The sequence below is a fragment of the Camelina sativa genome, chromosome 20 (assembly GCF_030686135.1).
Source record: "Camelina sativa cultivar CO46 ecotype springtype chromosome 20, ASM3068613v1".
Lineage (NCBI taxonomy): Eukaryota > Viridiplantae > Streptophyta > Magnoliopsida > Brassicales > Brassicaceae > Camelina > Camelina sativa.
This window is the reverse complement of record NC_141899.1, coordinates 25,184,654-25,255,721: the sequence shown is the minus strand read 5'-3', so window position 1 is coordinate 25,255,721 and position 71,068 is coordinate 25,184,654. Positions and strand designations below refer to the sequence as shown.

Below are 71,068 nucleotides of genomic sequence, written 5' to 3'. Positions count from 1 at the left end.
ACAATATCTCAGCCATTACGGAATCATAACTCAACCCTAAAGTTCGATAAGTCAACCACAATATTAAATAACTCAGACATCACTTTACTGTAACACTTTGAACAATAATTTTAAATTTAAATTTGAGTTATAATAATTTTAATATTCAATTGTCGGACAAATACTTTTACAAAAAATAAAAATGCGTGAAAAAATCTCATTTTATGAATTCATAGTAAATTATGAATTCATAATATAAAAAAGCTCACTTTATGAATTTATTATGCGTGTGGATTTGAGCAGGCACATAATTAGTGATTTTACGCATTTCCCTAACAACACTTTTTCTGATATCGAGATTTTTTTCAGTTAGATAATTTATCAGGAATCTGACAGAACGAAAGACCCAGGATAGAAAGAAGAATACGTTTTCATATTATTGTGAAGATCCTAAACGATAACTCAGCCGTCATAAACTATAACTCAGCCATTACTACAATTATAAGACCAAACCAAACCGAACCAAAAACTAATTTTACCCCTTTTGGTATTTTTGTATTAGTATTTTTGGTTAATTACGGTTATATTCGCCTTGCTACGGTAATTTGGATAACATTTGGGTTATTTATGGTTATATATTACCGACACATAACCGGAAATAACCGAAAAGTAATTTCAAAAAATTTTTAAATTTGAAAAATGGCAATGATATTAGTATATCCAAATTACCACCTTAAACCAAACACAATAATAACCAAAACCAAACTGTTATATTAAAACCCATAATGTTGGAAATATGAAACATACACCTCTAACTCTAACCCTAACCCTAACCCTAACCCTAACCCCTAAATGTCATGTTTTGAATGTTTTACACATTTTGATCAGAATGTGTAAAAATCAATATTTGTCTATAATTATTACTTTTTATTGCTTATTATGATTGTAATATTCATTTTTTCATTCTATATTTTAATTTTGAGTTATAATCATTTTAATTTACAAATATTTCATAACTCAGCCGTGTGAAGTATGTAAATCAGTTGTAACTTAACCGTAAACCAGCCATAATTTTGAAAATAGACAAATCAAAGTTTTACAAATCCAAGTAAAATTCCTACCAAAAGAAATCCAAATGTTTTACATATCATAGTACATAATGCATATACTAACAAAAGAAACGAAACGAAGGACATAATGCATTATTTAAACTGAACTCATAAAATCAGGTGCCTCATCGTAGATTTCTGCTGCCATTTTAACCCGTATACCTGGACATTTTGATCACAGATTCCATCGAAAGACACACCAAGCGCTAGACATGCTATAAACTTTAAAGCGTACAAGCCACAGTCACCAACCTGCACGTTTTGAGGGACCTTGGAGGCACTCTTCCTCCTGAAACCAAACTGACTGGTAGTAGGTGTACGAATTTTATGAGGAACGTTTTCGTTCATCATTGCTGGAATCATCCGCTTAAACGCCCTATAAGCATTCAGCATTTTTCTATCACTGTCTTCGGTTACTTGTCCCACGATGCTATCATAGCAATCAATATGCCTTCTGATGAGATCCACGTGCAGCGCCACCCAGTGATTGCCTCCAGTTTGTGGAGTAATATACAGGTGATCCACATCTTCTATCCACTTCAAATTAGTCGGTTCATCTAGTGGAATCAAACCTTTCACGAAATCTTCATAACTATTGCCAGTCATTTTAAAAAACTTGGGTTTCATATCGAACATCTTATAATCACGAATCATCGTTCTGGTGAACCACAGGTCTATAAACGCAATGCGTTTGTTGTGGAATGGGAAGGGATCTCGTTTGTACCTAATACTGAGGAGTCTCATAAACGCGCCCATGTGCTGTAAAACAGAAAACTGATTAGTAAACAACAACTCAGCCATAATGTAATATAAGTCAGTCGTAAACAATAACAAATCATACCACTGCCACCTACTGTCATTATGTATTATAACACAGCCGTAAACAGAATAACTCAGCCACTATGTATTATACCTCAGCCATAAACATAATAACTCAGCCATTATGTATTATATCTCAGCCGTAAACATAATAACTCAGCCATTATGTATTATATCTCAGCCGTAAACATAATAACTCAGACATCAAGTTAAACTTACTTTATGAGACAATCACCCAAATGTATCAGACAGCCAGTTCTTTCTTTCGGTGATGAGAGACCTATAGAATTCAATATTTGGTGTTGACTTGCCTAATGGTGTACCCCTAAGAAAAAAATAAGAACAGGTTAATATAATTTTAACAAGATGTGATTAACAAGGGTCTAAAGGGTCATACTCGGCTGTCTTTAGGTACTCTAAAAGTTTCTGCAACTTGACCTGATCAACCGGTGCCATAGGATCATATATTCCAGCTCGAGGTACACAGTTCTTCCTCATGCACGTCAGTCCGTTGTCCCCAATATAAGGAAAAATCCTCGCTTGTGTAGCTTGTAGTTTATTCAATGAACTTCCATTTGGGGACAGCTTAACATCTCCAGCTTTAAAGCTTTAATTCTATCAAGCCTAATCTTTTCCTCCTCATCATCATCAGATTCAGGTTCAAGGATATTGTTTTCAGCCATAATCTTGGCTGTCATATAACATATACTGCTGTCAGGAGCGTCGGCACCAGCGTTTACACCAGCTTTGGATTCTCCCTCATTCAAATCAGGTTCTACATATTGCAATTGAATGATGTGATTAGGCTTAGGAGTCTTTCTAACTCTTCTCTTTGGCGGATTATTTCCACCCTTCTTTTCCGCCAACTCTTTGACCTTCTTTACAGCCGCCACCTCATCTTTTGCCTTCTTTTCCGCCAACTCTTTGACCTTCTTTGCAGCCGCCGCCTCATCTTTGGCCTTCTTTGCAGCCGCTGCCTCATCTTTGGCCTTCTTTGCCGCCAACTCTTTGATCTTCTTCACAGCGGCCGCCTCATCTTTGGCTTCTTTGCATCTAATTCTTTGTCCTTCTTTTCATCTTTTGGCATTTTTCCTCGTTATAGGCCGTTGAATTGGTTTCGTAGCAGCTGGAGACTTCTCCATGAAATTAAGAGGACCATCTTTATCAAACTCTTTACCACTGCCAACTACCTGTATAACATAGCGAAGACAATTAAAGATAATGATAACTCAACCTAAACATTCTGGAAACTAAGCCATAACATTAACATAATTCAAACATTACCGGAGGACTGTTGACAGAGTAGTTTTGGTGCATTTTCCTGGAACTACTGGTACTGGTGGACTTTTTGGTGGACTTTTTGGTGACAACAGTTCATCCCGAAGGTCTTCTGGTAACAGGTTCTTTATTTTGAAAATTTTATAAGTGGTTTGTGACAACAGTTCATCCCGAAGGTCTTCAACAGTGTATTGGCCAGTTTGCCCAACACCCAAGGAAAGCACGTGCTCTTTCATCTGCTTGAGATCACTCTCAACAGATACAAACTTGGTTTCAAACCTTTCATTCATCCTCTCTTCTATTTTATCTCCAATGTTTTTTTCCAAGGTGTCAAACCTTGAGGTTAAATTAGACACCAACTCAATGAGAGTTCCAACCGGTCCACCACCCTGATTGTTGGAAACTACCACCTTCTGTTCAGCTCCTTCACCAGATCCACCACCCTGACTGTTGGAAACTACCACCTTCTTGACTTTATGCTTCTTTGCGGGAGGAGAGTCAGAATCAACTTTCTGCTTCTTTGCGGGAGGAGAGTCAGAGTCAACAGCTGCTTTAACATCCCAAAAACCTTTAACAAACTTATCCCCATGTATGTCTTGGATAAGGCGATCAACTGCTGGGTCGTCTTTTTGATCTGGCCACGTATGAAATAGCTCGCGTACATCATCCTTCATAACCAGTTTAGTCACACGCAGCTGTAACATAAGAGAATATGAGACCCATAAGTAAATAATAACTCAGCCATCACGAAACATAAATCAGCCAGTACTAAAACATAACACATCCATCACTAAACCATACCTCAGTCATAACTAAATCATAACTCATCCATTACTAAACAATCACTCAACCAGATATAAACCTTACCTCACCAAACGCTTTGATATCTTCAGCAATTATGGAAACCATCGTAGAACGTGTACGGTTTCCACCCCATTGAAGCATCGGTATGCCACCATCTTCAGCTGATGCATTCCCAAACCGTTCTGCAAATTTTTTGATGGACTCATATGCCCAAGCCTGTAACACGGGTGTAAACCCACTAAGAGTGTACGACTTTCCCGTAGGGTTCAACATCTTTATGGAATCAACAAGAGCTTCAAATGCTGACCGACCCCACGGATACGTCTTCATTGCTTCATCATCAAAAACTCTTTTGGCACTTTCATATGGAATTCTAGAGTTATGATGAAAACCATAAAGTCCAACGTGTTGAAGAAGCAACAGCCCCAACCATTTACGATGATCAGGGTTAACCCATCCCCGGCACACTTTTAATGTTTCCCTGAGTTCAAGTAGCGTTGGACCTGTCCCACCAGGCACTTTCAAAAGTCTGAAGAACTCTTTGTGTTTCTCTTCAAGTTCAAACCGTTCAGTAGGCATTAGGTCTATGTTTAACCCCGTCAGATAATGAAATTCATTCAACCCAAACCTGATAGGTTGACCGCCGACCACAAACCAAAGCTCCTTCTTATGTACCCTTAACTGGTTACATAGTAGGAAATGAACAACCTTACCAGACCAGACGAATTGGCTATCAACTAGCTTAGAGATTATTCCAATAGGTACATCCTTCGTTTTTTCCCACGCATCCAGTCCTATTGATTCCCTAATCTGAGGTAATTCTAACATCGTGAAATTGGTGTTAATTTGTTTAGTATGTACAATAGACTTCATTTCTGCCCAAAGTCTTGGTGGGTAATCCCTTGCTTGTTCTTCAGAAATATCCTTAGCCATCTGATAGTAAAGCATAAAATAAATCAGCCATAACATATGACAAACACAATGCATATAATAACTCCGCCACAAATACATAACTCAGCCGTAAAGCATAAGATAACTCAGTCCAAACTCAACCATCAACGACGGCGATAATCACCCGTAACTCAAAAATAAAGAGGAAGACACATACCGGAACTCGAAGACGAGACGGCTTAGACGGAAACAAACAAGACTGCGACGACCAAATGAGGATATCGAGCGAGGACGGCGAGAGATGACGGCAAGAGAGTAGAAAAAGATAGATGATCGCCGGCGGAATTAGGTTTCGTCGAGAGAGAGAAAGATTTCGCCGATGATAGGGACAGAGAGTTTTTTTTTTCGCGGTTTAAAAACCGTTCACTTTTCCTCTCATTGAAAACTGTCGATTATGGAAAGATAACTCAGCAGTCATAAACGGTATCTCAGCCAACCCTCAAATTAGAATGACTAAATAACCGACTAAACCGAACCGAACCGAAAAAATAATTTTTCCCAATTTGGTATTTTTGTATTGGTATGTTTGCCTAGTTTTCGGTTATATTCGGCTTATTTCGGTTATATTAGGCTAATCTACTTAATTACAATATATTTTGGGTTATTTATGGTTATATATTCATCTAACCGGCCCATAACCGAAAATAACCAAAAATTAATTTTAAAATTTTTAAAAAAATATTCAAATGGTACTCATATTAGTATATCCATATTACCACCTTAATCCAAACACATTAGATCCAAAACCAAACTGTTATATTAAAAACAAATAATGTTACCTCATTTAAACCCTAAACCCTAAACCCTAAACCCTAACCTAACCCTAACCCCTAAACGTCATGTTTTGGTATGTTTGACACATTTTGATCAGAATGTGTAAAAATCACTCTTTGTCTATAATTATTATTTTTATTGGTTATAATAATAGTAATATTCATTTTTCCATTCTAAATTTTAATTTTGAGTTATAATAACCTTATTTTACAAATATCTCATAACTCAGCCGTTTAAGTCAATAACTCAGCCACTACCTAGTCAAATTACTGGCCCCTTTTTTAATAATAAATAAAAATAAATTCAAAAGTTTGATTTCAAATTTTTGAATTCCTTTTTAATAATAAATCGTTTAAAATATATTTATTACGCGTATGGATGATAACAAGAAACATAATTATTGTTTGCGTCTCCCCAACAAGCCTTTTTGCATTCCCGAGCGGGTATATAATAAATTAATATGGCCGTCGGATACCTCAGCCATAACACCATTATAATGGTCGTTGCATAAGTCAGCCGTAACATAGTTGTTAATTTAACTGACTATCCTAAGTCAGCCGTAACATATTACTGTCAAACGAGTCGTTCGATATATTGTTTTAGTATAAATTATTGGATTTGTTGTGATTTATTGCTTCAGTAATCGAGATCGAGTCAAGATGATGGAAAATAGAGATATCTACGGCGGCAACTCCAGGGCTGATGAGAAAACTGCTTCTAAAGCACTAGCTGAGGTAGATCTCTGGACTATCTGAAATATCAAAGCATTATCTTAATATTGTGTTTGTGGAACTGTAGGAGCTGAATCGTAATGAAATAAATATGAAAATGAGGTACGGCGAAATCCGGAGGCGTGACAAGGGCGTTCCAATCGGGTGTAATTGCGGTGCGGTGCTTCTCGTCGCCACTTCTAATGATCTTACCACGAGAGGAGAACGTTATTTCAGTTGTCCGTATGACATCACAGATGTAAAGATTTTTGTACTCTTATTTTTGAGTTTTGTGTTCTGCTTCTGACTTTTTTTTTAGTTTAATATGACTAGTGTACTATTTGTAAGGGTCCCGGTCAAGGCTGCGGTTTCAGAAAGTGGTGGACTGATGCAGTGCGCGAAGAGTTTAGGGTTATTCAGGAGGAGAAGAATGAGATGAAGCAGGACTTGGATGCATCCAAGAAGCGCATCGAAATTCAAGAAGAAATGATCTTGTATTTGGAAAAGAAATATGATGCACTGGAGAAGAAGTTTGAGCGCTTGAACAAGTATCTGTGAGATTAGTCAAACTCCGTTGTTTTATTTTTTTTTTGGAATTGATATGAACTTTCTATGTTGTGGTGTTTTATCAATCTATTTTAATAACTCAGTCATGATTAATTATAACTCAGCCATCATAAACGATATCTCAGCCAACCCTCAAATTAGAATGACTAAATAACCAACTAAACCGAACCGAACCGATAAAATAAATTTTCCAATTTGATATTTTTGAATTGGTATATTTGGTTAATTTCGGATATATTCGGCTTAATTTCGGTTATATTAGGCTAATCTACTTAATTACAATATATTTTGGGTTATTTATTGTTAGATATTAATATAACCGACCCATAAACGGAAATAACCAAAACAATTTTTGATATTTTTAAAAAATATTCAAATGGTAATAATATTAGTATATCCATATTACCACCTTAAACCATACACATTAAAACACATTAGAACCAAAACCAAAAATCAAATAATGTTACTCATCTGAACCCTACATCTCAAACCCTAAACCCTAACCCTAACCCTAACCCCTAAACGTCATGTGTTGTATGTTATACACATTCTTGGTGAGAATGTGTAAAAATCAATCTTTCTCTATAATTATTACTTTTTATTAGTTATAATAATTGTAATATTCATAATTTAACTGTACATTTAAATGTTGAGTTATAATAATGTAAATTTACAAATATTTCATAAGTCAGCCGTCTAAGTCAATAATTCAGCCATCACTTAGTCACTTTGTCGGAATTTTTAGATTTTTTATTCGAATTTTGAGTTTAATATTTTAATTATTTTGTATAATATATTGTGAAAAAGCTAACTTTATAAATTTATTACGCATGTGGATCTGAGCAGGCACAGAATTATTGTTTGGGCTTCCCCAACAACACTTTTTGTAATATCGAGGCACGGCACAAAAGACTAAACGAAGCCGTACCAAGTACATAACTCAGCCATAACGAAGTCGTACCAAGTACATAACTCAGCCGTACGCGTAATAACCCAGCCATAACTCACTCAGCCGTTCGAAATATATAACTCAGCCATAACATATATGTTTATTTAATATTTAATTATAACTCAGCCGTGTGAAGTATATAACTCAGCCGTAACATTGAAAAGATACTAAACAAAGGACTTTCTTATCCAAGTACAATTCCTACCAAAAGAAATCCAATTTTTTTCAATATCCAAGTATAATTCCTACCAAAAGAAATCCAAATGTTTTTTTACATAGCCAAGTGCAAGTCCTACCAAAAGAAATACAAATGTTTTTTACGAGAACTGATTCATAAAATCATGTGACTCATCATAGATTTCTGCTGCCATTTGAACACGTATACCCTGGATGTTTTGATAACAGATTCCATCGAAAGACACACCAAGCGCTAGACATTCTATAAACTTTAAATTGTACACGCCACAGTCACCAACCTGTACGTTTTGCGGGACCTTGGAGACTGTCCTCCTCCTGAAGGTAAACTGTTTGAAAGTAGGTGTATGAATTTTGTGAGGAACGTTAACGTTCATCATTGCTGGAATCATCCGCGTAAACGCCCTACAAGCATTCAACATTCTAAGCTCACTGTCTTCGGTTACTTGTCCCACGATGCTATCATAGCAATCAATATGCCTTCTGATGAGATCCACGTGCAGCGCCACCCAGTGATCGCCTCCAGTTTGTGGAGCAATATACAGGTGATCCACATCTTCTATCCACTTCAAATTAGTCGGTTCATCTTGTGGAATCAAACCTTTAACTAAACTTTCATAACTATTGCCCGGCATTGTAAAAAACTTGGGTTTAATCTGGAACATCTTATAATGATCACAAATCATATCACTGGTGAACCACGGGTCTATAAACGCAATGCGTTTGTTGTGGAATGGGAATGGATCTCGTTTGTACCTACACCTAAGGACTCTCATAAACGCGCCCATGTGTTGTACAACAGAAAACTGAGTAGTAAACAACAACGCAGCCATAATGTAATATAAGTCAGACAACGACAACAATAACTAAGACATTAAGATAAACTTACTTCATCAGTAAGCCACCCATATTTACCATATTCTTCTGGCCTCACTGGCCAGTCCTTTCGTTCGGTGATTAGCACCCTATAGAATTCAATTTCGATTTTGCCTTTGCCTAACGGAATATTCCTAACAAACAAATAAACACAAGTTAATATAATGTTAACAAGCTGTTATTAACTTGTTAAGCAAAAGGGTCTAAAGGGTCATACTCAACGCTCTTTAGGAACTCCAAAAGTTTCTGCAACTTGACCGGATCAACAGGTGCCAGAGGATTATATATTCCAGGTCCAGGTGAACAGTTCTTCCTCATGCACGTCAGTCCATTGTCTCCAATATAAGGGAAATTCCAGCTTGGAAGATCTTGTTGTGTATTCAATGCACTCCCATCTGCTGACAGCTTAACACTCTCCAGCCTTAAAGCTTTAATTCTATCAAGCCTAATCTTTTCCTCCCCATCATCCTCAGATTCAGGTCAAGTTAGTTGGCTTCATAAACATCAGCACCTTCTGCACCAGCTTCTGCACCAGCTTCTACACCAGCTTCTGCACCAGCTTCTGCACTAGCTTCTCCCTTATTCAAACCTCCAGGTAGTACAAATTTCAACGGCTTAACAACAGCAGCAGTAGGATTTTTAGGCGGCCTACCACCTCTACCTCTACCTCTACCTCTACCTCTACCTCCAGCCGCAGCTACTTCTTTGGCCTTCTTTTCCGCAGCTACTTCTTTGGCCTTCTTAGCCGCCTCTAACTCTTTGGCCCTTCTCTGCCGCCTCTAACTCTTTGGCCCTTCTCTGCCGCCTCTAACTCTTTGACATTTCTCCTCGTGGAAGGCCGTGTTTTCGTATCAGCTGGAGACTTCTTAGCAGCTGGAGAAGTCAAAGAGTTCTTTTCCTGTATATCATAGCGAAGACAATTCAAATTATGATAACTCAGCCTAAACATTCTGAAAAATCAGCCATAAAACAAAGATAAATCAGACATTATGATAACTCAGCCTAAACATTCTGAAAATAAGCCATAAAACGAAGATAAATCAGACATTACCTTCTCTGCCGCCTCTAACTCTTTGGTCTTCTCTGACGCCTATAACTCTTTGGCATTTCTCCTCGTGGAAGGCCGTGTTTTCGTATCAGCTGGTTTCTTAGCTGGAGAAGTCAAAGAGTTCTTTTCCTGTATATCATAGCAAAGACAATTAAAATTCTAATAACTCAGCCTAAACATTCTGAAAAATCAGCCATAAAACAAAGATAAATCTGGCATTACTTTTGATGTCTGAAGTTCCTGTCAATGTCCCAAATGTAAAATCTGGTCAGTTGTGTTTTGACCAGTTTGCTCTAAATCCATTGAAAGCACGTGCTCTTTCATCTCTTTGAGGTCCGTCTCAAAAGATCCAAGCCTGGTTTCAATCCTTTCATCCATCTTCTTCTCCAGATTCGCCGATACATTTTCAATGTTTCTATCAAAAGTGTCAAACCTTGTGTTTAACTTAGAGATCAATTCGTAGATAGTTCTAACCGACCCATCTTCCCCAGCATCTTCCCCAGCATCTTCCTCCTCACTTACCTTTTTTCCTTTCTTCTTCCTCTCCTGTGCAACTCCTTCACTAGTTTCACCACCCTGACTGTTGGAAACTTTCTTCTGGACTTTCCGCTTCTTTGCGGGAGGAGATTCAGACTCAACAACTGCTTCAGCTTTCTTTTTTTTTTTTCTTTTTCTTCTTATCACTCCCCTTTACATCCCAAAAACCTTTAACAAACGTATTCATATGTATGTCTTCGATCAGGCGATCAATTGCTGGGTCGTCTTCTTGTTCTGGCCATGAATGAAATAGCTCGCAGTCGTTTTCCTTCATAACCATTTTAATCACACGCAGTTGTAACATAAGAGATTATGAAACCCATCAGTAAGTTTTAACTCAGCCAACACTAAAGCATAAATCAGCCATTACTAAACCATAACTCAGTCGTCACTAAACCATAACTCATCCATAACTAAATCATAACAAATCCATTACTAAACAATCACTCAACCAGATATAAACCTTACCTCACCAAGCGCTTTGATCTCTTCAGCAATTACGGTTTCCAGCGATGAACGTGTACGGTTTCCACCCCATTGAAGCATCGGTATGCCACCATCTTCAGCTGATGCATTCCCAAACCGTTCTCCAAAGCATTTGATGGACTCATACGCCCAAGCCTGTAACATGGGTGTAAACCCACTAAGGGTGTACGACTTTCCCGTAGGGTTCAACATCTTTATAGAATCAACAAGAGCTTCAAATGCTGACCGACCCCACGGATACGTCTTCATTGCTTCATCATCAAAAACTCTTTTGGCACTTTCATATGGAATTCTAGAGTTATGATGCAAACCATAAAGTCCAATGTGTTGAAGAAGCAACAGCCCCAACCATTTACGATGATCAAGTCCAATACACTTTTAATGCTTTCCTGAGTTCAAGTAGCGTTGGACCTGCCCCACCAGGCACTTTCAAAAGTCTGGAGAACTCTTTGTGTTCCTCTTCAAGTTCAAACCGTTCAGTAGGCATTGGGGCTATGTTTAATCCCGTCACATAATGAAATTCATTCAACCCAAACCTGATAGGTTGACCGCCGACCACAAACCAAAGCTCCTTCTTATGTACCCTTAACTGGTTACATAGTAGGAAATGAACAACCTTACCAGACCAGACGAATTGGCTATCAACTAGCTTAGAGATTATTCCAATAGGTACATCTTTCGTTTTTTCCCACTCATTCAGTCCTATTGATTCCCTAATCTGAGGGAATTCTCTCATCCTGAAATTGGTGTTAATATCTCTACACTCTATATTAGAGTTTCCTTCAGCGTATAGTCATGGGGGGTAATCCCTTGCTTGTTCTTTAGAAGAAATAATCACCATCGACATCTGTTATAGTTCATAAGTAAATCATAAAATAAATCAGCCATAACATAAAACAAACTCATACACAAAGCATAACATAACTCAGCCACAAACACATAACTCAGATCTAAAGCACAAAATATCTCAGTCACAACTCAGCCGTAACTCAGCCGCAAAATAAAACAAACAGTAAATCAGCCATCGAATCGAGTAAATCTAATAAATCAGCCATAAACCCTAAAATAACTGAGCCGCAACATAAAACAAAAAGTAAATCAGCCATCCAATCGAATAGATCTAACAAATCAGCTGTCATTAACAACGGCGACAATCAGCCGTAAATCATCGAAAAAACCCACATTCAGCCGGAAAATTCGAAACTAAACAGTCGACACATACCAGATAGACGAAGACGAAGAAGACGAAGAGAGAGAGAGAGCGACGACGAAGAAAGAGAGTGCGACGACGAAGATAGAGAGAACGAGTAAAGACGGCGAGAGATGACGGCGAGAGATTGACGGCAAGAGAGTGGACAATATCAGAGTATCGCCAGCGACGAGAGACGACGAAGAGACGACGAGAGTTTCGATATTGTTTTTTCGCGGTTTGTGAACAGTTAAAACTATTCACTTTCCCTCTCTTTGATATAAACAAGAGAAAACAAAACTGTGGATCTAAAAAAGACTGCGATCTAAAAAAAACTGCTTAATGATGTGTTAAATCATATCGGATGTGTATTTTAATTTGCTGATGTGTATTTTTTTTTAATTTTTTACTCAAATTCGAGAAACAAAACCCAAAGGGTAAATTGTAATTACACCCAGGGCACTAAACATTCTAGTAATTTTCAAAAGATTTATAGATATGAGTAATAAACCAACTTTTGGATAACATTTGAGTAATTCTTTCTTTATAAAATAAGTCCTGAAGTTCATACATATTTACAATCATGCCATTGGCATTAATTATTAATTTGTTTTTCATTTAATTAGTTAAAATTAAGTTTTTATTTTTGAAAACAAGATTTCCCATCCTAAATAAATTTCCAAAAAAATTGGAACCACTCCCTTTAACATTAAGTGTTAAGTTTATAATTAATTTAACTAGATTTTAACATGCGGTATACCGCATGTATATAATTTTTATTATTATTTATATTTTATATTGTATTTCTTTTGTTAAATATTTGATGTTTTGCAAATAGAGGAATAACTAAATTTTCCGAGCGTTTGTATAGCTAAATGTTTATATTCATTTTTTAATCCGTAATATACTTCATGACTATTTGTTTGTTATATTTAGTTTGTTTTGTTTAGTGTTTGAGATTTTATTTTGATTTTTAATTATTATAACAAAAAAATAAGGATCTAAATATATAATAAGTCATTTATACGCTATGATTAAGTCAGATTTTTCCTAATGATTTAATTATTTTACACAATCTTAGTTAAATCAACTTAATTTTATATATCAAATATTCTAATATTAATAGTGTTGACAAATAATTAAATGAGGATTTAACCCGTGTTAGCACAAATTTAATGATAGTTTATTAATTCTAGCATATCGTCTTTATAACCCATCTACTATATAATCATATTGTATAGTATTTTGAACTTTTTTAATTTTACATATTCGTAATATTTTAAAATTTTATTAAGTTTATATATATTAATTATAATATTTAAATAAATGTGATCGAAGTTCTTCTTACGTTAAAAATTAAACTCACATGTTTTGGAAAACAAAATAGGAATCAAATTGTTGTTTTCTTGGTTTGCAAAAGATTCATAGATAGAATATTTTCAATACACAATAGAAGGTGTAGTTAAATATATCATATTTTGTGTTTCCATATTGATTTTGCTATAATTTTTTAGTTGAAATGGAATGTAAAATATTTAGGAAAGAAAATCTGAAGTAATGTTATTTTGGAAACTTTTGAAGGGTTAATGTTGTAAATAAAAATTTAAATAAGCAAAACTAAAAGGGCATAACACAAAATGTACTTCAAAAATGTTAATATAGATTAATATTAAATTTCCAATTTTACAAAACAATATTTTCTCCATACACAATTCAGATTGTTTAAACTAAGTGTTTCACAGATTTATTTGCATTTTTATTACGTATTTAAAACTAATTTTTACTTTCACAGGTTTCGTATGATGAGTTTTTACGGATTAAAAATCTTTGAACATGTTTCCTCACCCGTCTAGCATGGCGGGTTTGGACTATAGAAACTATAGATTTGTAATCATAGTTTTGAAAATTAACTTATAAATTATTTAGTATATGAACTACAAAATATTAGACATACTACAACACATTCTTAATATTCCAAAAAAAATACACATAAAAATATACACTAACATAATATATAGGCATAACCTCTGTTTAATTCTAGAGAACAAAACAAATCTAGAATTTTATATTCTATCTAATAACAAATGTAATGTAATTGGGTTATAAACTTTATAAAACGTAAGAAGAAGAAAAAAAATTCTAAACAAAATTCTAAATTAATTAGACAAAAGTTAATTAATTGAGAATTTGAAAACTAAATAAAATAATAATTATTATTTAAAATACAAAAATTTATAATTTAGTCCCGCGGTAATCCTAGTGCGATTGCAGTTTTAAACAGTATTAAACGTCTTGGTGACTGATTTAACGATTAAAAATATATTGTTTGCAGAAGGTTTATGCTTTTTGTATAACTATTTATTATGCTTTTTATTCATTTTTAATTAATTAATGCTTATAATTTATGAAAATATTAAATGATAATATTTAAAATATTAATTCTACATAGAGTTATGAACAATGTGTATGAAAAATGATTCATTTTTTTTTTTTTAATTTATATACGTAAAAACTTTCAAAATCAAGTTTTTAGGAATAGAAGAAATATATAATAGAGATATAATATTTTATTTTTTTCAAAATGTTAGCTTTGGTTTTAAAAAAAAAATCCTAATAAAAACACTCTTTTATTCCTTCTTTGTTATATCACAAACGCATTTGATAAGAACAATATTCTGATATTCATAATATATTTCCTTTTTTCAAAGAGCCTTCTTATAAACTACTTCACACCACTTAGAATAATCTTGGGCTCAAATCGAAGGATTTCTTGATCCACAAGTAACTTCGACACCTCCTCCTCCGGTAAAGTAACCGATACCACCCTCCCAAACCCTTTCTCTGGGGACGGCATCACCATAATCACCCCTTCACCACCAACGTTTCCGATCCGGTAACTCACATGCACAGGCCTAACACCGTCCTCAAACACAGCCTCGTACATCATCGGGTCTCCTTCAACAATCATATGCTCCATATTCACAATCGTCAAATCTCCACCGTACATCAGCTCTTGTTCCCCAACCCGGTTTAGATCGGACCTGATTTTCTCCACGGTTAGGTTCGTCACGTGGTCGTTTATCAAACGTGCAACATGTCCAATCCCCTGATCAGCCACGTTAGTCATCTCTAGAGATGAAAAGTTTAAAGCGTTTCCGAAGAAGCCATAAGGAAGTGGATTAGGCAAAAGCCTCCTGAAGTCCACACACATACACACTCGATCATGGCTCTTGCGCTTTACTAGAGCGACACGTGTCCAGAAAAGAGCGGCAAACACATCGAACGGTGAGGCTTTGGGGAATATTCCGTCTTCTTCGATATATTTCTTGAAGGAGGAGCTAGAGAAACGAAACGTTGCGGTGGCTGTTTTTGTTGAAATAGGCTTAGAAATGGTCGCACTGTTGGGTTTAACGGCGTCAGTATCATCAGTTAAGATGGAGGGTAGTGGTGAGAAGGATGGAGGATGGACGATACATCGACGGCGTTGGGCTTCTGTCCATGATTTTAAGAGAACAGTAAGTGTTGTTGCGTCTGCTTGCCTGTGTGGGCAGCTTAGGCCTATTGCTACTCCTCCCCCTTGAAATTCGTTAATCTGCCAAAATCGTTACAAAAAAAGTATCAAGGCTGTGAACCAAATTATCCTACCCGGACCAAAAACTGAACAGTATTTACCGATATGCTATCAAGGCCGGGAAATCAATACGATTCGGGTTTTGGTCTTATATACCTAAGTCGAGATTCCAAAGTTATTGTGCTGAATAAGCCGTAACTTTATATACATATCTTTGATTGTACATAAATCTCTGTTGCAAAACCAGAACATACTTACAACATCTAAGTCATTTTATCAACACAAAAAATGACTTTTAAGATTAAAACTTACCAAATTGATGCAATTTACCAACACAAACTTTGGCCCGCAAGATCAAGAACTTACTTTGAATTTAGTCAATTTACCAAAATATACCTAAAATACTTAAAACTGAAATTTGACGTAAAAACAAAACAAATTTATAGTTTTATAATCATTCCGACACGAATTACTTATTTTATCACCCTAAATCGTACTGAAACCAGACAGAACCAAGAATACGTTTAGTTAAATGTTAAAACTGACAGAACTTTTTCAACCCAAATTTTAGAAGTTCCAAACCGAAACAAACTGATGAACTAAGAGTAAGACAAACAAACTTATACTATATGAATGATGTGTAAATGAACCTGTAGACGAAACGGTGCCCAAGTACTCGGATCTTCTGGCATATCTTCCCAAGCCGTTAAATCACTTTCATCATGTCCATCGGCTGATCTTAGCCATTCATCAATACCCACACAGACTTTGGCTTTCAAGGTTCGAAGTCCGGCGTCGTTACACTTCACCTCCAAGATCCCGTCTGGGGTTTTAGCGACCCGACCAACAACGGGCGGGTACATAGAGAGGAGCTCAGACAACGAGATCCGGACGGAGTCGAGGTCAAAGGACCCGAACGGACTACGAGGGTAGTAAACGATGACGTGGAGAGTATGTGGACTCATGGCGTTGTCTAAAGCGGTAAACGGGTGTACCCGAGCAGATCTTGATGGCTTGCTGGATACCGCAGTTAGCATTGACTTGACTTCGACCCGGTTCTCTCGGGCGATACCCATTTTTATTTAGAAAAAGTTAGACAAAACTAAAAGAGACTCTGAATATTGGTCTGAGTGTTTCTATGAGAAATTTAGAAACACGTCTTATATATAAAGAAAACCAAAGATGAACATTTCAGTTTACTAGAATATAAAGATCTTTACGTGATACAGGGAAGAGAATAATGTGTAAAGTTTGTTGAGGTTGCATTGATCATTTATGGAGGGGATGATAAGTGCTGGTGCCTGCTAGTAGTTGTACTTGTACCTTGTTATCCAATAGAAACTCACCTCACCATTAATGTATATACAAAAAGTCAAAAACTATGAAAAATGAAAGTCACCGATGGATTTAATGGGTTCTCATAACGCAGTGGGCCTCACAAATATAGGTGGAACATAGGAGCGGTTCTATTCATGACGACTGACGAGGATGTGTTAGGTGCCCCATGATATTATGACATTGAAAAGTTATTACTTGAAATCCAATGCTTGTCGTGGGCAATCCTATAGCCCCTTTCCTCAAAAATTACTTCGTGATGCTCGGATTTACATCGTCTTGATTTCCTTCGGATCATCTCCTTCAAAACCCATTTCTGAGCACTATATCTCATCTTGTTCGGTTTCTCCCAGCTCCCTACGAGTTCTCTAATCTCCCTAGCACCTCGGTCCTTATAAGCTCCGCCATCCCTGTTGTACCCACGATTCGCCATCTCGGATAAACAGGCAAAAGGCCTGGGCCGGGCACATTACACGGGTTAAGGATGCAGCTCGGGACGGCCCATCAGGCCCGTAGAAAAAAAGAGAGCGGAGAGGTGACATATCAGTTAGCTCGCAGCTCGAGCTCGGTCAAAGATTCCCGCATTCAAGTGTATTAATTAGGACGCAGAAATCATGTAAAATTAATTACCCAATTAATGCGTAATTAATTTGTCTGTATAAATATGTAAGGGGGGAGTCATTTGAAAGGATGGAACAATTTTTTCTTGAAGCAATACAATACAAATTCTAGTACTCAAACACTCACAATTCAGTTCGGAACTTTAAACGGTGTCAAGCTCCTCCACACTTGAATCACTTCGGAAGGAGAGAATTTATTTCAGTTCTCACATTTGGCGCTAGAAGGAGGGGAGTTGTCACCTAACTCTTGCTAGTTCCGACTTCGCAACCGAACCCATTTCATCCAACCACCGCTATGGCTACCGATTCTTCCAATCAGGTAACTCTGGAGGCTATCCAGAAACTGTTGCATGACTTGTCTGAGAAGTCCAATCGCCAGCAAGCAGCCTCGGCCGCTCTTACCGAGCGTTTTGATAGCTTGGAGGGTCAGGTCTCCACCCGTCTGGAGGCAATCACTGCGTCGCTAACCGACCTCTCAGCCTCTCACCATGCATATGCCGATCGGGTCGATCTCCTATCTTCGATCAAAACCCTCGCCGACGCGCTCTGGACTTTAGCAGCGTCATTCCGCCTCTCACCACGCAGCCTGCAGCAGCAAACTCCACCCCGGGGAATACCTTCCCACCCCAGCTGAGTGCTCAAGCAGCACCTCCGCCGGTCGGCGATAGTCATACTCCAGGGCAGCTCGACGTGGCCGGATCCTCCGATGCCCAAGTTCGTTTTCCTCCCCCGTGGGCGGAAACACTTCGACTCCTGGTTACGTCACCAATCCCGAGATCTTCCGCATGCAGAGCAAAATCCGGGACATGCGGTCCGTGATGCACAGTGCAACCACCTCGGCTCCAGATATTTTCCGTGTGATCGAGGAGTCTAAGCGAACTCCTTTCTCCGACCAAGTAGCCCGAGTTCGCATCAAAGATACTGGCAAAGTTAAGTTCTCGAGCTACGAGGGAAAAGGAGACCCGACCAATCATCTCAAGACCTTCTTGTTAACAGCTAGCCGCGTGGACCTCGAGTCTCATGAAGTAGACGCAGGGTACTGCAAGTTGTTCGCAGAAACATTTTGCGGACTGGTCCTACTTTGGTTTGCATCTTTAGCAGCCGGATCCATAAACAACTTCACCGAGCTGTCGACCTCATTTGTTAAGCAGTATTCTAGCTTAATAGAAACCGTAGTGACAGATGCTCAGCTTTGGAACTTGAGCCAGAATGTCGGGGAATCTCTCCGGTCTTATATAACGAAGTTTAAGGAAATCCAGGTTCAGATTCCATGACTCTTGGACTCAACTGCTTTGGCTGCGTTAAAAAATGGCCTCTAGCATGAGTCTCGCTTCCGTGAAGAATTATCCGTAAATCGGTTCCCAACCATTCAGGACGCCTTACACCGGGCTTCGAACTGGATAATCGCTGAGGAAGATAAGGCTGCAGCCGCACTAAAGCATAAAGTTCCATCTGCGGGCAAACCCCGGTTCGAAACACCCGCTAAAAAGACTTCGCCTGCGACTCCGAAGTCCGGACTTGGCACATTCGCAGTCAATCAATCTCCCAAGAAGAATTCTCCAAAGAGTTCGCCATCTAAACCGCCATTTTCACCATGTTCCAAGAGTGGAGTACTCCCAAGTGACAAATGGGTCCGAGATGAGGACACGTACTGCAAGCTCCAAAAAACCAATAGCCACTCCACTCGTGACTGCAAGAAGCTGATGCACCTTCTCGCAGAAAAGTACATGGCCGGAGAGATGCCAAACGTAACAATCAAGGATTTGGAGCAGAAAACAACCCCCGAGGTGGACGAAGACGCTCCACCTTCGAAAAAACCAAAACAAACTGAAGGGAGCGTAGCCCCCAAGAAAAGAATAGACGTCATAATAGAGAAATCGCGCCTCTTTCGAAACTCCATCACTGCGATCAAAAACCATCAGCGGAAGCTCGCGAGCCCTCAGCCGAAGCGAGCTAAAGTCACAGTAAGCGATCTACCTGAAGTTACTTTCTCCGAAAAGGAAACTGAGGAGCTGGACACTCCGCACGACGACGCACTCATCATATCACTTGACGTGGCGAACCATGAAGTGTGCCGAATCTTAATCGATACTGGGAGTTCGTGAAACAACCCGACCTTTTTTATTTAACAATTAAATACAATGTAAACAATTATGCAGCCTATACTACTAAATTAAACCAACCCAAACCACAACTCCTCATTAAACCAATAACAAGCAGTACACACAGCGGAAACATACCAACCATACAAAACCATTACAACATCAATACAATAACAATCCTAAGCATACTATCCATTAACCTAGCATATCTCTATCCAAGGTTCCAACAACATATCCAACAATCCAATAACACACAAACGAGACCCTAGATCATCCTCCTCCTCATCGCCATGATTCCACAACACAAACCTGCACACCACAAACAACAATTGAGATGCGTAAGTATTATCACAAATACTTAGTGAGGCAATCCTCCCATCTACTAGGTTATACACACAAGCAACTGAGAAACCAATGCTTAACAAATGACAACCAAACACAAACAAACCAGTAAAAATCACGAAACAAGCAACTTGGTGTCGACCGACACCAGAGAGTGTCGATCGACACTGGCCAAACATGGTGTCGACCGACACCTAACTGGTGTCGATCGACACTCCCTTTGCAGACGCGAACTGCACGAATCCGAACGACGAACCTCCGTTTCAATCCGCCTACAATCTGTCCCAAACTCTCCCAAAAGCCTCAGGAACCTATAATAACCATAACACAACCACCACAAGCAAGAACAACACCACAAAACACAACAAATCAAGCAAACAAAGGATTCTCAGGCTTAGATAAGCCATTGTCATGCACTCACCTTATCAACTGATTATAACAACCAATACAACCAGTTGAGACCCTCCTAACGTCTGAAACAGCCCAGAAACAGCCTACAACAAGCCACACAACCAAAAACGACTTATAGCAAAACTGGACAGAAACATCAGAAAAGAACAGTCTCAAAGACGAAACCATAAAATGACAACCACCCGTTAAATAACAAATCGCTCCGGTGAAAAGCTATCCCTAGACGTCACGAAGCTTCCCAGAAAATGTCAGCACGATCAGGAACCAGACGAGACCACGATCTCAATTACAATCCCCGATGGTTCCAATTCACGTCTGAGAAAACGTGACTCACGAAACTGCCAATAACTCATCGAGTTTAAATCTAAAACTACTTCTGTAAAAAGGGGAATGACGATGAAAGACTTGGGAATAAACCTACCAAATTTCATTACCTTTGAGAACGATTTGATATGCCGAAACTGTTTCCTCCCAAACCCTAACGATTCTGCTCTTTCTCCTTTAATCTCCTTCACACCACAATAGGCTCTCTCCTCTCTCTCTCTATCTCTGCAAACGGCGACAAGACACCCTAAAACCCTTAATTTGTCGCTTCTCCACTTATATACTCAGTTTAGATAACTAAACCAAACCAACCAAACCAAAATCGCGAATTAAAACAAACCCGACGAACCCAGAAATAGTGGTGTCGATCGATGCCACAAGGGTGTCGATCGACACTCCTACCAAAACCGCATAATCCGGTTCGCGGATGTTACAGTTCGGTGTATTTGATTTTCCTCGAGACGCTTGCTCGGATGGGTAACGGGAGAGAGAACATCGTAGGACCACCCTCACCTTTGGTCTTGTTCACCAGCAAGACATCGATGTCGTTGGGCACAATTACACTACCGGTGTCCACTCAAGGAGTTGTAAAAATGGTGGAGTTCACGGTCTTCGACCGACCTACGGCCTATAACGTAATTCTGGGAACCCCTTGGCTTTACCAGATGAAGGCAGTGGCCTCCACGTACCATCAGTGCATCAATATCCGACCCCACAAGGAGATCGAGAGATTCTAGGAAGCCAAAGGTTGGCGAGGATCTGCTATCTCGCGAGTCACAAGCTCCTGGTTCAATAGCAACCACAGCTCGAGGTCCCGAAGAATCCAGTTTGGAAGCAATTAAAAGGCGACCTCACTGAGTCCATTTTTATCAATGATAAGTTTTCAAATCAGGAAATCAAGATCGGAATGGGATTGGATAGCGAGCTCTGCGCCAGTCTGATAACCTTTCTGAAGGAAAATATGACCACCTTTGCGTGGTCCGTGGACAAAATGCCCGGTATCAGTCGGTAGGTAATCTCCCACGAGATGAATGTGGACCCAACGTTCAGACCTATAAAGGAGAAGCGAAGGAAGCTGGGTCCTGAGCGAGCTGAAATTGTTAACAAAGAAGTGGAACGTTTGCTAAAGGCAGGGCAGATACGCGAAGTGAAGTATCCTGAATGGCTCACAAACACAGTGGTAGTCAAGAAGAAGAATGGAAAATCACGAGTTTGCATCGATTTTACCGACCTGAATAAGGCGTGCCCCAAGGACAGTTTTCGACTTCCGCATATCGACAGGCTAGTTGAGTCCACTTCGGGCCACGAGCTGATGTCTTTCATGGACGCTTTCTCCGGTTACAATCAAATCCTGATGAACCCAGATCACCAGGAAAAGACCGCATTCATTACGGACCGCAAGATTTACTGTTACAAAGTGATGCCTTTCGGGTTGAAGAACGCCTGAGCAACTTACCAGAGACTTGTAAACCGAATGTTCGAGCACCAGCTCGGAAAAACTATGGAAGTTTACATTGACGACATGTTGGTGAAGTCTATGGAAGACAGCTTGCTTCGTTATCCTGAACCAGTTCGGGATGAAGCTTAACCCCACAAAATGCACCTTTGCAGTCCCATCCGGTGAGTGTCTGGGATACATCGTCACAGAAAGAGGAATTGAGGCAAACCCGAGGCAGATCAACACTTTCTTGTCTATGAGTTCTCCTAGGACTTTACGCGAAGTACAACGTCTTAACGGACGGATCGCAGCCCTCAACCGCTTCATTGATCGATCTACGGACAAGTGCCTCCCGTTCTACCGGTTGTTGAGGAAAGGGGGGAAGAACTTCCTTTGGGATGCGAATTGCGAAGAGGCTTTCTCTCAGCTGAAAGCTTATCTATCCGAACCGCCGGTCTTGGCTAAGCCCGAGCTCGGAGAGCCACTTTTCCTTTACGTAGCTGTCTCGGACAGTGCAGTAAGCGGAGTCTTGCTTCGGGAAGAAAGGGGGGAGCAGCGACCAATTTTCTATGTTAGTAAGTCGTTTACTGGGGCAGGGTCCAGATATCCTATGATGGAAAAATTGGCCTTGGCGGTCGTTACTTCGGCAAGAAAACTGCGACCTTACTTTCAGTCCCATACAATCATAATCCTAACGACGCAACCACTTCGGACGGTGTTGCATAGTCCGAGCCAGTCTGGGAGATTAGCTAAATGGTCTGTCGATTTGAGTGAATATGATATCGAGTTCCGGACTCGAACCTGTGCTAAAGCGCAGGTGCTGGCAGATTTCCTGATCGAACTCCCACTAGCCTCTTCGGCCCGTGAAAATGTTGAGGCCCCATGGACATTGTATGTGGATGGAGCATCTTCCAGATCGGGAGCAGGAATAGGGGTCCGTCTCACTTCTCCTACTGGGGAAGTAATCGAGCAGTCGTTCCGTTTGGCTTTTAGTGCGTCAAACAACGAAGCCGAATATGAGTCATTCCTCGCTGGTTTGCGCCTCGCAGTAGGGATTGGTGTCCGAAAACTCCGAGCTTTCTGCGATTCGCAGCTGGTCACCAACCAGTTCTTGGGGGAGTATGAGACAAAGGACGGTCGTATGGAGGCTTATTTGTCTGCAGCTCGGGAATTAGTAACTAAGTTTGAGGATTTTGAAATCACTAAGATCCCACGAAGTGAAAACTCTGCGGCAGACGCTTTAGCAGCTTTTGCGTCCACTTCGGATCCCACAATGACAAGAATTATCCCCGTCGAAGTCATCGAGTTTCCAAGCATCCGACTGGAGAGCTCGAACGTGGTCACTTGGGCAATGAAAAAACAGTTGGCCGCTGAGGAGGCAGCTCTCAAGCAGGCTCCAGAACTCTTTGCCACAGGAGTAACCAATTTCCGTCATGCCTACTCCAATGGATATACATCCGTCTCTGGTCGAGCAAGACGCAAGTCAAACTCTGGAATCACCAAGCTCGCCGGTTCACGACCAAGCTGTTATCTCGCATTCCACCTCGAGCAGTGCGAACACTAATAATTGGGGGGGAGGAGATTGGTGGAGTCCGATCTGGGCTTACTTGGAAAAAGGGGAACTCCCAGCTGATAAGTGGGCAGCCAGGAAACTCAAAATTGTCAGTGCACGGTATTGCATTCACAGCAGAGTACTCCTACGCCGAAGTGTATCTGGTCCCTATCTCACATGTGTTGCTGGTAAAGAGCCCGCGATGCTAATGCGAGCCGTTCACGACGGCCCCAATGGAAATCACTCCAGAGGACGGACGTTGGCTTTCAAGATCAAAAGGCAAGGATATTTTTGGCCTACTATGGTCACGGACTGCAAAAACTATTCTCGGACCTGTGAGAAATGTCAAAAGCATACCCCGTCAATCCATCAACCTACCGAGCTCCTGTCATCGGTGTCCGCACCTTACCCATTCATGAGGTGGTCCATGGATATCATTGGCCTTTTACATCGGGGACCAGGAGGAGTTTAGTACGTGCTCGCTCTTACTGACTATTTCTCCAAGTGGGTAGAAGCAGTGGCCTTTGCGAAAGTAACGAGTGAAGAAGTGGAGCAGTTCGTGCTTAAAAGCATAATCTATCGCTACGGTGTCCCTCATGAAATAATCACCGACAATGGTCCACAGTTCATCTCTTCGCAGTTCGAAGGATTTTGCGCGAAATGGAAGATTCGACTCAATAAGTCAACTCCCTGTTACTCGCAAGGTAACGGACAAGCCAAGGCAATGAATAAGGTCATACTGGCCAACTTGAAGAAACGGCTCGATTCTCGCAAAGGGCGCTGGCCGGTTGAACTGCAGGGCGTTCTTTGGGCTATCCGAACAACACCTCGTCGGACCACTAATGAAACACCTTTTTCCCTGGTTTACGGAGTTGATGCCGTAGTCCCAGCTGACATAGAGGTTCCTGGAGTCCGTACTTCGCTAAATCCACTCCGAGCTGAGGAGAATGAGGAATTTCTACATGATACCCTCGATACAATCAATGAGCGTCGGGACTAGGCCTTAGTTTGGATCCAGAATTACCAGAACGCAGTAGCCTGGTACTATAACTCCAAAATCCGAGGCAGGCCCTTGGCAGTTGGTGATCTAGTCCTCCGAAAGGTCTACGAGAACACCGAGGAACTCAACGCAGGGAAGCTGGGAATCAACTGGGAAGGACCATACTGAATTACTCCGAAACGGAGTTTATCAGCTCGAGGATTCTGAGGGAAAACTAGTTCCAAGGTTCTGGAACTCTTTACACCTTAAACTCTTTTACAGTTAAGTATATTTGTATCGAACTACGTTTAGCTTGATCCTGATAAGGGTACGTAGGCAGCCCATTTCGGGTCTAGTTATCCATATTAATAAAATTTAAAGTTTTCTTAAACTTATTTATTAATAATGGTTCAAAAAAAAAAAAAAAAAAAAAAAAAAAAGACGCCGAAGTCTGACTTCGTACATATCATTTTTAAGCCGAGGTCCATCCTCGCAAATCCTAAACCGAAGTTTTCACTTCGTACCCAGTTTTACTTGTCAAATTAAAGTTGTTCTCTAAATCGAAGTATTCACTTCGTACTCAGCTTCATTTATCAAACTAAAAGTTGAGGTTCAATTTTACCCTTAAACCGAAGTATTCGCTTCGTACCCAGCTTTGCTTATCAAGATTAAAGCTGAGGTTTAATTTTGCGAACTCTAACTTAAGCCGAGGTACTCGCTTTGCATTCAGCTTTATTTATCAAATTAAAGTTGAGGTTTAATTTTGCAAGTTCTAATTAAAACCGAAATCCTCACTTCGTACGAATTCTTGCAAGTTAAAAACAAAGTTGTGTACTTTGCATTCTATCTCATTCTAAGTTAAACTAAGAGTTGTGGGAATTGAGTTCGCAGAAGGTAAAAATTCTTTGTTTCAAAATACGCGAATACGGAGTGGTCACCGCGACCAAAAAGCTTCGGAATAAGTTCAAACAAAAAACAAACGGGGGGCAACTTTTGCCAAAACAACCCCAGGGTAAAAACTATTGAGTACGGGGAGCAGGGTCCGACGCCGCTTCGAAAAGGGCCAGTCCCATCTCTGCAAGCTCTCCTACCGACCTGGTGTTCGCCAGAAAGTCGTCCATCCCCTGATTCGACATTTGCCCGAGATTAGTGCCGGACTCGTCGATTGTAACGCTCAAAGGGTGTTCGCTGCACAAAAGATCGGGCGTATCCGCCAAAAGGTCTGAAAATCCAGAGAGGTCGAAGTCACGGGGAGTTACCTTCGAAACCTTTTTGTCGGCCTCTTCCTCGTCGGCTTTCAGAAGTCCGAGCTCAGCTTCCATGTCTCGGATTTCTCCCCTCGAGATCTCCTCGATCAGCATCCGGTTAGCCCTGATCTCAGCGGCTCGGATCTTGGCTGGGGCCAGCTTCTCCCTCTCTTCGAAAGTGACCTTCACCTCCTCGACCAATGGACGGAGAGTTCGCCTCATTGCCTGCCTCTCTTCTCTCCGCACCCTCTCAATCTCGCAGCTGTTGCTAGCCTCGAGTAGCTGGTTGCGAAGCTCGATCTCGTGCAACCTATTCTTTGCCGCCTTCGCGTCCTCCGCCGCCTCGAAGTAAAGGTCCCCTGCCTTCTTCAGTTTGTCTCGGAGGTCCTCGTTAGCAACCCCGAGGTCCAGTACCTCTATCTCGGCTTTTTTCATCCGAGCTTAGATTTGCTCGGCTTTCGCCACGGTGCTAGCGTTCTCAGCCTCCAGCTTGGCATACTCCTTTACCTGAGCTTCCAGGTCAGCAATCCTCTCTTGGAGAAGGCTCACTTCGGAAGACGAGGGGGAGGCGAACAGCTGGTCCTCGTAGGATGCTACTGAGGAGTTAAACTCGATCATCAGCTGGAAAAGTTTAACTTGTTAAAAACGGGAAGGATGGTAACAAAATAGAGCGAATTCCGGAGTGATATTTACTACTAACCTCGCCAATCTTATCTGCGAAGCGGAAGAAGTTCGCACGGTTAGTCTCGGACATATCGGTGAACGCCGGGATCCGGACTCCTGGTCGTGTGTAGCTCCTCATCAGATCAGCTGGGGAGGCAGGGGGAGCTGAGATATTTAAGCAGTGTTATTTTACTCGGTAACATTCTAAAATTTTTTCAAAGCAAAAAAAAAAAAAACACTTCGGGTTATCGTTACCTCGGGAGGAAGGACGCTATTCCTTCGAAGGCAACCTCCCAGAGGAGCCCCCGATCTCTTTCAAAGGGGGAACCTCCTTAGATCTCCTCTCTGAGGAGGGACCCCCATCTTTCGAGCCGGACCTACTTCGGTCGTCCCCCGATGAACCAGTCCGAGCTCGACTCTTCTCGCGAGAAGACGAGGAAGTCTCTAGCTCCTTCCGTTTCTTAGATGAGTCGGCGCGCTGAGAGCTGACTTCTCCGGAAGACTTCCTTGTAGATTGAGGGGGAGCTGCGATCTCCCGTGGCTCGTCACTAGAATCAGCTAGGACAATCACGGGGGATTTGGTCGGACCAGTCGAAGGTCCGGAGGTGTTTGCGAGAGGCTCGGAAGGGCCATCAAGGAACTCGGGAGTCTCGTTGATCTCAGGGACGGACGAACTAGACTTCTTGGTAGGAAGGCAAGCTTTGCCCTCAGCAAGGGCTGCAGCCATGTTTAGCTTCGCCTCCTTCTCAGCAGCCCGGCACGCTCTTTCTTCTCGATAGTTCATCTCCAAAGTGCTTATAGGGTTGGAGCAGACGAGAGAGCATCCTCTGAGCCTAACCGAGGACTCCCTAATCCTTTCATAGGAGAAAGAATCCCAAGCGATCTGTCCCTGGCTACCGAACCTCGAGAAAAACTAGGCAAACGTAGGACAGAGCAATCCGCGCTCGAAGTGATCTGAGAAGAGAATGATAAAGAGTGAGAAGCAAGAAAAGATATATATTACGGTTATACCTAACAAAGAGCACTATTCTACCAATTTTCGAAGTCCACTTTGATACGTGCGAATTCGAGAGGTGGCCAAAAGTGAGTTCGTTAACCGGGAAGAAAAAGTAAGACTTCCGCCACTTCTCGTCCTTCTCGGGTAGGTCATCAAAGACCTTCAGTCCGGAAAGCGGACTTACATAGAGCGTGCCCTTGGTGCGACCTGTCTTCACCGTGTACACTTGAAGAAAGTCGGCCAGGGATAGTTTGTAGTTAAACTCCTCTCCCAGAGTTTGAAGGCACATAAACATTCGGACGAAGTTCGGGCACATCTGGGGGAGAGCAAAGCCCAGTTCGAACATCATCTTTACGATGAGTTCGGGGAGGGCAAACGACAGACCACACGCAGAGAAGAATATCTCGAACGCACAACAGTACTCTGGAGGAGGGTTCTCCGAGGATTTGTGAGCCTCCAGGAACTTGATGTCGATCTCCGGCGGAATCCCAGTGGATCCTCTAATTTCAGCTATATTCTCCGCAGAGAGAATTGACGGCTGATGGGGACCATAAACGCCCGAAATCAAAGGTTTCGCAGTTTTACCCGACAAGGATTTCGGAGGAGACATGCTTTTCGAGTAATATCAGTAAAAAGTAGAGGAAAAATGAAGAACTTTCCGGCGAAAGCAAAGAAACTAACAGAAGAGAGAGAAATCGCAGAGCAAAACGAAAAGAAAACTGAAAATTAAGAGTAGAAGGGAGAAGTCGGGTGAGTTTACCTTTATACACGGAACCGGCTAGTAATGATTACCTGGGGAAGCGAAAGGTCTTGAACCGCTATTCCTCTCTTTTATAGCTTACACGCTACCCGGTGGGCCCCAAAGCTTGTTCGGGAAGGCAAATCTCATCATTACCACGATCAAATCGTGGAGATATGGGGAATATTCAGTTTCCCGAAATTGCTCGGTTGGAGATCAGAAGTCCCCCGAACTGATCAGCTCGGGAGACTTGGGGGCAACTATTGTATCCACGATTCGCCATCTCGGATAAACAGGCAAAAGGCCTGGGCCGGGCACATTATACTGGCTAAGGATGCAGCTCGGGACGGCCCATCAGGCCCGTAGAAAAGAAGAGAGCGGAGAGGTGACATATCAGTTAGCTCGCAGCTCGAGCTCGGTCAAAGATTCCCGCATTCAAGTGTATTAATTAGGACGCATAAATCATGTAAAATTAATTACCAAATTAATGCGTAATTAATTTGTCTGTATAAATATGTAAGGGGGGAGTCATTTGAAAGGATGGAACAATTTTTTCTTGAAGTAATACAATACAAATTCTAGTACTCAAACACTCTCAATTCAGTTCGGAACTTTAAACGGTGTCAAGCTCCTCCACACTTGAACCACTTCGGAAGGAGAGAATTTATTTCAGTTCTCACAATCCCCTTTTCGAGTTGTCTTCTTGACACCTCAGGTGACACTTTTTACTCTCCTTTTGGTAAAAAGCTTTGATAAAGGATCGGAGCATGCTAGCGGAGGATCCAGGTCCAAACTTTGCCTCCAAATCTTCGCGAGCTGTCTAGCTCGGAAAACTTAAGCATTAAATGCAGACGCACGCTTTTAATTCATATTCCTTAACTTCTTTAAGTCCTGTCATCACATCTCTTTAACTTCAAGGTTCTAAAATGTGTCAGCATTTATTCATGATTAGATTGATTTATTTTAAAACTGCTAGATTATATCTTTGATAGAATAAAAGTTTATGTTATATGGTTGTTTTGATCGCACCTTATCTTTGGGTGGAAAAGAGTTCTTCTTTCAGTGGAAAGGATGTCTTCCTTAAAGCAGTAGCAATGGCTCGATTATATGCCATGGGTTAATTTAAACTGCTAAAAACCACTTGTTCAAAAGTAATAAATATCGTGTCTAATTTTTGGATAAACTCTTTTGAACACTAAAAGAAGATTTATTGGTTAAGTTGGAATAAATTACGTCTAACATATGATAAAGGAGGATTAAGTTTGAAAGACTTAAAGGAGTTAAATCAGGATTTATTAACAAGGAAGCATGAAGAATTCTTTGCTCCCCGCCTGTAACGTCCCAGAACCGTCCTATGACCAGACAAGCCAACGGACAGCCACGAGACGCTACAATGGAACTGCACTTGGTCCAATCGAGAGATAGAAGCAGATAGCCATGGGACGCTATGATGGGAACTACACCGAAGTGGTTCAATCGAGGGATAGAAGCTGCCGCTTCCCATCCAGTCTTCCTTTGACACAATTCCACCCGCGACCGAGACTGCTTAGGCTTTACAACCCTCGCGTTCTGGTGGGTTGTGTTAGCCCGGACAAGGCCAAGTATCAAATTCACTTGTCATGTTTCCCAAAAATCATTTATATTACTTATAGTAAATTATTACCATCAAATAAGTTACCAAAGCAATACTTACTCGGATCCTTTCCAAAGAATACATATTAGGAAATATATAGTTGTATAAAAACACATAAAACTTCCTATCCAGGAACCTAGTGTTTGCTCCAAGCTCTAGACTCAACCTAGGCTTCCTGCAAAACAAATATTATCATGAGTAATCTACTATTACTCAGTGAGCTGGAAACCCTTTCCTAGCATGCATTTATTTTCCCAACCCAACTACCTGATATGATCCTCCCAAAGAATCGGCACCTTCGAGTTGGTAGATAGATACACCTTGATTCTAAAGACAAGGAAGCCTCAAGAATAAGGATGGTGGAACGAATGGTTGCACAAGAGTTGCGGAAAGACTCTTGATATATCGGTTTGATCTTTCAGCCTCACACCAAAAAGATTGGATATCTCAGCCTCGCACCAAGGAGATCAGGGTTTTGACTATTGGAATCACACCAAGTAGTCAGTTTTGATTGTTGGAATCACACCAAGCAATCAGTTTTGTTCACAAAGAACAGAAGAGAATCACTCTCAAAAAGAAAAGGTTTTGATAAAAAGTTGGATATATTATTTCAATGATCTTACATGAGTTTATATAGGATAAGAAAACTTGGTAACAAATCCAAGTACTAATTATTCTTGAAACTAGAAGACAATAAAGATAGATAGTTGAATGAAGATTCAACTCTTGGTGTTTCCCTTCCCAAGGTGACTCTAGATGCATGTATCTCTAATTTTCGTCACTCTCTGACCACAAAATAAAGAGATTATTTTGGGCTTTCTTGGACTTGAATTAGACTCAAAGTAGGCTGGACTTGATAGACATCATCCCCAATAGACTTTTCCATGCTCTCTTTGGCCATAAGCTCTTGAATAAGCCCATTAAGTGCATCCCTTAGCTTCTTAGCTTTTGCTCTAGTCATTGGTCCTTCAGGTACAAGCAATGGTTCCTCAGCTACAAGCTCCTCAGGTTCAAGCTCAGCTACATATTCCTCAAGTTCAAGCTCAGCTAGAAGCTCATCCTCCTTAGCTCCATCCATGATCACATCATCCCCCTCCTCTTGAAAAGGATTTGACCTCAAATCTGGATCATCTGCCACAAAAGGAACTAAATCAGAAACATTGAAGCTTGAACTCACATTGTACTTACCTTGAAGATCAAGTTGGTAAGCATTGTCATTAATCTTTCTTGTGATCTCAAAATGTCCATCAATTCTAGGCATGAGTTTTGACTTCCTTTCAGCTGGAAACCGTTCTTTCCTCAAGTGAACCCACACTTGGTCTCCGGGTTTGAATACCATCTTGCGCCTTCCTTTGTTAGCTTGTTTCGCATACTGCTTTGTCTTCTCCTCAATGTTGATTCTAGCTTTCTCATGGATCTGTTTGACAAGGTCAGCTTTCTTTTTCCCATCCAAGCTAGCTCTTTCACTCAAAGGTAGAGGGGTTAGATCCAATGGAGATAAAGGATTAAAACCATAAACAATTTGGAATGGAGAAAACTTAGTTGAAGAATGAACTGATTGATTGTATGCAAACTCAGCATGTGGTAAACACTCTTCCCAAGTTTTAATGTTCTTTTTGATCAAAGCTCGCAAGAGAGTAGACAAAGTTCTATTAACTACTTCAGTTTGACCATCAGTTTGTGGATGACAAGTAGTGGAGAATAGCAACTTAGTACCTAGTTTAGACCAAAGTGTTTTCCAGAAGTAACTCAAAAACTTTGTATCCCTATAAGAAACAATTGACTTAGGCACTCCATGCAAACGAACAATTTCTTTGAAGAACAATTCAGCAACATGCAAAGCATTATCAGTTTTGTGACAAGGTATGAAATGCGCCATTTTAGAAAATCGATCAATGACCACAAAAACTGAATCTTTACCAGTCTTAGTTCTAGGCAAACCAATCACAAAATCCATAGAAATATCATGCCAAGGCTGAGTAGGAATAGGCAAGGGAGTGTACAAACCGTTGGGTTGTACCTTTGACTTAGATTGTTTGCAAGTGACACACCTTCCACATATCCTTTCGACGTCTCTCTTCATGTTTGGCCAATGAAAATGATCTTGCATCACCTTAAGAGTTTTTGCTATTCCAAAGTGACCCATCAATCCTCCTCCATGCGCTTCCCTAACAAGTAATTCTCGAAGAGAACAATTAGGCACACAAAAACGATTGTCATAGAAAAAGAACCCTTCATGCCTATAGTATTTGCCTGCAGCAAACTTTTCACAAGCTTTGTACACATCTTTGAAGTCAGGATCCTTCTCATACATCCCTTTAACTTGTTCGAATCCCATCAGTTTAACATCAAGAGTAGAGATTAGGACATACCTTCGGGACAAGGCATCAGCAACAACGTTTTCCTTACCTTGTTTATACTTGATGAGATAGGGAAACGTTTCAATGAACTCCACCCACCTGGCATGCCGTTTGTTGAGCTTTTGTTGACCCTTCAAATGTTTAACGGACTCATGATCAGTGTGAATCACAAACTCCTTGGGCCATAGGTAGTGTTGCCATGTTTGTAGCGCTCGAACCAATGCGTACAGCTCCTTGTCATATGTGGGATAGTTCAAGGTCGCTCCTCCAAGCTTCTCACTGAAATATGAAATGGGTTTCTTGTCTTGCATCAGAACAGCTCCAATACCTACACCAGAAGCATCACACTCAATTTCAAATGTTTTAAGGAAATTAGGCAAAGTTAAGAGTGGGGCGTTTGTAAGCTTCTCTTTCAAGGACTGGAATGCTTCTTCTTGTGCTTTCTCCCATTTGAATCCAACATCCTTCTTGATGACTTCTGTAAGTGGTGCAGCTATAGTGCTAAAGTCCTTCACAAAGCGCCTATAGAATCCAGCTAGTCCATGAAAGCTCCTCACTTCTCCAACAGTCTTTGGACTTGGCCATTCTCTTATAGCTTTAACTTTCTCCTCATCAACCTTAATGCCATCTGCACTCACAACAAAACCTAGAAAGACAAGGTTATCCGTACAAAAAGTGCATTTCTTAAGATTGGCAAACAACTTTTCCTCTCTAAGAATTGTAAGAACCTCTTCTAAATGCAGAACATGTTCTTCCAGATTCTTGCTATATGAAACAAGGTTTATGTTGTGGTGGATGATGATGAATGTAAGCAATGGTGATATGAATGGAATGATGGATGGGTGTTTCAATTCCCCTTATGCTACTGCAGTACAAGAGGTATCAATCCTAAATGAGTGTTTGTGAACAGCTAAGATGTGCATATGAATCTAAGTTAAGACAAATGTAAAGATTGCTTGTCACTAACAATCCTAAGATGGAAAATGCAAAATGCAGAAAATAAACTACAAGAACCAAGAACTAAATGCAAATAAAACTGAATGATTGAAACAGTAATGAAGCAAGAACAGAAATAGAAACTACTACTAATGAACTAATGCAAGACAATCAGTGAACTAAAAGCCAAATGTATGCAACTGGAATGAAACAGGAATGAAACAAGACAATCACAAATCATAAACACAAGTTCTAGGGATGAGCTCGAGCAAGCACTCGACCGAGTGTAGGTCGAGTGGGAGGTCGAGTTGGCTAAATCCGGAAAACAGAGCAACACAATAAAAACAGAGCAATGCTAAAACCAATCAAACAACAAGCAAGCAACAGGATTAAGACTAAGATTTCAATAAACAAGGAAGGTTCTTGAGGATGGATTCATGGGATGAACTAATCATTGTGGTTATCTAACTTGGTCAACAAATCTCAAGCAAACTTTGAGCTAACCTCTAGACATATGAATCTAAGACAAGTTTCTCCCACTCTCATGGTCAAGAAACAATCAAACCTATGCAATTCTAGACTTGTTCTCACACAGTAAAGAATCTACACAAGCAGGCATTAAGCAATACATCTCAAACCAAACAAGACCTCTAATCTCTTAGCAAGCCTAATGGTAAGGTCTAGATCTAGCCTTATCTATGCTTCTTAAACATTAGTGTGATGCTAAGGAGCTTGAAATCAGATCCTAACCTCTCAGTTCAGGATCAGCATTAAGAACATCTAGCCTAGAAGAGATCTACAACAATCAAGCTTGACCAAATCACATAAACCACAAGATCAATCCTTCCTAACCCATCCTCAAGATCCTAAGCAAACTACTCACAACAAGACATGATGAAACAAATCAAAAACCCAGAAAATATTGAAACTTGCATTATTAGAAAGATGAAACAAAGATCTTCAATATTAATCAAAGGATCAAACTCAAATTCTCAATATCTTGAAAGTTATAGAACCAACAAAATATAAGAATCTAGTCTTCTTTCTTAAGAAAGTACAAGATCTAAAAATGAAAATGCAAAAGGAATAAAGCTAAAAAAGGTAAAAACTAGGTTTTCAGAATATCTAAAAGCTGGACTCTTTTGGTGGCTGCAGGTATAAGGCCTTATATAGGTGGGAAGGTGGAAGCCCTAAAAATAGAAAAAGTCAAAGTAGTCAACGGCTCGGTCGAGTGGCTGGTCGAGCTGGCTTCTCTCGTGCAATCTCCACTCGGTCGAGTCCTCCTCAGCACACGGTCGAGTGTCTGGTCGAGTGTGCGGTCGAGTTGGGCTCTGGACCTTGTTGTTTCAGCCTTAACTCCCTTGTTTCCTTTTCATGATTGCTTCTCATCTCTTCTCCATTGCTTCCATGCTCCTTAAGCTCCAAAATCACCTGTTTATGCATGAAAAGATGCAAATGCAATGCAACTAAACTCTAATGCATGATTAGTGCTAAAGCTACACAATAATGGCCTAAATGGATAGCAAAAGATGCAAAAGATGTGAATAAACTAAAGGAAAACAAGGTAAAATATATGAACATCACTATAGACTAAGATATCATCAAAGTAAACAACAACAAAGATTCCAATGAATTTTCTCAAAACATGGTTCATTAACCTCATAAAAGTGCTGGGTGCATTTGTTAGCCCAAAAGGCATAACCAACCATTCATACAACCCATGCTTAGTTTTGAAAGCAGTTTTCCATTCATCACCCTCTTTCATGCGTATTTGGTGTTATCCACTTTTGAGATCTATCTTAGAAAAGACACAAGAACCATGCAGTTCGTCAAGCATATCATCAAGCCTAGGAATAGGATGACGATACTTTACCGTGATGTTGTTGATGGCTCTACAATCAACACACATGCGCCAACTTCCATCCTTTTTGGGCACAAGTAGGACTGGAACCGCACATGGGCTCATGCTCTCTCTAATATGTCCCTTCTCCATGAGCTCATTAACTTGTCTTTGCAACTCCAATGTCTCCACAGGATTAGTCCTATAAGCTGGTCGGTTTGGAAGTGATGCACCAGGAACAAAGTCTATTTGGTGTTCAATACCACAGATAGGTGGTAATCCTTTCGGATTGTCCTCCGGGAATACATCCTTAAAATCCTGCAAAAGAAAGGTTATCTCACTCGGTAACTCCGGTGCAAGGTCAGAAAAACTCATGAGAGTCTCTTTGTAAACAAACATAATCAAAGGTTGTTTTGAAAATAAAGCTCTCTTAACCTCTCCGTTTCTCACAAAGAAATTTGAATGCCTCACGGGTTTACTACTCTCACAGGCCTTTGACTTGGTTTTTCTCAAACTCTCGCTCTCTTTTTGGTGAATTGTGTTTGTGGGGTCGCTCATGGTGTTTATTTTTCTCCTTTGCTTGAGAATCAACTGATCTTGATAGACTTCATGAGGTGTCAACGGGACCAAGATGATCTTCTTGCCTTTGAACTCAAAAGAATAACGGTTGGTGAAACCATCATGGCTTGTTCTCCGGTCAGATTGCTATGGTCTTCCCAAAAGAATATGACTTGCCTCCATAGGTAGAACATCACACAAAACCTCATCCTCATACTTCCCAATGACAATAGGAACCTTTACCTGGATACTAACCTCCATCTCACCATCATCATTAAGGCATTGCAGCTTATATGGTCTAGGATGTTTCTCCGTAGTTAGCCCAAGCTTTTTAACCATTGTTTCACTCGCCACATTAGTACAACTCCCTCCATCAATTATGAGACAACACACCTTATCTCGGACATGGCATCTTGTATGAAATAGATTCGCCCTTTGCTCATGTTCCACAATCGCAGTTTGAACACTAAGTGATCTCCTTGCCACCAATATCTCGCCTTTTGCTGGAATTTCTTCAAGTTCTTCTAGTGAATCAGAAACCACCTCTTCATTTTCTGATTCCATCTCTCCATTCTCCAAGAGAATCATGGCTCTTCTATTGGAACATTCATGCGCATAGTGTCCTCTCCCATGACACTTATAACACGTCACATCTCGAGCTCGGGTTCTGGTAGCCTCAGCTTTTTCCTTGGCAACTTGATTGGCAACAAATAGCTTTGCTTCATCCTTTGGTAGAGCAACTGACTTTTCTCCCTTCTGGTAACTTGGTTTTGGGTTAGATGAACTAGCACCATTAGTTATCCGCGTAGAACTTCTTCTCTTAAGTTGCTTTTCCACCAAAATTACTTTGTGTAACATCTCCTCAATCTCCACATAATGCTCCATCTCAGCCTATCTTGGACATCTCGGTTCAACCCACTCATGAATCTAGCCATAGTAGCTTCTCTGTCCTCAACCACATCAGCTCTTATCAAAAGAATCTCCATCTCCTGATAGTAATCCTCCACACTTCGACTTCCCTGAGTCAGTCTCCTTAGCTTTTGATGCAGATCACGATGGTAATGACCAGGAACAAATCTTCTCCTCATGATAGCCTTCATCTCAGCCCAAGTCTCAATCGGAAATTCGCCATTATGTCTTCGTGAAGTCACCAACTGATCCCACCAGCTAAGCGCATACTCACTAAACTCAACAGCCGCCACTCGCACCTTATTAATCTCAGAATAGTGTTGGTAATTGAAAACTTGCTCAACCTTCTTCTCCCACTCCAAGTAGACATCTGGATCATTCTTCCCAATGAATGGTGGAATTTTAAACTTCAGCCCTCCAATGTTATCACCATTTCTTTCTCTACCTTCTCTCACACGTCTAGGTCTCCTTCGGCTTCCTTGAGATGAATTTCCACTACGACTGTAGTAATCTTCAGCTGCTACACCTCTTAACTCATCTCCTACTCTCCTCTGTTGATTAGGCAAGTTTTGTGGTTGCCTTTGTTGTGCTTCTGCTTGAACTTCGTCCAACCTCTCATAGACTGCATTCATCTCAACCCTCATCATTTTTCACATCTCTCCCAACAAAGCTTCCATCTGGACATTTCAAAGTCTCCCGGGTTCATCCTCCTCATGGTTGCTACTTTCTCCGTCAGCCATATTAAAAGAACCTGCAAAATGAACAAACTCGTTAAAAGTAAAAGTTCCTCACAAGTGTTTACTCTCAAGTGTTTTGCTCACAAGTGTTTACTCTCAACTCTCAAAGTGTGTTCAAGGTTCTAATAGAACATAAACCAATCAAACCCAATGTGTTTTCCAAAGCACCCAAAACAAATTCAACACAATGAGATCCCAAAATGGACAAGAAAAGAATTGGAAACAAATAATTTGAAAAGTTAGAACGAAATAGAATAAAATAGAATGGATTCTTTTTTTTTTTTTTTTCTCTTCTTCTTCTTTTTTTTTTTTTTTTGTTTTCTCTTCTTCTTCTTTTTTAAAAAAAAAACTGAATACGAAATTAGATAAATAAAGATGAAAAAAGATAGAATATGAAAAGATAGAGGATGAAAAGAAAGAAGATGAAAAGATAGAAAGAAGATGAAAATATAGAAAAGAGAGAAGATGAAAAACAGAAAGGTAATTAAGGAAAGGGCGATCGCAAGGGTGATTCTAGGGTTTTCTCGCGTCTCTTCCACGTTAGGTTTCGAGTGACGGCCGCCGCCGGTGTGCCTTCATGTCGGAGCCAGCCTCATCGGTCTCTCCTCCGGGAGATGACTCCTCTACTCCAACAAAGCAAAAGTCCTATGCCATTGTAGTCTCTAAGCGTCCTCTGTTGAAGAAACATGATTTTGATATTAGTTTGATTGATGGTGTACGAACAATAACGGTTCCTGAGGTGGTTCTAAAGGATTCAGTTCCTCTGTGGGATGATTTTTTGGTGGGAAGATTCCCTTCAGCAGCTCCCCATGTCGCTTAGATCCATGTTATAGTCAACAAGATCTGGCCGTTGGGTGATAAGTCCATTCGTATTGATGTATATGAGAACTCTGAAACTTCGGTTCGGTTTCGGATACGTGATGAGTCTACACGATCGAGGGTTCTACGTAGAGGTATGTGGAACATTGCGGGTGTGCCTATGATGCTGACTAAGTGGTCTCCTCTCCCTGAAGATGCTCAGCCGGTGATAACATCAATGCCTTTGTGGGTAACTTTGAGGAATGTCCCTCACTCTATGTTTTCATGGGAGGGACTTCGTTTCTTAACAAGCCCGATAGGTAATCCTATCCGACTTCACCCTGAAACTGAGCTTTGTAGTAAGTTTGATGACGCCAAGGTTTTTGTGGATGTAAACCTAACGAGTGCTCTGCCTAGTTCTTTTCGGTTCAAGTTATCAAAAGAGGAGGATACGATAGTGGAGTTTTCTTATCAGTGGCTCCCGCCTCGATGTTCTCGCTGTGAAAAATGGGGACATTCGGATGAGGGTTGTGTGCCTGTTCCAGTGTCACCTAAGAAAGTTTCAGCGGCTGAAATTGAGGAGGGGGAGATTGTGGTTCCGCCGGTGCAAACCGGTGCATCTCAGCTACCTCCTCCTCCAGTTCAACAGGTTCCACCACCACAGGCTTCCACATGTGATGTTTTGATTCAAAAACCTGCAGTCGTTGGTTCTCCCACTAAACAGACAGATGAGGAGAAATCCGGTTGGTCAGTAGTTTCTCCAGGTAAAGGGTCTAAGAGTTCGGAGAAAGTCATTAGTCAGCCTGATTTAGGACCTGGTACGACTCGAGTGTCTTCTCGGTACTCTGTTCTTGGGGATGTGGGTGAATCCTCGGAGGGTGTAGCAGAATCAGATCCAGGGCAGACTGTCTCTAAAGAGTTGGTTTCCTCAGGCAATGCTGCGGATAGTCGAGGGGATGGTACAAAGCTGGTTACTAGTGTTGATACCACCACTCGCATTTCTTTACCTCGTCAAAGAAAGAGTTCAAATAAGTCCTCCACGGAGTCTTCTTCTCAGCAGACTAAGGGATCTACCCTTGGCATCTCGACCAAGAAGAACTCCAGGAAGCATCATTAATGTCGGTTTTTTTCTGGAACATGCGAGGTTTCAAAAAATCTAAAAAACATTCTATTGTTCGTGATTGGGTGCAAGCTGAATCATTACAGTTTGGATACTTACTTGAAACGCGTGTCCAGGAAAACAATGCTCCTCGGATTCTCTCCTCAGTTTTCCGGGGTTGGTCATCAATAACAAATTATGAATTTAACAGTCTTGGTAGGATTTGGGTAGTTTGGCGGGAGGACGTCCGAGTTACCCCTGTTTTCAAGAGTGGACAGATCGTTACATGTTCCATTCTCATGCCTGGCGATTCCCAGGAGTTTTTTGTATCTTTTGTATATGCATCAAATTTCGCTGATGAACGTAAGGAGTTATGGGGTGATGTTAAATACCATTACGATTCACCTTTATTTGCGAATAAACCTTGGCTACTTATTGGGGACTTCAATGAGATTCTTGATGGCGAGGAACATTCTAACTACGAAAACTCTCCCACTGTAACTGGTGGAATGCGGGATTTTCAAGATGTGGTTCGTTATTGTGCCCTCGAGGATATGGCTTATCATGGTCCTCTGTTTACTTGGGGTAATAAGAGGGATGAAGGGCCAGTTCACAAGAAGTTGGATTGTGTTTTGGTTAGTGAGGCATGGAGTCGAAGCTTTGCTGATGCATATGGTGTTTTTGAAGCGGGTGGGTGCTCAGATCACCTTCGGTGTAGGTTTACTGTGGGGCATCAAGTTTGCAGACCACGAGGACCGTTTAAGTTTTCAAATGCTATTCTGTCTTTCCCAGACTTCTTACCCACGGTACAGGATTTTTGGGACAGTACTGCGAGTCTCTACCATTCCACCTCTCCTATGTTCCTTTTTGCCAAGAAGCTTAAGGCTCTCAAGCCTCTCTTGCGTTCTTTGAGCCGTCAGAATCTTAGTCAAATTTTAGAGCAGGTGACGACTGCTCACACTATTCTTTGTGATAAGCAAACCATCAACCTCACTAACCCTACCGCAGCTTCCATGGAGGCTGAGAAGGAGGCGTTTAGGCATTGGGATCATGTGTCTGATCTGGAGGAGAATTTTCTACACCAGAGATCAAAGCTGCACTGGATGTTAGTTGGAGATAAGAACAATAAATTCTTCCATAAAGCAGTCTCTTCTCGGCAAGCTCTTAATGCTATTCGGGAAATCACATGTTCCGATGGTTCAATAGTTAAAACTCAGGCTGAAATCAAAACAGAGGCGGTAAGGTTTTTTGAGGAGTTTCTCACACATTCACCACCTGATTATGAAGGGCTAACTGTGGACCAGCTTCAGAGGTTGGTTCCTTTTTGTTGCTCGGCTGCGGAACAGGAGGGGTTGTTGAAGCATGTTTCTGCAAAGGAAATCCGGACAACACTTTTTAAAATGGCAGGGAGTAAAGCTCCAGGCCCTGATGGTTACACTGCTGAATTTTTCAAGAGTGCCTGGCAAATTTTAGGGAATGATTTTGTGGTAGCAGTTTAATCATTTTTCCTTAAGGAATTCCTCCCTAAAGGTGTCAACTCAACGATTTTAGCTCTCATTCCCAAGAAATCAGACTCGAAGGAGATGAGGGATTATCGACCAATCTCATGTTGTAATGTGCTGTATAAGGTTGTTTCTAAGATCCTTGCAAATCGTTTAAAGGTTATTCTACCATCGTTCATCGCTCCAAATCAGTCTGCTTTCATTAAAGACAAACTTATGATGGAGAATCTATTGTTAGCCTCGGAGTTGGTAAAGGATTATCATAAGGAGTCTATCTCTGGCCGCTGTATGATGAAGATTGATATCTCCAAAGCCTTTGACTCAGTCCAATGGTCGTTCCTTCTAAATGTCCTCAAGGCTATCCATCTTCCAGATGTCTTCATTCATTGGATTTAGCTGTGCATTGGGTCGGCTTCTTTCTCTGTTCAGGTTAATGGTGAGTTAGCTGGCTATTTCCAAAGCACAAGAGGGTTGAGACAAGGTTGCTCTCTGTCTCCTTATCTTTTTGTCATCTGTATGAATATCATGTCCCTTATGATTGATAAAGCTGCGGCTGACCGTCGTATTGGCTACCATCCCCGTTGTAAGTCCCTGCATATAGCTCACCTCTGCTTTGCGGATGACATCTTAATTTTCACTGATGGTAGTTCTCACTCTGTTGAAGAAACTCTAGCCGTGTTTGATCAGTTTGCAGCCGCTTCTGGTCTTAAAATTAGTCTTGAAAAGTCCACACTTTTCATGGCTGGTGTATCCACTCAGCAGAAACGTGATATCCTTGAGCATTTTCCCTTTGCAGTCGGTACTCTACCTGTTCGATATTTAGGCTTACCTCTTCTTACTCGGACAATGACAAGTGCAGATTATTTCCCTCTGATAGAACGTATTCGCCTCCGTATATCCTCTTGGACTGGTCGGTTTTGTCCTTTGCGGGGCGTCTCCAACTGATAAAAGCGGTTCTCTCCAGTCTTACCAATTTCTGGCTCTCTGCTTTTCGCTTGCCAAAGAAATGTCTGCAGGAGATTGATAGTTTACTTTCGGCTTTTCTATGGTCTGGTCCGGCTCTTAACACGAAAAAGGCAAAGCTCTCATGGTTAAATGTTTGTAGGCCGAAGAGGGAAGGAGGTTTGGGGATCCGTCGGTTACAAGAAATGAATACAGTCTGCATTCTTAAGCTTATATGGCGTCTTGTGTCAGCTGGTAACTCCTTATGGGTCAATTGGGTACACAAGAATCTTATTCCAACAGGCTGTTTATGGTCTGTTAGTGCTTTGGGAGCCGGGGGATCTTGGATGTGGAGGAAAGTTTTGAAATATCGGTCTCTAGCACTTCCTTTATACAAAAAGAGGTGAGGAATGGTCATGGTACTTCTTTTTGGTTTGATACTTGGAGCTCAATGGGACAACTGTTTGCCCTTTTTGGGGCTCGGGGAAGCATTGACATGGGGATATCTCGAATGGCTACCGTAGCCGATGCAATGACTCAAACTCACAGACGTAGACATCGAACAGAGTTACTGACCGCGATTGAAGCAGAACTTCAATCACTCAGTCTTTCTCTCCCACAACAGGGGGGTGATCGCTCTCTTTGGAAACAACACAATGGCTCTTACAAAAGCAAGTTATTGTCTCTTGACACCTGGCATCTGATTAGGCAGCATCACCCTCCTTGTGATTGGTCTCCGGGTGTTTGGTTCACCCACTCGACACCTAAATACTCATTTGTCACCTGGCTTGCTTTTCATAACAGGCTCTCAACAGGGGATAAACTAGTTCAATGGAATGTTGGAGCAAACGGTGCTTGTGTTCTTTGCCAAGGTCATGCGGAATCTAGAACCCATCTATTTTTCTCATGTTCCTACTCCTCTGCTGTATGGTCGTCCTTAGCCTGTGGTTTGCTTGGTACCAGGTTTACCACAAACTGGGATGCTCTGACCGCTCTGCTTCTTGACTCGACCACCCCTCGACTCCACATGTTCGTCCTGCGGTACGTGTTTCAAGCTGCGCTACATAGTATATGGCGGGAACATAATGCCCGTCGCCATGGTGAAGTCCCCACTTCCACTTCCAACTTATATCGTTTCATTGACAGAACGGTCCGCAATCGGCTACTCACGTTGACGGCTTCTACCGGATACGAGAGTGGTTTGCAGCTTTGGTTTCACACCCGTCCCACCTGATCTGCTCAATTAAATCTTTTTCAATCTCTGTTAATGTATTTTGTTTAAGTCCAACAACAACCACTCTGAAGAACTCTGTATAACGGTTTTTTTGGTGAATATATTTTAACATTCATACAAAAAAAAAAAAAGAAGATGAAAAGAAAGAAGATGAAAAGATTAGAAGATGATAGAATAATAGATTACCAAACTTAAAGGTGTGCTCTGATACCACGTGATATGATCCTCCCAAAGAATCGGCACCTTCGAGTTGGTAGATAGATACACCTTGATTCTAAAGACAAGGAAGCCTCAAGAATAAGGATGGTGGAACGAATGGTTGCACAAGAGTTGCGGAAAGACTCTTGATATACCGGTTTGATCTTTCAGCCTCACACCAAAAGGATCGGATCTCTCAGCCTCGCACCAAGGAGATCAGGTTTTTGACTATTGGAATCACACCAAGTAGTCAGTTTTGATTGTTGGAATCACACCAAGAAATCAGTTTTGTTCACAAAGAACAGAAGAGAATCACTCTCAAAAAGAAAAGGTTTTGATAAAAAGTTGGATATATTATTTCAATGATCTTACATGAGTTTATATAGGATAAGAAAACTTGGTAACAAAGCCAAGTACTAATTATTCTTGAAACTAGAAGACAATAAAGATAGATAGTTAAATGAAGATTCAACTCTTGGTGTTTCTCTTCCCAAGGTGACTCTAGATGCATGTATCTCTAATTTTCGTCACTCCTCTCTGACCACAAAATAAAGAGATTATTTTGGGCTTTCTTGGACTTGAATTAGGCTCAAAGTAGGCTGGACTTGATAGACATCATCCCCAATAGACTTTCTCATGCTCTCTTTGGTCATAAGCTCTTGAATAAGCCCATTAAGTGCATCCCTTAGCTTCTTAGCTTTTGCTCTAGTCATTGGTCCTTCAGGTACAAGCAATGGTTCCTCAGCTACAAGCTCCTCAGGTTCAAGCTCAGCTACATATTCCTCAGGTTCGAGCTCAGCTACAAGCTCATCCTCATTAGCTCCATCCATGATCACATCACTACCCCAAAAAACATCACGTAAACAAAGTTCCGTGAGCAGAAATATGGCGGAAGCAATTTAATAAGGAACAAGCAATGAAGGCTAGATAAATCAATAAAGACTCGATAAACCTAGACTCTACACTTCCTATGGGCCCTCGATAATCTATTCCATTCCACAACAAAAAAATAAAATCCCATGTTGAAACCACAAAGGTAACCAACATGAGCCACCAAGGACGCATCGTCATTCAATAGTTCGGGCTAGCTAGACACTGAAATGTCTATAATATGAGTAACCACTTGGGATGAGGCTCACGAGACATCCACACACCACACTTGGAACAGAGGATCGGCACTCTATTCTAGCTACGAATCTGAGAATAAAATTTCAAGAAACTAGCTAAAATAAATAGAAGAATTCAAAGAGTTAGAATTAACGCAAAGAATCAAGTACTTCGACCACGCAAGCAATTTCAAGCAAAAAAATCAAGCAATACCATGCAAGGAAAATCAAAAAAAAAATTTAAGCAAACAATCAACAAGCAACGAGAAATAAATTCAAGCAACTTAGATTGTTCTATATGCATGCAAGTTCATTTTTATGCAAAATTATTGCAAATTAATCCATCAAGTAAACTATGACGATCAAGTAAACTTAGAATAATTTTCTATCATTTTTCGATCATGCATGCAAGCCATTCCGATTTTAAGCAAAAAAATTTTGCTAACAAAATTCATCAAGTAAACTAAGGATATCTATCCCTTCAATTTTTAAGCATGTTTGTGATTCTAGTGTTAATTCTATGTAATTAAACAAGAATCCAACATGAATTCCTACCAAATTTTAACATGCAAATCATTTAGATCAGGTGAATCTAGCATGCAACTAACTAGATGCAACAAGCAATGGATGTTTGCAAAAGCCCTAGAACTCCTACAACATCCCACACAATCTACCACAACTCACAGATGATTCCAGACAGCAGATTGATTGACCGTTCGGAATCTTTTTCACTAGCGGATCAGACGACAATTCTCTTCTCGAACTTCTGTGCCAATTCTCGATCTTCAGCGCCAACAGACGTTCGTCTTGTTCTTCTTAAGCGATCAAGTCTTTAAAGAGGTTTTAATTGTGTTTCTTTGGGCAAAAAACTCACAAATGAAGCCTAAGGGTTGTATTTATAGGTGTTTTGATACATTCTCCCTTTTTAGTACAAGTGTTGTGCATGCGTTGACACGCGGCGCTGGCGCAAAATGCAGCTCTGTATATGGCGCGTGAATTTCTTCTGGGCGTACAAATGGCATATCTTGCAACAAATGGCAAGACTGAGACCAAGTGTCTTCCGTTTTCATTTTTGCATGTTTTTCTTTTCAATTTCTAAGCCAAGTGGCTTTTTGCAAACTAGGCAAAGAACCTTCTATTCTTCTTCGCGTTTATGTTATTTTGCGTCCCTTTTTTAACCATCGTTTTGTATGTGACGCCGTTCTTCGATCATGACACTGAATCTCGATTGTTCTTTAATCCTTTGGCGCTAATGTGGCTTCTACCCTTCTTACTCGTTCTCTTTTCATGTTTTAGCACACGTTCCTTGACCATGGACATTACAAAACTCTTCGATATTCTTCGACCAAGGACATTAAAACTCTTCGATATTCTTCGACTAACGACATTAAAATTCCCATTCGTATATCGCCATCGTCAGATATGTTGTTCTAATTGTTTCTGGTATGTATTGTTGTTGATGCGATCGATGGACTTTTGGTAACTCGATAGTCCTTATGCCGATCTCTTGGCACCATCGTTAGCCTTTTGCTACCATTATCATTGGCATGTTGACTATTCAATAATATTCGTTGGTCCTTCGTCTTATTTTACTTTTGGCTCGATCATTCATCTTCTTTGTAGTTTTTAAGACTTTCTATCTGAGAAAATCCCTTGAATATCACTGCTGTAATGCTCTTTGAAGTTTGAACTTCTTCTCCCTTACTTGAGTTTTTTCTAGTTTTCTTGTCATGTCACCCACTACGCTATCCCTTGCACCATTACTTGAGTCTTCGCCAATTTCCTTGTTTCGTCGTCTATTCCATCATTTAATTGTTCCCCTCACGCTGTCGGCTGGCGCCATTTAGAAAGCTTCTTCATCCCGGCCCTCTTTGGGAGAGAGTCGCAGCGACAGCTGCCGGCAACTAAAAATTGTCTTTACTTTCCTCCATCTCTTCTTCATCACTCTTAATTTTCTGTTGCTGCAACTTCAATTATCAAATTATCAACTCAAGTTTTATTTTAGAAGCAGCGACAGTCGCTAGATTTGAAAAATCAAATCTTCATTGTCAGATATGTAAAACTGTATCTTCATCTTCACCGTAATGTTAGAAATCTTTCTTAGGAGTTTGTTAGATTTAGAGTTATACCCTTTAAAATACTCATAATTACAAAATTGACATATCAAAAAAAAAAATCAGTCGCCAATATGAACCGCGCGACAGTTAAAAGAACATGGCCCTCCAGCTTTTCTTTGTTGTCTACATCTTTAGTTTCTTTGGTTACTAAGGCTCCTTCCTTGTTGTACCACAACTTGACTTCTCCCTTATACCTCTTGTATTGCTCCTCTTCATCCTTCGACTCGCTCTGGTCTCGTAAATTTCATTGCGTAACTTGGTTATCTTGTACTCCTTTTTTATCTGTTCATCATGTGATCTTTCGTTCTCTGAATCTCTTGGTTTCATACCTCCATATTCATTTAACTCCTCTAGCTTCGTTTTGCTTTCATGTCTTCATTCGTTTTCGTCTTCATCTAGTAGCCTCCATGTCCCCGAATAAATTTTTTTTTATCTTCATACCTCATCATGTATACTTGATTTCTTCATCAACAACTTCTTCATCTTCGTTACATTCATTTATTTTTGAGTTTCTTTAGTGTTTTCCATACTCGGTCTGAATTCTTCATTTACTCACTTAGAGTTGGTTCGATGGAACCTCACCGGTTTCTGTCACTTTGCATAAAATTTGCTTTATCTCCTTCGCCAATAATTATTTTCTTGCACCCTATTTTCCTTTACTTGGTCTATTTTCCATTTTATTTGTTGCGCCATTATTGATTGATTTTCGTTGTGCTCTCTTTCAACTGTTTTGTTTTCCCCCCTTTGATCGACTCTCTCACATTTGCTTTGACTTATTTTATCACACTCCTTATTCAATTTATTTCTCATCTCTCTTCAACTGTTTTGTTGGCATTTTTGATCGATTTTTCCTTGAGCTTCCTTTGACTGGTCTGATTGCAATTTGTGGTTTGTGGCGCTTAAGTGAATCCTCAATCAATCATGCAAGTCCAAATGCAACTTAATCCTAAAATTAACTATACAACCTATAAGCAACATGCAATGCAATTCAAGCAATCATGGCAAGCCAAATGCAACACATAAACACTCAAAAAATTAGTAAACAAAACTATAAATAAAACACGCGGCTAGAAATTAGCATATTTTTCCTTAAATCTTAAAAATATTTTACACCAAAAATGTAAGGGTTCTTCTTCTACCTAGCCATTCATCTATTCTTAGAAGGTTCGGATCCTACTTAACCAGATTTTTACAACTCCTAGTCGCCGAGACACAGACCAAAATACACCTTTCTTTTTTACAAGTTCTAGTGGTTAAGTCTTACACCAAAAAGAATACCTATTTGACCCTTACATTTAGCCCAAAAAGAAATACACCCTTAGCTATAACGATTTTATTGGTTTTGGAGACTCCTACACTCATCACAAGTGCACACACTCATCCTAGGTGGCTCATCAGGTTGCGGTTCAGCGGGAGGCAAGATAAAAGTTGGGGCAGTAGACATTGAAGTTCCAGCTTCATCCAGCGTCGTTCTTTCAGCTCGTGTGACTTGCTCTGGACAACTATGAGTGAAATGTCTAGATAATCCACAAATTGAACAGACTACACGCTCTAGAACTATCAGAACATACTTGTTTGCCTTCCAACATTCTTCAGTTTGGTGTTCCTTCGATCCACACGCTACGCACAATATCGTATTTCTCACAAAAACGCGAGTTGGGTTCGTCATAGACTTCCTGGCAGTGGCACGAGTTCGCAGTCTGCCTCTTGGCGGCGGCATTTCCAAGTGCAGTACTGGCTGCTTTCCATCACTGTACCTTTTTTGGCGCTTGTCACTTCCTTCTCCTTCTTCGAATTGCATTAGTTCTCTCTTCAGCTTTTTCTTCACGACCATCTTATCAATTAACTCCATCATTGGGTCTCTTGAAACTTCTTCCATCGCTCTCAAGCAGCTAAGTAACTCTTCGTTACCTAATTCAGCCTCCAACGTCATCGAATCTCGTCTTTTTGTCTTGGTAGCTCTCCCTCTTGATTAATACCTAGTAATGGTACCACCATCTTTTCTAGTACTTCTCCAACTGGACTTGTTGTCAGACTAGTGTTCACCATCGGCTCCGTACTTGCTCCAGCTTCAGGTACTGCGTCTTGTGGCACCATGTTCTGATTTCTTCTCACTTCGACTATCAAAGTCGGTATATCATCCTCATTACCAAATAAAACTTTAATCACCTCCAAATATTCTTGCTCCAGCATCAAAGATTCATATGACTTGGAGTCGCCATCGCTTGAGTTGCCTCCACTTGAGTTTCCATCATTTTCAATCTCTGGTTTGACTTCATCGTTGTGAGCTTTAGTTGATGAGTCTAACTCCAATAAGATGTTGAGAATTCTATGAATAGTTTCTGGATTTTCTTCCATGTAATTCTCGGCACTGGTACCATCGGACTGCTCTTCTACTAACTCCAACAATAGGTGCTGCAATCTGTCAGCGGTACGGGTGTTTTCCTCTCCATATTCTCAGACTCAGACAGTTAGTATTCTGCCTTCTTCCTCCACCATGACTTAGATACAGATTGTCTCGCAAATGACTGACCGTCTTGATTTATTTCTGTCTCCTCCGACCTTTCTAAGCATTCTAATGGATTGGTTTCAATAGAAGTACTGATATTAGCCCTTTCAGAAACTTTGAACATTAGCGTCTGATATGCTTCAACAGATGTGCTAATACTCTCGGACTCAATTGAAACAAAACCATTATGATGATCTGGTTCTCCATGTCTCGAGCACCCTCCTCCTGAACTATCCCTGCAACCCGATAGAAAAATAGAAAAAATGACCTGAAGACATCTGAACCAAAATAGAAAAATAGGCAAGTTGCTAGTTAATTCTAAGGTTTTAACTTAAAACTAAACAAGCAAACAACTGGAATTCTACTAGTGTTCTTGCGACACATTTACTCTATAAAAATTGTTGAAAACCCCAAGTGTCCGCTTGTATTAAACCCTCTCTGATACCACTGTCGTAACGCCCCCAAACTGTCCTATGACCGGACAAGCCAACAGATAGCCACGGGACGCTACGATGGGAACTACACCAAGGTGGTCCAATCAAGGGATAGAAGCTGCTGCTTCCCATCTGGTCCTCCTTCAACAAAATTCCACCCTCGACCGAGACTGCTTAGGCTTTGCAACCCTCGCGGTATGGTGTGTTGTGTTAGCCCAGACGAGGCCAAGTATCAAATTCTCTTGTTCATGTTTATCAAAAATCATTTACGTTACTTATAATAAATTATTACAATCAAATAAGTTACCAAAGCAATACTTAGTCAGATCCTTTCCAAAGAATACATATTAGGAAAAATATAGTTGTACTAAAACGAATAAAACTTCCTATTTGGCACCCTAGCGTTTGCTCCGATCTCTAGACTCAACCTAGACTTCCTGCAAAACAAATATTATCATGAGTAATTTAGTATTACTCAGTGAGCTGGGTATCCTTTCCTAGCATGCATTCTATTTTCCCAACCCGACTACCCCAACAAGCATCAAGTAAACCGCCATATAACAAACAACAAGCAATGAAGGTTAGATAAATCAATAAAGACTCAATAAACTTAGACTCTTCACTTCCTATGGCCCCTCGATAATCTGTTCCGTTTCACAACAACAAAAAACTCCATGTTGAAACCACAAAGGTAACCAGCATGAGCCACCAAGGCCGCATTGTCATGCAACCATTCGGGCTAGCTAGGAACCAAAATGTCTATAATGTGAGTAACCACTTGGGATTAGGCTCACGAGACATCCACACACCACACTTGGAACAGAAGATCGACTACTCTATTCTAGCTACGAATCTGAGAATAAAATTTCAAGAAACTAGCTCAAATAAGTACAACAAATCAAAAAGTTAGAATTAACACAAAGAATTAAGTACTTCGAACACGCAAGCAATTTCAAGCAAGAAAATAAAGCAATAACATGTTAGCAAAATCAAGCAAGAAATTTAAGCAAACAATCAACAAGCAACGAGAAATAAATTTAAGCAACTTAGATTGTTCTATATGCATATAAGTCCATTTTTATGCAAAATTATTGCAAATTAATCCATCAAGTAAACTATATCCATCAGGTAAACTTAGAATAATTTTTTATCATTTTCGATCATGCATGCAATCCATTCTATCGGGTTTTAGTCAAACAAACTTTGCTAACAAAATTCATCTAGTAAACTTAATTCATCAAGTAAACTTAGGATATCTATCTCCTCAATTTTTAAGCATGTATGGTGATTCTAGTGTTAATTCTATGTAATTAAACAAGAATCAACCAAGAATTCCTACCAAATTTTAACATGCAACTCATTTAGCTCAGGTGAATCTAGAATGCAACTAACTAGATGCAACAAGCAATGGATGTGTACAAAAGCCCTAGAGCTCATGCAACGTCTCAAACAATCTACCACAACTCACAGATGATTCCAGGCAGCAGATTGATAAAGCGTTCAGACTCTTCTTCACCGCGCATCAGACGACAACTCTCTTCTCGACCTTCTGCGCCAATTCTCGACCTTCAGTGCCAACAGACGTTTGTCTTATTCTTCTTAAGCGATCAAGTCTTTAGAGAGGTTTTAATTGTGTTTATTTGGGGAAAGAACTCGCAAATGAAGCCTAAGGGCTATATTTATAGGCATTTGATACATTCCCCCTTTTTGGATCAAATGTTGTGCATGCGTTGACACGTGGCACTGACGCAAAACACAGCGCTGCAAGTGGCGCGTGAGTTTCTTCTGGGCGTACAATTGGCATATCTTGCAACTAATAGCAAGAATGAGAACAAGTGTCTTCCTTCTTCATTTTTGCATGTTTTCTTTTCCATTTGTAAGCCAAGTGGATTTTTGCGAACTAAGCAAAGAACCTTCTATTCTTCTTCGTGTTTCTGTCCTTTTGCGGCCCTTTTTCGACCATCGTTTTGCATGTGGCTCCGTTCTTCGATCAGGACACCGAATCTCGATCGTTCTTTGATCCTTTAGCGCTAATGTGGCTTCTTCCATCCTTCTTATTCATTCTCTTTTCATGTTTTAGCGCACGTTTCTCGACTATGAGTCGAGACTTATCAATTTTCTTCGACAATTTCTTGTTCTGGGGTCGCACTTTACAAAGTGCTTCGATATTCTTTGCCCAATGACATTAAAATGCCCATTCGTATGTCGCCATCATCAGATATATCGTTTCAATGGCTCCAAGTACGTATTGTTGTTGATGCGATCACTGGACTTTTGGTAACTCGACAGTGGATACGCTAATCTCATGGCACCATCGTTATCCTTCTGGTACCATTGTCGTTGGCATGTTGGCTATTTGATAATTTTTGCTGGTCCTTCGTCTTATTTTACTTTTGGCTCGATCATTTCTCTTCTTTCTAGTTTTTAAGATTTTCTATCGGAGAAAATCTCATGACTATCAATCTTATACTCCGCTGGTTCGATGGCTCTCATGTCTCGCATTTGCCATCAGGAAGTTTTTCGACTTATTGATATTTCTTTGGAAATCTTTCAGTTCTTCTTCTTTATTTTCTCTTTTCCTTCTTTATGAGTTATTTCCAGATCTTTTTCTTCGAATTTTTTATTTGGGTTTTTATCCCTTAATGCGGGTCACTACACTGCTCTTGTTTGGAGAAGCCTTCTACATGGTCCTGATTTGCTTGTTAAAGGTCTTTGAAAATGATTGTTAATGGGTTCATTTGGTTTGGGGTTGATCATTTGGTTTATGATGAACAAATAAGAACTCCACTGATGAAGAGTGTTTTTGTTGCTTTGAATCTGAAAATGGAAGTTCTGATTTATTGATTCTCAGAAAATAGACTAGAATTTTGATAGACTAGAGGCTTTATTCTATTACGAGATGTAAGACTTATCTCAGATTCTCAGGGCTGACGATCTATTTCTCCACTTAACAAACTTGTAGTTTTAACAAGTAATTTATATTTTTTTTGTCAAAGGATTTTCATAGTTATTGACTTTTTTTAGGATCATAGATGAGTACAAACACCTTAGACTCTCAACCCTTACAATATGATAACATAAATTTAAAACATAAAAAAGGCCTAAACCAAAATGGCCAACATGCCCAACCAAGAAGAAGCTCATAAGGCAAACAAGCGGCTCATCAAACCTTAACCCACAAACTACACCAAGACCAAAACTTGGTAATTATATTGGAACATAATTTATCTTCTGTTCAGTGCCGGCTTAAATAGGGGGACAAGCGATACGACCGCCTCGGGTTCATTGATTAAGGAGACGAATAATTTTTTTTTTACATTGGAAAACAAAAATTATAAGATATAAGGGACACACAAAAAAAATAACGTAAGATAAAGGGGCACAAAAAAAATGCAAGATAAAAGAGACAAAAACAAAATTTGTAACACAAAAATAGTCCATTAAAATATGTTTTAAGGATTTATTATTATGAGTCAGTAATCAAAAATACTTTTTATCTTCCATAATTATTTCAATAAACTCCAACAGTAGAACGAAAATGAATTTTTATAATTTCTCAAGTGTTTATATATTATAAATCCATATTTTGTAACATATAAAAGAGGTTAAAAAAAAAAGTTTAGGTCTTTCATTCAAAATAAAAAATTGCTCAGGGGCCTCTAAAAACCTTGAGCCGGCACTGCTTCTGTTATTAAAATATCTACAGTGACAAACTATGATCGAAAATTTAGTGGCAAGAGTCACTAATGATTGACGAGTTACTTTCCTTCTCTGATTTGTTAAACAATAAGCGTCTCCATTTTGCATTGCTTACTTAAAAAAGCAGTTAATTCCATTTTTGTGGGCATATGGTGTCGAAATTTCAAGTGACAAGAGACGGCCCAAATTGGACAAGCTAATAGTTTTTTAATTCTTTTTTTTTTTGGGGTTACAACGTCATTTTTCGAAGAGTTAGCCTAGATCAAGATCCTACATCTCTCCTAAATATACTCCAATTCAAGGGAAAATAACCAAAGATCGCTTGGCTTCCCTAACGGTTTTAAACAAAACAGATCATCTTGACTTACTTGTAAGTAGAAAAAAAAAAAGAACAAATTCATATGGTCAGCGAGGAAACATAAGTTTAGAATAAAAGATTCACATAAGTCTTTTTAAAAAAATTTTTGACATCCTTCACATGTCTTTATGGACAAGAAGTAGATGTGAAAGTAATTTAAGCCGACACTAGCTAGAAAGAAGAAGAAAGCAAGAGTTGCACGTACCTCGTCCTAATAGTGTTGTGATTACATGATCCAATAGAATCGCTGACGCAATAACGACAAGTCGACAAAAGAAAAAGAGGTGCACCATAAATAAGGTGGACCTGAGAAGCATATGAGTGAAACCTAAAAGACAAAATCAATGGGGTCATTAAAAATTTACTATATTATATAAAAAGTTTTTAAAATGAAAAAAATATAAAAAAAAGAGAGGACCCAGTTCCTGCATGTATTCACGTGCCCTGCCCTTGCCGTTTATTACACTATCATCTGCATCTGCTTCTGCATAGGATTCTAATGTACCTCCAAAATTTCTATATTTTTCTTGTGCCAAATATTTTATATAGTATCATAATAATAGAAGAATAGTTTATGTAAAAATAAGACAAACCACTAATTTATATTATATTCTCCTACTGAAAATGTTGGTCGTCTCAGAAATCAATGAGGTGAAAAAAATAGATCACTCGTCGAACCATATCTATCTATATCAAGTTATACATTTTAATTTTCTTTTTTATATCGGCAAATTAATTATATCAAATTATAAATGTGTTACAAGATACATGATACATCAAATACAACCATTGAATCAAAGAAGTGGAAGTTATGTATTTTAATTATATGAAAATTATTTGATTTAGTAATTTATTTCGTCACTAAAGCATGAAAGGAAAACAACGAAAACAAAAATTATTTAGAGAGAAAACAAATTAATTTCATTTAATAAATTAATGGAATTTGTTGAAGGATTGTAGTCAAAAAAAAATTATACATTGATTACTATTGACAAAAGAAATTATAGGTATTAGCCGACGGTAAACTGTAACAGTTGTAGTATAAGTATGTTATGAATATTTTTTTTTATTTTTTTTTAAATAAGAAACTACATACTAATTGACGTTAAAAATAAATAATCTGATGGTGGTCGACTGACTTTTTTTTTTTTGGTTGTTGTTGGTCGACTTTGTTTTCAGTAGATTCCAAGAATCTCAGTAACTTTTGCTTCATTACTTTATTTTTAGTACAAATTAAAGAATGTGCAATGTGCTCATGCCGCATGCCCATTTTTATCCTATGAGTTTAATTTACGACAAAATTATAAAATATGAATCTCGAAACCAGCTTTCTAATTTTTTTTTAGTATTCAACCATACAATACAAGTATTCCTTCAATGCGTAGGTTTCACTAAATTTGTTTGAGCATAAGGGCTGGCAATAACATGGGCTAAATGATTCGATTTATTGTATTTGGACAAAATGTCAGTGATAAATGAGAGAGAGGTGATGTTTGGCGTTTTTAGTAATATTGTCTTTGTCTTTGCCATTTTGTAAATTGAATCTAAAAATAATTTTTTACATTTATAAAATAACTCTCACTATCAGTCAATTATTATGCAAGAACAATAAAAATAATCTTGGACTGTATACGCGTGTTTATCTACAAGGTAGCTTTTTGAGTAAAAAATTGACTTGTAATTTCATTATTGATAAGATATTAATAATATATGGAAAGATAAGAACAAAAACATAATGTATATTGCTACTATCTACAAATTTGATTATCAAAAAGTTCCTCTTGATATTTTTAGGAAAATTAGCATCTAATTAATTGATCAATAGGAGAATTGGACCGTAACACTCAAAACATCATACTTGAAAAATCTCAATTCGTTTAGTTGGCAACTACATATATGCCAAATAATTCAAGAATGGTTCGAAGATTCTCTATAAAGTTAATAGAACAAAACCAGAAAAAGTGTTTTCATCATCCTTTATGTTTGTAATTACTATAATGCATTATTGTATTCTGTTTCACTAATTTTTCTTGTACAATCAACAATATAGACTCCAATCAGGAAAAAATTAAATAAAACCCATATTTAAAATATTTCTAATAAACAATAAGTATACATTAATGGCTTAAAACCAACCAAAGATATTTTACTTCTAAAAATATATCAATTCTAGCCCTCAAAATGAAAAAGAAATTAGCAATATAAAAAGAGAGACCAAAATGAGAGAGAAAAGAGAGATTTCGATGTGAATAGCTCTTAAGTGATACAAAAAAAAAAAAAAAAAAACAAGAAGAATAAGAATAAAAGAAAATGTTTGATGGTGGAGTACCGGAGCAGATCCACCGGTTCATAGCATCTCCACCGCCAGCTTCTCCGCTTCCGCCGCATCAATCGGCCGCGGAAAGATCACTCCCTTTTCCTGTTTCATTTGCTTCTTATAACACCAATCATCAAGCTCAGCATATTTTGAGCCTTGATAGCCGTAAGATCATTCACCACCATCATCATCATCATCACCATGACATCAAAGATGGTGGTCCTACTCCTGCTGAGTGGATATGTCACACGGATCACGATGGCGATAATCATCATCATCCTTGGTGTAGTGATGAAGTTCTTGCTCTACTTAGGTTCAGATCTACAGTTGAGAATTGGTTCCCTGAATTCACTTGGGAGCACACCTCAAGGTACATATTACTTCTAATTATATGCATCAATAATTATCTATATATATTTTCCTGTATATGCATATGGACTGAACCTAAAGTCTCTTAATTCACTGTTTATATGTGTTCATGTACATTAGTTTGATAAAACTTAAAAACATTTATAAATGGGAATTCAGGTTACACAATTTGATAGACTAGATCTTGTTTCTTTCGAATAAACATTTTTGGGATATTTAATTTGGATGTTAACAAATGATTGGCCATTAATACCTATTTTTATTGATACATAATTGGCATCTTTGTGACATTTTAATACATTTAAAAAAATAAACGAACGATGAAATTTATAGATACAAATATGTGTATATTATTGGTGTATAACTGTATATATATATATATATATTCACATAATAAATGATACTATGTCGTTTATGAAATTATGATGTTGTAGAAAGTTGGCAGAAGTTGGGTTTAAGAGGAGTCCACAAGAATGCAAAGAGAAATTTGAAGAAGAAGAGAGAAGATATTTCAATGGCAACAACAACAACACTAATGATCATCAACACATCAGCAATTACAACAACAAGGGAAATAGTTATAGGATATTTAGTGAGGTTGAAGAGTTTTATCAACATGGTCATGATGATGAGCATGTCTCATCAGAAGTTGGGGATAACCAAAACAAGCGGAATAATTCCCTAGAAAGAAAAGGAAACGTGGAGGAAACGGTACATGACTTAATGGAGGAGGACAGATTAAGAGATCAGGATCAGGGTCAAGTAGAAGAAGCATCAATGGGGAATAAGATAAACTCCATTGATGTAGGCAAAGTCGGAAACGTAGAAGATGATGCGAAGTCATCATCATCATCAAGCTTAATGATGATCATGAGGGAGAAGAAGAAGAGGAAGAGAAAGAAAGAGAAGGAGAAGTTTGGTGTGTTGAAAGGGTTTTGTGAGGGCCTTGTGAGGAACATGATAGCACAACAAGAGGAGATGCATAAGAAGCTTCTAGAGGATATGGTGAAGAAGGAAGAAGAAAAGATAGCAAGAGAGGAAGATTGGAAGAAACAAGAGATGGAGAGGCTCAACAAAGAGGTTGAGATTAGAAAACAAGAACAAGCCATGGCTAGTGATAGAAACACCAACATCATCAAGTTCATATCCAAGTTCACAGACCATGATCTTCCAACAAGCGCTTTTCAAGACCCGTCTTCTTTAGCTCTACCACAAACCCAAGGAAGAAAAAAGTTTCAAACCTCATCATCACTATTACATCAAACCCTAACTCCACATAACCCTTTAACCAATGACAACTCACTTGAACCCACTTCAACTAAAACCCTAAAAACCAAAACCCAAAACCCAAAACCTCCAAAAAGTGATGATAAAAGTGATCTCGGCAAGAGATGGCCGAAGGATGAAGTGTTGGCCCTTATCAACATCAGACGCAGTATCAGTAGCATGAACGATGATGATCATAAAGATGGGAACTCATTATCATCATCCTCAAAAGCTGTTCCATTATGGGAAAGAATATCCAAGAAAATGTTGGAGGTTGGGTACAAGAGAAGTGCCAAGAGATGCAAAGAGAAATGGGAAAACATCAACAAGTATTTTAGGAAGACAAAAGATGTTAACAAGAAGAGACCACTTGACTCGAGGACTTGTCCTTATTTTCACCAACTCACAGCTTTGTACAGCCAACCCTCCACCGGGACCACAACCACGGCCACCGCCACGTCAGCCGGAGATCTACAAACCCGACCCGAGGTTGGATCCGAAGATCCTGATATTCCTGCACCCATGCATGTAGATGCAGATGGTGCCGGCGATAAAAGCAATGTTCCGTTTTCAGGTTTCGATCTTGAGTTCTAATAAATAAATTATATATATATATATATATAGATATATTATATATAATATCATCTGTTTATTCTCTTTTTCTGCTTTTTTTTTTCCTTTTTGTTGCTAAAACCTCATTTTTGTTGAAAAAGTTATATATATGAATAGTGTCATTTACTGTTTTACGGATTAGAGGGAAACGTATATTGGGGACTTGGACCGTACACGTGCACCGACAAACAGTAAAATTCAGTTAAACTTCAGAACTTGAATAAACTACTGTTTAGATTTTAAATCTAATTCTAGCTTCTATTTTACATGAATTTCACACATGTGATGAAATCAAATCTTTCAATACTACAAAAAAAAGGAAGAGAAAGGTATCTTTTTGTGTATTAGTTACTTATGTATTTGGTTTTTATTTGAAGTAGGCAAAACGAAATTCAGAAGAAGAAAAAAAAACTGTCTTCATTTTAATCAATTGAAGAATGAAAAAAAAAAAAAAGTACACGTCGTTTCATTCTGTACAATATTAGACAAAATGATAAAACTTGCTGTCTGATTTACATATTATGTTTTTGTATGTTTTTCATATATAATGTTTCCTGTTAGACATTATATTATTTTTAGAGTTCAAAGAAAAAAATATTATTATTTCATCAAGAAAAGAGATATATATATATACATACACATATATTTATTGTTTTTTTAACTGCTGTATATAAATACGATTTTAAAGCTTTGTCTAATCCAAAAATGTATTCTCATCATCTCATGTATTGACCATTTTACTCTCTTAATATTTTTCCCAAAACCAAATTATTATGTAACTTTAATGTTAAGCTGATTTACGTATATATGGAATGAACAACTATATTAATTGATCATAATATTAATAGGAATTTATTATATAAAACCGTATGTCGGTATGATATTATACATCATATATAGTTCAAATCCAAATCTTAATAAACATAGATCGGTCCAAATTTGAACATGTCATTCATCGCATCATTCACATATAGCATATATATTCTCTATATAATAAAACGGAAGTATACAACCTTTTTTAAAACTATATAATTTTTATAAGTTGATTACAAAATATATTATAAATTAGATATAGATTGGTTACAAAAAAATTATAGATTAATTGGTCAATTTATGCGCTATATGAATACACTTAAGAATATCCCAAAGAATCTTTTTAAAGAGAATATTATAATGATTTATACAACTTTAAAAATAAAATCTATAGTATTTCATGTATTGTTACAAAATATATACTGTTACGCATAAAATTATATTATTAGGCGTAAAAAGGAATAAAATCTTGACAATTTATCACACTTAATCGTGATATCCAAGATCTTATGGTACAGTTGAAAATAAAATCTTATCTAAGCACGGGTCATATTAAAAACTTTCACCAAACATTTTCAAAAATTAAAATAAAAACAAACAATAAACGTAACCATTTTCATACATAAAATTACAAATTTAACAATATAAAACTTATAAAATATGTGTTTTTTTCAAGCCTTCATATTTTGCATATGATTTTATTGCATAATATTTTATCCAATTTTTTTTAAAAAAAACAATCATATAAATTATATTTTATTCTAAATTATAATATAAATAAAAAAAATTTTCAACTCGTGCTCAAGCACGGATTCTAATCTAGTATATATATATATATATATCCACACATACACAAGATAAATCGTACTTAAGATCATCTGCAACAACCGTCTGCAGTATCACTCGCCGCCTTGAACCCCGAACAAAGATCTCTGGTTCTGAGTTTCTCCGTTCTCTTCCAAAGTTACTCTTCTACCCAAACCACCACACGGCTACTCTATTCGCCATCCCCATCAGTTGCTACTCCGACCTACGGTGGTCGAGATTGTGTCTCGGCGTTTAGCCGTAGAGCCTCTTCACATGGATCTGCAGAAGATCTTGCTGCTTCTGATTCTCGGCGTCTAACCGATGGATGCTATTCCGTTTTCTGCAAGGACCAAACCCGCATCTCTATCTCTATTGTTGTGATATTTGCTGGGTCATTATCCGTCGAGGCAGTGCTTGGATCTCTAGATCTGGTGGCTGGAAATCAATATATCGCCATGTCAGCCATCTGTTCCCTCATTCCTCCGCACGTTCTGGTTGTCAGAGAGTTCTGCCTCCTCCTTCCTCCGCAAAACCGCAGTTTGTTTTTGCCACCGTCACTGTCCCATCTACACGTTGGAGATCTAGATTTATTGACAGGTGGTTGTGTTAGACCTCGCCTCCAACGTGGGTGCCCAACCGGCAGCCTCGCCCCAGGCTGCCGTCGCTGCTGTGCCTTCTATCTAGAACATCAAACCTATGATTTAGGGCTGCCATTGTTAAATCATTTCTGGGTCAGGCCCAAGAATTTCTCAACTGGACTAGCATGTATTGTAAACTTAAAGCCATCTTTGCCCATCAGATTAAGTTCATTTGAGGCTAGGTCCATTCATTTTTGGTTATGTACTTTTATTAACTCTACAAGATTGTTGGCGTTAAGGTATTGCTTAAAAATCCAGTTCCTATAATGGAATGTGATGTCTAATTCCTCCTTAGGGGAGAGTACCTTCCTTTCAAAGAAAATAGACTTTTGTGTTAATCGAATAAGAAAAGAGACTTTTGTGCCTTTTACAACGAGAATGGATTCGCTTTTGTATTATTATACACTAGCCATACTCAAGGGCTCTCCTCTTCGATTTTGTCTTTTGGAAGACATAGTAATGGCAATTGAAGCTTTGTGTAACACAACACCGTCTCCAAGTGTCCTTTCAGGTTCTTGGTTTTCAAGACTCTCGTCTTGTCCAACGTGTAACCACCCTTTCCAGGGACCTTTGGTGCACGCACAGAATCCAAACACCGCGTTCGTTCTTTTGCAACGTTTGCGGCAATGGTTATCAAGGTGGCTGACTATGTGGCAGTGGTTGGTCATCCTTCACCACGAGTGGCTTCACTTTGTGTGGCAACTCTTTACCTCTAGGACTTGTTGTCCTCTTTATGTATCTTGTTATTTTTATGGTTTCAAGTCAAGCTTTAAAGCTTGTTTTATGTACGTTTTAAGATCGTTGTTTGTAGTATATTTTGTCCTCCTGTGTAAGTTTATTGGTGTATTTGGCTCCTTTTCAAAGGAAGTTTGTAAACCTTTAATCTAATAGAATGGAGTGTTTGATGGGAAAAAAAAAAAAAAAAACCTTTTTTCTTTCTTTCACTTGCATATATGAAAACTTTCGATTGCTTAAATATTATGGAAGTATATACGAGACATACTTGCATACAAACTCAGACCTGAGGGTCGATTTCAAAGACTACAAAGTTAAGGTAAAGAGTTAGAAAAAATGATCCGTTTTCCAAATCTCAAAAAGTTGAAATCTTGAAGAAAATTTACTCTAACCTATTTCATAACACATATAATAATAAAATCCAACTTATGCAATGACTCGTTGACCGTCCACATGACACTAAACAAAAGCTGTAATTTTTCCTTAGAAGAACACATTCACATCCGGAGAATTCTAAAGTTCCTTTTTTTTTTCCCCTGAAAATTATTTGCTCCTCTTAAAATGGTAAATTGAGTCCTCAATCATCTTTCGATTATATATTTAAAACTAACTGAAAGAAATTACAAGCCGAAAAAGTCATTATGATTTGTCCATCAAAGAACACCTAATTCACCTTCCTAGAAAGTGTTTTTTTCCTTGAATTTTTTTTCGTCACTATAATCTTTATGATTTCTCTCCATCAAAGAGAATCTAAGAAAATAAACTTATTTATATTGTCTATATGACTATGTTATATCACTGATGATTATCTCCAAGCTGAAAAATCATCGAAGACATATAAGTAAGTTTAAGTGCTCTCTGCCGACTAAATCGCCAAAGCTACATTCACCAACAGTCCATTAATAACAAACGTTTGTGTTCTCAACACCAAACATATTTTACTTTTCGATGATTTTTTTGTTGGTAATAATAAAAGATAATTCTCAAAATTTACCACACTTTCAGTTTTTGTTGCAAAAAATATCACCAGAAATTTTGGATTTTCAAAAACAATAAAACTAATATTAATGTTTTAGCCGTCAAAACTGAACCGTAAACTCTAAAACACTACCCCTATAAACTATGCATTAAATTGAAAATAGTTATTCTAAACCAAAAGAAAATCTTAAAAATTAAATTTTGTGTTTGTGGTATTTTTAGAAATCCAAACTTTTGATGATTTTTTGGCAATAAAGCTTAAAATTTTACTTTTCTTAGGAATTTCTTATTAATAAATAATATTTATTACATTTTCAAATATAAGAATTACGGTATAATTTTTTATTTGGACACACACACACACACACAAAAAGAAGCAATGTTACCATGCATCAACTAATTTTCTTTTCATGAATTTTGTTCTTTTTAATTTCCCCACTCCTTTGTGTAGAGCAATTGACTAGAGTTATAGAGTAATTGTTAATTGACCAATTATTACTCCTTTTTTTTTTTGGACATCGATTGACCAATCAATAACAAACAATACTATATTATATATTTTCGGCTTTATGCTATACAATTAATAACATTATAAATTAAAAATAGTGTCAGGATATTTATATAAAGAAATAACAAAGTAGATTTACGTCTCTCGTCCTCCCAGTAACTCTGTCGTTTTCCTCAGTCAGAGAGAGAGAAAGAGAAAGAAGCAGCTCTCATGGCGAAGCAGCTTCTTCCGATGCCTTTTCCCTCTCCACCGTCACTTCCACCTCCGTAACGGCGCCGTTTGTAGCTTCTCTCGTCGGAAAATGCCATAACCACATTCCCTCAATTCAAATCTCTCACCGACGCTTTTCTAGGTTCGAACTCAAGAACTCATCTTCTTGTGTTTTTTTTTAATGTGTTCTGTAATGTGTAAATCGACTGAAACCAATTAATAGAGTTCTGTAATTATTGCTATAAAGATTTGAGCTTTAAACAATAAAAACAAAAGAAAAAAAAAAAAACAAAGTCAAGATTTTTAATTTTGGTTTTTGTTTAATTGGGCAAGAGTTCTCTCTCAGTTTCGAGTTCAAGAACCTATCTTTTTGTGTTTTTGTGTGTTCTGTAATGTGTAATAGACTTTAGGGTTTTCTCATTTTCGCTAAATTTTCCAATAATTGCTATAAAGATTTGAGATTTTCTCAAGACAGAAAAAACAAAGACAAGATTTTTATTTTAGCTGGGGCATGTGTTAATAGAAAAGAGTAAGATGTGGATATATTTCTTTTCTTAGCTTTACCTCTAAAAAATTTCATTTTCGTGACAAATTGACTTTATTTAGCTTGGTGGGTCGGCAGGCGATTTTCAATCAAAAGAAAAAAAAAAAAAAAACGTTGAAGATTCGTGTAGATTTGTTCACTTTATTAGCTACTTTTTTTTCAACAAAACTTTATATGTCCGGAAAGGTACAGTGAGTGTTTGCTTACAACAACCATGATTTGATTAATTTTGTGGCCATTGCTGATTCTGTTTCATTTGAGCTTCAGATTCTCATAGAGGAAGAAGATAATATATTTTTAAGAAGGTTGTTTACAATGGAGCATTACGAGGTTCTTGAGCAAATTGGGAAAGGGTCTTTTGGGTCAGCTCTTCTTGTGAGGCATAAGCATGAGAAGAAGCTGTAAGAAGTTGTGATTACTTGTATTGAAACTGGAAAGAATGTTTTCATGTGTTTAATTATGATGTTTGTAAATTTGTTATTGATTCTTTGTTATGTTCTATTTTCTATGGTTTTTTGCTTTGTGAAGTTATGTTTTGAAGAAAATTCGGTTAGCTCGGCAGACTGGTAGAACTAGAAGATCTGCTCATCAAGAGGTTAATTCTAAGCTCTTCCCTTACACAATGATGTCTTACAGATAAATTTGATGCAAATTCTTTATGTGGAACTTGAAACGATGTAGGTGTAAATGATATCCCATGATGACTCGTAATTGTATGAGATTCGAACTCTTTTTCCAGAGTCATAATATTTGTATGCGGTATCCGGTTGATATGCAGTAAACAGCAGACTGTTAATTGAGCTGATCAATCTTTATCGGCCTTCGAAGAAATGCCACGGAATATAGTTTTGTGAACTAACAGTTTTCCTTGTTATCTCCCCGTAGATGGAACTGATCTCGAAGATAAGGAATCCATTTATCGTAGAATACAAAGATTCTTGGGTTGAAAAGGTACCTTCTTTAAGCCTCTATTTTACAGCAAGCACTAAAGATTTATTTTCATACATATATAAAAGTATGTAATCGGCTCTCTGGTGTGTGTTTTCAGGGATGTTATGTGTGCATTGTTATTGGATATTGCAAAGGCGGTGACATGTTAAGTCATTGTTTCCTTCTCAGAATTTGTTTTTCCCATTCTTTAGTCTGAAGGGGTTTCTTATACATTGTTTCCTCTGGCATTACAGGGCAGAAGCAATAAAGAAAGCCAACGGTGTAGAATTCTCTGAAGAGGTTTTGTGTTACACACATCTGATTTGAAGTCTGTTCCGAATGATTATAAGTACAAAATTCTGAATCTTTTCCTTGCTTTGTTATCAGAAACTCTGCCAATGGCTAGTACAACTTTTAATGGCTCTTGAATACTTGCACGCCAGTCACATTCTCCATCGCGATGTTAAGGTTGGTTATGATATCTGTGACTCTAAAGCATAGCACAACTGTTTGATGATATATCTTTTCTAATACAAAATCGACTTGTTTGATCCAGTGTTCAAACATTTTCTTGACAAAGGATCAAGATATACGCCTAGGTAAGATGATTAGCAAATATGTCAAATTTATTTTTTATTTTCAAGTCTAAGTGACAAAAATTGAGTTCAATAACTTCTGCAGGTGATTTTGGACTTGCCAAGATCTTGACATCGGACGACCTTGCTTCTTCAGTAAGTATAGACTTTGGACCTTTTTTGAGTAATTTGTTTCTGGTCTCAAGGCTCTATAATCACTTGTTTTAATTCAGGTGGTTGGAACGCCAAGTTACATGTGCCCTGAGCTTCTTGCTGATATTCCCTATGGGTCAAAGTCTGATATTTGGTCCCTGGGTAAGTTTCTCTTCCATGGCTAAGACACTAACTTTTGTTATAGATAACAAAATATTCATCTGAGTCTATTCTTCTTTTTAACGATTGTGTTCAGGATGTTGTATATATGAGATGACAGCTCTGAAACCAGCATTCAAAGCCTTTGTAAATTCTTCTTCATTCAAACCTTCCAAGTTCCTGTTCCTTTGTCTTATCATCATGATATTCAGATTTTTTTTTTTCGTGCATTTTAGGACATGCAAGGGCTGATCAACAGGATAAACAGGTCAATCGTCGCTCCACTTCCTGCGCAATATTCGACTGCCTTGTAAGTAGAGATTCTTCTTTGTAATGTGAACCTATTAGAGCTTATGGTGCTACAACTTCCATATGATTTGTGTTCCTATCTTTCTTCAGTCGAAGTCTGGTTAAAAGCATGCTGAGGAAGAATCCAGAACTCAGACCAACCGTATGCACATTTTTTTATGGCATTTGTGATCATTTCACTTGAACTGTACAAACCTGATGAGTAACACTTCTCTTCTTCTGTGTAGGCTTCTGATCTTCTCAGACAGCCACTGCTTCAGCCCTATGTTCAAAAGGTTCTACTCAAGCTGAGCTTCCGGGAACACGATACATTGCCATCTGAATCCGCAAGGAGAAGCAGCTATCCTGAGCAGAGACGGCGTAATGCTGGCAAAAGTGTAAGCTTTGGTCCAAGCAGGTTCGGGGTTGACCAGGAAGATTCTGTTTCTTCTGTTAAACCCATGCACACGTATTTACACCGGAACAGGCCAGGGGGTTTGTCTGCCAATGACACTGGTGGAGTGGTTGTTCGTAGACCCGCTGTTTCGTCAGGGGTTTCTAACAGTTCAAAATATGTGGCAGCGAGATCAAACCAGCCTAAGAGTGGTGGTCTTGTAAGTGAACCGTCCAAATTCTCCTTATCTTACTAATTGCTGATTCGGTCTATTTATATGTTTTGGTCTGATGTGTCAGAAACCAGCGGCAGCTACTCGTAGGGCCTCCTTGCCTATCTCACATAAACCTTCAAAAGGAACAAACGATTCTCTGTACACCCCGAGTATCGGTATACTCCATCAACTAAAATCTCCAGATGTGTCCGTAAACTCGCCAAGAATCGACAGGATTAAGTTCCCGCTAGCTTCATATGAAGAAATGCCTTTCATTCCTGTTGTGCGTAAGAAGAAAGGATCGTCCAGAGGATCATACAGCCCGCCTCCAGAGCCACCACTGGACTGCTCAGTCACAAAAGACAAATTCACACTTGAACCAGAACGAGAAGCCAAGAGTGATTTGTCTGATCAGAATGCAACTGCTGGAGCATCAAGCAGAGCTTCCTCAGGTGGATCAAGGAGACAAAGATTCGACCCTAGCTCATATCGGCAACGAGCTGAGGCGCTTGAAGGACTGCTTGAATTCAGTGCAAGATTGCTTATAGACGAAAGGTATGATGAGTTGAACGTGTTACTGAAACCGTTTGGTCCAGGAAAAGTATCTCCCAGAGAAACAGCAATATGGTTGTCCAAGAGCTTCAAAGAAACTAGTCCTAGTAACCTGGAAGAAGATTGAGAAACAGGGTTTAAGTCCTTTTTTAAAGTTTTTAGAGCATGATTCCACGATTCGGTAGAAAATTGTTTGACACTTAGCCTGTGTTCTATGAAGCTAACCACTGTATCTGATACAATGATACCAAAATATACAGCTTTCTATTCGCTATGTAATCCTTATTCCAGTCAGAAAAGAAAAAACACTTATGAACCAACAACATTGTTCAAATATAGAGTGCAGTTTAAGTACTCACCTAGTTGATGATGCAGCTATAACCATTGTTGCATAACAAGAAGATGGTCAATCATACTCAAGTTTCCAACATTTCTATAAATAGTTTTTTTTTGATCATTTTGTTCACAGAAGGAAGAAACAAAATCTCTGAGCAGCATTATGTCGAACACCACCATACCTGCAAGCAGCAGACCACAAAGAAGAATCTGCAGCAAAAAAAAAAAAAAAAATCGGTTTGGTTTACATGGTTTTTACAATTGATTTATGTTCGATTTCTATTGGAATCTTATTATATAAAAAAAAAGTCACACGCGATGAGTTTTTAGAAAGAAGCGAGTATATATATTTTGGTAAACAAAACCAAGAAAAATCCATGTTTTTGGTTTGGTGTGATCACACAGGTTTTGAATTGTAAACAAAACCAAGAAAAATCCATGTTAATTCAGATGAATATATTTTTGTACATATTCCTACTATTAATCGTAAAACATTGCCTGAAAAAAACTTTAGTTTTGTAAGAATTTACAATACAATGCCATTGCAATTATGACCAATTTAATCAATTTCAAAAAGGGTAAAACCGAAATTTTATGTCTCTCAGAAATGGATAAAGACGCGGATCTAAATGATCCGCTAATATTGTTTTCGGATCTTATTATTTGATCTTCACCGTTGATTGACTTTGATCATAACCGTTAATTTAAAAAACCTAAAATTTTTCTCAATCTATGCTCTCTGTCGCCGTCTAAAATATTCTCCTTTGGGTACTACTACTAACTCCGGACGAAAGCGAAAGATCGAGAGAAAGAAGAAGATGAACGTAGTTCAAGGTTTGAAGAGGATCCCGAGCATCAAATTCCCACAGCAACATCTCAACCCTTCAGGTTTTTTTTTGATTACCTCCTAAAAAATCGTATGTTGAATCTTATATCGTTCTTCGTGTTTACGCTCCATGATTTTACTCGACCTTTTCTATCTTCGATTCGGCAATTTTGTGTACTGCTTTCATTTTCACGAATCAGATATGAGATAGTATCTGTTTGTATCCTCGATCTGTTCCTGTAGGAATCATTTAGTGTTTTAGATACCTAAGATTTAAGTATACACAAATTTTTTTAGCCATTGTAATCGATTCCTTTCTGTTTGAATCAAATCTCTAATCATTGTAGAAGCTCTTATATTTTGCCTTTGGTTTGGGGAATATGATCTTTTGGTTGATGGAAGTCTTCATGAACTTTGAGATTTTACTTGCTGGTATTAAGAGTTTGTTTTTGTGAATTTTGCAGCTTCGGAGGGAAAGACTCAGGTGGTGGCAAATGAAGCAGATACATTATTCTTCTCCAGTTTGAACGTCCCAAAGACTATAGGCGGGAAGGCATCACCCCAGCCTAAGCGTACTCCAGTTTCAAACGAAGAGATAGAAGCCATCTTGGTAAGTAACTTACTTCATGGACATTTGAATAGCACTTTGATAAGTCTTGCACATTTTTACAGTTTATGTTTCATTGCAACAATTCATATTTACTTTTTTTTGAGTTTATCTGCGTAGACACAAACATGTATTTATGGTTGATGTGACCAACTACTCAGTTTATGGACCCAAAAAAAAAAAGGAATTTCGAGTTTCTTTCAGTCTTCAGCATATGATAATATTGTTCTGTTTCTAACTTCTTCTCCTTTTCTGCAAATTTTCACTGTTGGGAGGCTGCCTCTGATCATTCAAAATGATCTATTGATTAGAGAAATGGTGGACCTCTTCTCATCTTTACCATTTACAGAGAATATACTCTATAGTCTGGTAAATAATATGGTTGGTTGAATGTTTACAACAACCAATTACACAATAAAACAACTTTCTTGCAGTTTTAGGTTTTTAACATTAGCTATACTTATGAGTATCATGTTTGGTAATCTATAGTTGCATGATGCACATTGGTCTAAGCTGATTTTGGTGATAGACTTCTATTTGACAGTTATTAAAACCCATAAATCGCAGGTGCCTTGAAACGTTTCTTGCATGTTGTTTACTCCAATCTGCCCACATTACCTATCGTTTATACAAGTTATACGCCCGGATTCTACAAAACTCGAGTTAAAGGTAAAGACTTGAATCAAAATCGCAACTCAGTACTTAGTTAAACCTCTAGACTGTAGAACTGAATAACCATTTTTCCAACTAACAATCTCTTTGTTATATACATTTCTTTAAAATGCTGATTCTAACATAAACCATTTTTTGCAGTTTGTACAAGTCCTCAGACGTGCATTAGAATATATGTGTAAGTACATGACACCTTCTAAATTTTTTCAGATTAATTGAATCGCTGATTAATTGATACAAAATATGTTTTGTCTTTTCTTTTAAACTAGGGATTTGAGTGTGTGTGGTCATAGTTTAAAGCTGAGGTTTTTATAGGGATTTGAATGGGTCTGTTCATAGTTTAAAGCTGAGGTTTTTATAGGGATTTGAATGGGTCTGTTCATAGTTTAAAGCTGAGGTTTTTGTATAGGGATTTGAATGGGTCTGTTCATACTTTAAAGCTGAGGTTTTTGTATAGAGATTTGAATGGGTCTGTTCATAGCTTATTCTGAAGATCATCAAATCAGTGATTGATGTTCAACAAAATCTTAGAAAAGCTGATTTTTTTTAGGGATATGAATGAATGGCTCAACAATTTAGAGGAACTGACTCAATTTATTGCATGGTCATTTATAGTTGTCGATTCATGACGTTTCTTGGAACATTAGGATCGTTGATCTTTAACCTCAACTAAGGTAAACACAAATAGTTGGTTTGATGATTTGATTCGTATTTTTTGTTATTATGACCTTGTGTTTTCTACAAGGTTGATTCTTTGAAAGGGGAGATCTCGCTATTGTACAAGCAGCTCATTATAGACACAACACAACAGTTTCGTAGTGAGCTGGAACAAATAACAGAGTTCTCAAATCAAGGTATCATCGATCACATGCTCTATCAATTTGTGAAAGTCAGAACTGGAATGTGCTAAGTTAATTTAACTTACAGCTGAAAGTGCAAAGCTACCAGAGATTGAGGTTGTGTATGTGTGTGATCTGGGATGGAATAATAAATGCTGTTCACGGGTCTTGGAATACCAACCTTTGATTCTCTTAACGCAAAATTCATATGATTTTTTTTCCAATGGAAATGACTTCTTTAGTGGATTGAATGTTGGTTTATAGACAGCTTCATAATCATTTTCATGTGTCTGATGATTAATTGGTTTTGACATTTCAAGACATGTTGGTGATCACCGCTATAGGCACTCTTAGAATATTTTGTGGGAATCGACAGATGAGGCTTCAAATACAATGTAAGTTTTCCTCATATATAACCGGTTTCTTAGGTTCAAGTTGCAGAGTTTTATCGCCTAAGTTGCATGTTTGGTTTGTCTAAGCTATATTGCAGGTTTTTGTGAATTAATTTGCAGAATTTGGTTGTCTAAGTTACAAGTTTTATTTTTAAGTTGAACGTTTGGTTTGTTTGGGTTTCTACTTTCCAAGTTATATAAACTGTAGGTTTTGGTTAAACAATTTGCAGACTTTTGTGATTTCTAAGTTATAAATTGCAGTTTTTGGTGAACTAATTTTTATTTGTTTTGGCTAGCTAATTTGCAGATTTTGGTTCGAAAAATTGCAGGTTTTAATTTCGTAGCTGCAAGGTTTGGTTTGAGAATATGAAACACTACCTTCTCTGCAAATTTTTAATGAGATGCAGTTTTTTTCTTATCGATGTTTGAGATTTGAGTAGTTGTTCAGTTTGAGACTTTGAGTAGTTGCAATTTTTCATTTTGAGACTTTGAGTTCATATGTTCGTTCCAACAATCGTCAAAAAAATAGTTCAAAATCGTTTTTCCTTATGTTGCTTCTCTCCAGTTAGACTTTAGTTTAACTATTGATAATCATATAAGAGATCGGCGGCGTAGACGATCGAGTTGGGAACGAAGAAGTTAAAAAGAGAGACGAGAGAAAATGGGAGTTCCACGATGACACAGCGGCTGTTAGACACACGACAGTATACTTAGTTGGGCCTTAATGGGCAGGCCTACGTTAAATTTGTACGTGCCCAAATTATTCTGAAATAT

General features: G+C 38.7%; 6 protein-coding genes and 2 pseudogenes across 13 annotated transcripts; 6 read left to right on the top strand and 2 right to left on the bottom strand.

The window, feature by feature from the left end:
* Positions 1-14,882: 14,882 nt before the first annotated feature.
* LOC147919338 (acetyl transferase 1-like) lies at positions 14,883-17,216 on the bottom strand. The gene is made up of 2 exons (XM_087506060.1): positions 16,493-17,216; positions 14,883-15,863 (listed from the first exon to the last, which is right to left on the bottom strand). Exons 1-2 carry the CDS (start codon positions 16,916-16,918, stop codon positions 14,994-14,996), a joined length of 1,296 nt encoding a protein of 431 aa, XP_087362186.1. The 5' UTR covers positions 16,919-17,216; the 3' UTR covers positions 14,883-14,993.
* A 1,387-nt stretch (positions 17,217-18,603) lies between these two features.
* On the top strand, positions 18,604-19,902 carry LOC147919337 (uncharacterized). Its single transcript, XM_087503938.1, has 2 exons — positions 18,604-19,056; positions 19,117-19,902. Exons 1-2 carry the CDS (start codon positions 18,604-18,606, stop codon positions 19,900-19,902), a joined length of 1,239 nt encoding a protein of 412 aa, XP_087360064.1.
* A 2,651-nt stretch (positions 19,903-22,553) lies between these two features.
* Positions 22,554-24,966, top strand: LOC104772675 (uncharacterized). Its single transcript, XM_087503937.1, has 3 exons — positions 22,554-23,925; positions 24,032-24,360; positions 24,472-24,966. The coding sequence occupies exons 1-3, from the start codon at positions 22,554-22,556 to the stop codon at positions 24,964-24,966; spliced, it is 2,196 nt and encodes a 731-aa protein (XP_087360063.1).
* Positions 24,967-30,390: 5,424 nt separating this feature from the next.
* Positions 30,391-37,018, bottom strand: LOC147919336 (uncharacterized; annotated as a pseudogene).
* Positions 37,019-38,594: 1,576 nt separating this feature from the next.
* LOC147919335 (uncharacterized) lies at positions 38,595-43,139 on the top strand (annotated as a pseudogene).
* Positions 43,140-55,553: 12,414 nt separating this feature from the next.
* LOC147919334 (trihelix transcription factor GTL2-like) lies at positions 55,554-58,258 on the top strand. Its single transcript, XM_087505445.1, has 2 exons — positions 55,554-56,247; positions 56,681-58,258. Exons 1-2 carry the CDS (start codon positions 55,871-55,873, stop codon positions 58,104-58,106), a joined length of 1,803 nt encoding a protein of 600 aa, XP_087361571.1. The 5' UTR covers positions 55,554-55,870; the 3' UTR covers positions 58,107-58,258.
* A 4,361-nt stretch (positions 58,259-62,619) lies between these two features.
* On the top strand, positions 62,620-66,942 carry LOC104771279 (serine/threonine-protein kinase Nek3). The gene is made up of 15 exons (XM_010495786.3): positions 62,620-62,955; positions 63,625-63,758; positions 63,886-63,952; positions 64,243-64,308; positions 64,406-64,452; positions 64,542-64,587; positions 64,675-64,755; positions 64,844-64,886; positions 64,969-65,018; positions 65,096-65,177; positions 65,272-65,321; positions 65,411-65,484; positions 65,574-65,625; positions 65,711-66,076; positions 66,156-66,942. The coding sequence occupies exons 2-15, from the start codon at positions 63,673-63,675 to the stop codon at positions 66,747-66,749; spliced, it is 1,704 nt and encodes a 567-aa protein (XP_010494088.2). The 5' UTR covers positions 62,620-62,955; positions 63,625-63,672; the 3' UTR covers positions 66,750-66,942.
* A 709-nt stretch (positions 66,943-67,651) lies between these two features.
* LOC104771277 (uncharacterized) lies at positions 67,652-70,843 on the top strand. 8 transcript variants are annotated; one of them, XM_019241632.2, is made up of 9 exons: positions 67,665-67,846; positions 68,249-68,394; positions 68,667-68,760; positions 68,959-69,060; positions 69,205-69,241; positions 69,679-69,737; positions 69,809-69,917; positions 70,223-70,297; positions 70,624-70,843. In XM_019241632.2, the coding sequence occupies exons 1-3, from the start codon at positions 67,777-67,779 to the stop codon at positions 68,688-68,690; spliced, it is 240 nt and encodes a 79-aa protein (XP_019097177.1). In that variant the 5' UTR covers positions 67,665-67,776; the 3' UTR covers positions 68,691-68,760; positions 68,959-69,060; positions 69,205-69,241; positions 69,679-69,737; positions 69,809-69,917; positions 70,223-70,297; positions 70,624-70,843. The 8 variants fall into 8 exon arrangements, with proteins under 8 accessions (XP_019097180.1, XP_087362288.1, XP_087362290.1 ...); XM_087506160.1 differs by having other exon boundaries at positions 70,591-70,843; XM_019241633.2 differs by having other exon boundaries at positions 69,991-70,297.
* Positions 70,844-71,068: the final 225 nt, after the last annotated feature.

Bases quoted from the DNA above. Each gene is read 5' to 3' on its own strand.
- LOC147919338 (XM_087506060.1), bottom strand. From the start codon at position 16,918: ATGGGTATCGCCCGAGAGAACCGGGTCGAAGTCAAGTCAATGCTAACT. The intron at 15,864-16,492 runs GTTCATTTACAC...CGATTTTGGCAG, and splicing joins GGGCACCGTTTCGTCTACAG to ATTAACGAATTTCAAGGGGG.
- LOC104771277 (XM_019241632.2), top strand. From the start codon at position 67,777: ATGAACGTAGTTCAAGGTTTGAAGAGGATCCCGAGCATCAAATTCCCA. The intron at 67,847-68,248 runs GTTTTTTTTTGA...TGAATTTTGCAG, and splicing joins GCAACATCTCAACCCTTCAG to CTTCGGAGGGAAAGACTCAG. The intron at 68,395-68,666 runs GTAAGTAACTTA...CACTGTTGGGAG, and splicing joins AAGAGATAGAAGCCATCTTG to GCTGCCTCTGATCATTCAAA.
- LOC104772675 (XM_087503937.1), top strand. From the start codon at position 22,554: ATGAAGCTTAACCCCACAAAATGCACCTTTGCAGTCCCATCCGGTGAG. The intron at 23,926-24,031 runs GTTCACGACCAA...ACTTGGAAAAAG, and splicing joins TGGAATCACCAAGCTCGCCG to GGGAACTCCCAGCTGATAAG. The intron at 24,361-24,471 runs GTGTCCGCACCT...TATTTCTCCAAG, and splicing joins CTACCGAGCTCCTGTCATCG to TGGGTAGAAGCAGTGGCCTT.
- LOC147919337 (XM_087503938.1), top strand. From the start codon at position 18,604: ATGCGGTCCGTGATGCACAGTGCAACCACCTCGGCTCCAGATATTTTC. The intron at 19,057-19,116 runs GTTCAGATTCCA...AATGGCCTCTAG, and splicing joins CGAAGTTTAAGGAAATCCAG to CATGAGTCTCGCTTCCGTGA.
- LOC104771279 (XM_010495786.3), top strand. From the start codon at position 63,673: ATGGAGCATTACGAGGTTCTTGAGCAAATTGGGAAAGGGTCTTTTGGG. The intron at 64,887-64,968 runs GTAAGATGATTA...TAACTTCTGCAG, and splicing joins GGATCAAGATATACGCCTAG to GTGATTTTGGACTTGCCAAG. The intron at 65,322-65,410 runs GTAAATTCTTCT...CGTGCATTTTAG, and splicing joins AACCAGCATTCAAAGCCTTT to GACATGCAAGGGCTGATCAA.
- LOC147919334 (XM_087505445.1), top strand. From the start codon at position 55,871: ATGTTTGATGGTGGAGTACCGGAGCAGATCCACCGGTTCATAGCATCT. The intron at 56,248-56,680 runs GTACATATTACT...ATGATGTTGTAG, and splicing joins ACTTGGGAGCACACCTCAAG to AAAGTTGGCAGAAGTTGGGT.